Source organism: Dasypus novemcinctus, chromosome 18, assembly GCF_030445035.2.
Source record: "Dasypus novemcinctus isolate mDasNov1 chromosome 18, mDasNov1.1.hap2, whole genome shotgun sequence".
Lineage (NCBI taxonomy): Eukaryota > Metazoa > Chordata > Mammalia > Cingulata > Dasypodidae > Dasypus > Dasypus novemcinctus.
Genome location: NC_080690.1, coordinates 13,861,312 through 13,933,400, shown reverse-complemented (window position 1 = coordinate 13,933,400; position 72,089 = coordinate 13,861,312). Strand labels below are relative to the sequence as shown.

Here is a 72,089-nt window from a genome sequence, read left to right as displayed (position 1 = left end):
GGTGCAGAGGTGCCCAGAGATGCACTTACCAAATGCAATGGATGTGTCATGATGATGGGAATGAGTGTTGCTGGGGGGGGGGGGGGAGTGGTGGAGTGGGGGTGGTGGGGTTGAATGGGTCCTCATATATATTTTTTTAATGTAATATTTTTACAAAATCAATAAAAAAAATATAAGGGGTTCCCATATATCCCACTCCCCACACCCCAACTACTCCCACATCGACAACTTCTTTCATTAGTATGATACATTCATTGCATTTGGTGAGTACATTTTGGAGCAACCATTTAAATGCCTTTCAATGTTGGTTTACCTGTGGACTTGGCCCCTGGGAGTGCTGAAGTCAGGGAGAGGGACAAAGAGGTGTAATATGGGGGCAATTTCAGGACTTGGAATTGTCCTGAGTGACACTGCAATGACAGATACGGGTCATTACATATACGGCCATAACCTACAGAATTGAGTGGGAGAGAGTGTAAACTATAATATAAACTATAATCCATGATTAGTGGCAATGTTCCAAAATGTGTTCATCAATTGTAATGAATGGACTACACTAATGAAAGAAGTTTTTTAAAAAAAAGATTTATTTATTTATTCCTCTCCCCTCTCCCCTCCTCCCCCGGCCCCGGTTGTCTGTTCTCTGTGTCTATTTGCTGCGTCGTCATGTTTGTCCGCCTCTGTTGTTGTCAGCAGCTCGGGAATCTGTGTTTCTTTTTGTTGCATCATCTTGTTGTGTCAGCTCTCCGTGTGGGTGGTGCCATTCTTAGGCAGGTTGCACTTTCTTTCTCGCTGGGTGGCTCTCCTTATGGGGCGCACTCCTTGCGCGTGGGGCTCCCCTACGTGGGGGACACCCCTGTGTGGCAGGGCACTCCTTGCGCACATCAGCACTGCGCATGGGCCAGCTCCATACGGGTCAAGGATGCCCAGGGTTTGAACTGAGGATCTCCCATGTGGTAGGCAGATGCCCTAACCACTGGGCCAAGTCTGCTTTCCAAAAGAAGTTGTTAATGTGGGGAAGTGTGGGAGGTGTGGGAAGTGGGGCATATGGGAATCCCTTATATTTTTTTATGTAACATTTTATGTAATCTAAGTATCTTTTAAAAATAAAGCATGTATTTAAAAAATATATACATCATCAAGGGAAAATAAATATTCACTGTTACATAATGCTAATCATTACAATAACAAAACTGTACTTTTTATATTTTTGACAAGGAGGTTATATAGATCACTTCAAATATGGGCAAATGAAAATATTCCATGAAAGTCTGCTAAGAAGGGACTAAAACTCATGAGTGGGTATTGGTTGGTGAAGGGAGTAAAGGGCTCAGGTCCCATGTGCATCTCTAATGAGTTTGTCTGACTTTAGGAATACCTGGGTCTCAGTATCCTTACTTCCTAGGGGATAATACTTGACATTCTTCATGAAAACCACATCACATGACATATGCATATTTTTCTCTTGTAGTTGCATGATTTCTCACTGAAAACACTATACTTACAATTATAGTTTTATAATGGTAAAAGAACACAAACAAGAAGCTAAAAAAGAGATGCATAGATTTGGTATGGTCTCAAACACAAGTCTCCATGGCCTCTCCATGTGGTGTCAGAACACCTCAACCACCCAGCAAAAAGATGTACTTCCTCAATCAGGGAAGATCACTGGGGCTTCCATGTCTAACGACTGAGAGAATCAACATCTTCGTGGTTGAATTCAATCAGTAGCTGCCTTCTCCTCCTCCTTGAGGTTGGTGAGGTCAGGCTCAGACCTGGCTCAAAGCAACACCCTTATCGCCTTCTTGATTTTTCTAGTGGAAGCAGCCTTCACCCTAAGACCACAGGTGTGGCTGCCCCTTCCCTGCTACCAACTTAGTATATGAGTCAGATCAGGTGTGGTCCTTACAAGGGGAATGATTTCAGCATTCAGAGAGACTTTCCCAGTTTGACTTGGGACAGCCAACGTCTCCTGGGAACTCATCAGTAAACTTCATTGGAGCTGCTGGTTTGCAGCCTGCCTGTGGAATTTGGACATGTGCATCCCCATGGTCATGTGAGAGAATTTTATAAAATCTTTTACTATTTACAGATATCTCCTGTTGATTTTGTTTCCCTAGAGAACCCTGACTAATACAGCTTGGTGCCAGGAGTGAGGTTTTGAGAAAGAGAATCTTTTTTTTTTAATTTAAAAATTTTTTTAAAATTAAAATTTAAAAATTTTAAAAGATTTATTTATTTATTCTCTCTCCACCTGCCCCCGCCCCCCCATTTTCTGCTCTCTGAGTCCATTTGCTGTGTGTTCTTCTGTGTCCACTTGTATTCTTATTAGGTGGCACTGGGGATCTGTATCTTTTAGTTGCATCATCTTGCTGTGTCAGCTCTGCGTGTGTGTGACACCACTCCTGGGTGGGCTGTGGTTTCACGTGGGGTGGCTGTCCTTGCACAGGGGCCACTCCTTGCATGGAGGGGCACCTTACACGGTGGCATCCCTGTGGGGCCAGCACTCCTTGCACGTGGCAGCACTGCATGTGGGCCAGCTCACCACATGAGCCAGGAGGCCCTGCGTATCGAGTCCTTGGACCTCCTATATGGTCGGTGGATGCTCTATGCGTTGAGCTACATCCGCTTCCCAGGAACAGAATCTTAAATATGGCATTTCTGAAGTGGTTCTGGGAGTTTTGCAATGGGCATTCTACTCTAATTGGACTCAAGGGTACTGATGACTCTTTTTTCAATAATCAAGAGGCTACTAACAGTCCATGGCATGATTTGGCAATGGAGATACACAAAATATCATCACTGGATTCCCCTACTTCCATGCTTAAAAGAGGCAAGGATCTGGGTGAGAGTGTTTTCAACACCTTAACAGAGTTTTGTGAAATCAAAGGGTACAATGATGTTCGCTGACTTCTCCTAGATACTCTGGATAAAGTTTCAAAAGAAAGGGATGAGCTAAAGGCTTCAAGTTTGCAACTTAAACACTGCATGAATGATGTGAAAGTTTCTGTGTCCTCTGAAAGAAAATCTGGTTTCATGCAGCTGCAGACTTGAGATATCTGAAAACCAGACTCAGAGACTCTTTGTATGAGTAGCAGAGTTACAAAGGGAAATTAGAATTTCAACCTTGAGGATGTCTGCTTTTAAAGTGAAGGCATAGATTGGAAAGGAGTGGAGCCCTGAGTATTGGGATGGAGACATATGGGATGATGGTGATATCAGTGGGAATATTGGAACTCTAAATTCAGCTGACACTTTGCCAGATAAACCTGTGATGGCTTGCCCTGTGGAGGCCACACAATGTCAACTTTGTATCACCCAGCCTCTAGCCTGCCCCAGGGAGTCCAGATGAAGCCAGCTAGTAAGAGAGGGAATCAATAGATGGATCTGGAACCTCGCAAGAAGTCCACATGAAAATCAGCAACCCCAAGAGGGCTGCTGGAAGACCGTCCCCAAGATTCTGCCACTCAGAAGAAGACTTCCTCTGGAAGCCAGGAGAAGCCTGGATATCCTCTAAGGACTTTATCATTGGGCCCTCCTGGGAGACTGATGGGGGAAATAAGCAATCAAAACATAAACAGCTAGAACTCCTCCCCTGCCATTAGCAAAGGGGTTAATTAACAGTTTGATAATTAACAGTAATTAACAGTTCAAAAGCTAGGCACAAGCCTGAACCAGCTCTCTTCATGCTCTCTTGCCTCTGGACCTGGACTCCTGCTGCACCCCCCTCCCTGCTTAGATCACCACACAAGTAAAACCTGAGCATTTATAATGTATAATGGGAAACTGTAGCCTGTAAATCAGCCCTCTTTATCACTTTTCAGCCCCTTCCTCTCTACCCCCTCTATTCTGTTATTTTCTTCCATTTCTCTTCCTTCTCTACTTGAATAAATTACTGACCTAACTCACCTGGCATGCTCTTGAAATTCATTTTTGCAGCATAGCCTGAACAAAATCCCTCCTTCAATCCCTGAGGTGGGTACTGGCCATACTAAAGCCTGCGCTGCCCAGCCTCTGGGCCTGCCCCAGGGAGTATGGACCTTCTCCCAGCCCTGAGGCAGGTACCAGCCAAACTCCAACTTGCACTGGCCAACCTCTACCCTGCCTGAGGCATCTGCCTTCCAACCCTTATCTGAAGAGATTAATCATGTCTCACCAGATGAAATACAAAGGAATGCCCTTTGCCAGCAGTTTGCAAGGCACTTCTAATCCTTCCCTTACCCACCCCCTCTACCCCTCTTTTCTTTGAAACCTATTACTAGACTCAAATCACAAGCCTCCAAAGGTGAAAAGCAAAGTGTGACCCATGAAGAAGTACACTATACTCTGAAAGAACTGCATGAGTTTTCCAACTTATATAGACAGAAATCAGGGGAATTTGTGTAGATATGTTTACTAAGGGTATGGGATAATGATGGGAGGCATATAAAATTGGATAACGCTGAATTTATTGATACAGTCCTACTAAGCAGAAATTCTGGATTTAATGCTGTGACTTGAGGGGTTAGAAAGGACTCTCATTGTTTGGGTGGCTGACTGAAACATGGACCAAAAGATGGCCTAGCATGTCTGAGGCTGAGATACCTGATTTACCCTAGTATACAGCAGAAGAAGGAATTCAGAGGCTTAGAGTGATTGGAATGCTAGAATGGAGTTACCATTTAAGACTGGCCCACCCACACCAGGATTGTCCAGAGGACACACCTTTAATCAGGACTGTGAGGAATAAATTTGTACGACTAACCCCATCTTCCCTGAAGAGCTCTGTGGTTGCTCTTCTCTGTAGTCCAGATATTGTAGGAACTGCTGTAATGGAACTAGAATCCTTAAACATTATGGGGATGATCAGATCTCGAGCTGGTAAAAGTCAAATATGGGTAGTTAATTGCCAAAGAAAAGGTGGGCATGGCTACTGCAGTGAAAGACAGTCTCAAAGCAGCAATCAAAAGAGTCTGAGTCACATGGAGTTATGGTGTTGACTAATAGATTATGGGGTACCTAGAAGTGAAATATATGGGCAGTCTACCAAATTTCTACTTGATCTGCATAAGTAGAAGATTTCTAGTCATGTGAACAAAACCCTAACTTGATTTACAGACACAGAGATTCATCATCCCTTAATCAATTCCCAGACTTGAGACAGTTTACTGACCCAGAGCCCCTTGAATGAGAAGAAAGCCAGGTCCCCTTGGGGAAGGATCCTGTTACACTGCCAGTAATTTGTACTATTAATCTTCCTCCCAGGTTTCCCCAGGGAAACCTGAGGCCTTTAATCAGGGTAACTGTGCATTGGGGAAAAGGAAATGATCAGACATTCAGGGGATTATTAGACACTGGCTCAGAGTGATATTAATTCTAGGAGACCCAAAACTCCATTGTGGTCCACCAGTCAGAGTAGAGGCTTATGGAGTTCAGGTGATTGGTGGAGTTTTAGCTCGGTCCATCTCACAGTAGGTCCAGTGGGTCCCTGGACCCATTTTGTGGTTATTTCCCCAGTTCCAGAATGCATAATTGGAATAGATATACTCAGTAATTGGCAGAATCTCCACATTGGATCCCTGACTTGTAGAGTGAGGGCCATTATGGTAGGGAAGGCCAAGTGGAAGCCGCTAGAACCTCCTCTACCTAGCAAAATAGTTTATCAAAAGCAATACCAGGGAAGTGGATGTGGCTCAAGTAATTGGGCTTCCATCTACCATATGGGAGGACCCATGTTTGATCTTTGGGGCCTCCTGGTAAAGGTGTGCCTGTGCAGTGAACCATGTGGGGAGCCAGTGCCTGTATGCGAGCCAAGTGCCTGTACAGCAAGCCCGTACCTGCATGGCAAGCCAGGGCCATGTGGTGAGACATGCAGCAAGATGATGACACAATAAAAGAGAGACAAAGGGGAGAGTCAAGGCAAGATGTAACAGAAACCAGGAACTGAGGTGGCTCAAGTGACAGAAACTCTCTCCACATCAGAGGTCCCCAGGATCGAATCTCAGTGAATCCTAGAGGAGAAAATGAGAAAAGAAGACAAAAGGAGAAGTAGACACAGACGATCACACAGTGAATGGACACAGACAACAAAAACAGCAGGGTGAGGGGAAGGGGGAAAAAAACAAAAACACATAAAAAACAAAAAACCAAAACCCAACCAAACAATACAATACCGGATTCCGGGGAACTGCAGAGCTTAGTGCCATCATCAAGGATTTGAAGGATGCAGGGGTGGTGATTCCCACCACAAACCCACTCAACTTTCCTATTTGGCCTGTGCAGAAAACAGATGGATCTTAGAGGATGACAGTAGATCATTGTAAACCTAACCATGTGGTAACTCCAATTGCAGCTGCTATCCCAGATGTGGTACCATTGCTTGACCAAATCAATACATCCCCTGGTACCTGGTATGCTGCTATTGCCCTGGCAAATGCTTTATTCTTAATTGCCATTAGTAAGGACCACCAGAGATAGTTTGCTTTCAGCTGGTGAGGCCAGCAATACACCTTCACTGTCCTGCCTCAGGGGTATATCAACTCTCCAGCTGGAGTGCTTGCTGAAGGTCATGGTAACATGGAATGGGTAGTGGAAGAAGGTAGTGATAAATATGAACTTTGACCACATGACCAGTTACAGAAACAAGGATGGTAATAGTCATGAATCTTTCTTCCTTGCATTGTTATGAAAATGATTGACTATCTACATAAAATGAATATCTTTGTTTTCTTCCCTAACCTTTTCCCTATCATATGACAAGTTGTATTAATTTCATGTCATAATATTTAAGTATGTCAAGTTTAAGAGTGAATATTACCCAAGGACTTGCACCCTATTCTCTAGGGAATTAACACATTTCCAGTTGTATGCAGGACAGTTGAATATTGTTAGACAGATATATATGCATGTCTGTTATTGTTTTTATTTAGAAACTAAGTATAGTTTAAGGTGATGTGTATGGTTGCCAAGCTGACAAGGGGAAGACTGTAGTGGTTAGGCTAAGGTGTCAAGTCAGGTAATGGTGCCCAGTTGTTTAGTCAAGGAAGCTCTGGGCTAATTGTAATACAAGGACATTTATGGACTTTAGTCACCATGAATAAATAACATAGATGGCTGATTGCATCTACAATCAACCAAGAGATTGCCATCAGCAATGAGTGACATTTTATCCAATCAGTTGAACGACTTACTAGGGGAAGTGATTTCAGTGTTCAGAGATAATTTCCCAGCTCAATTTTGGACAGCAAACGTCTCCTGGGAACTCATCAAGGATCTTCATCTGAGCTGCTGGTTTGAAGCCTGCCTGCAGAATTTGGACTTGTGCATTCCCACGGTCACTTGAGAGAATTTTATAAAATCTTATACTATTTATAGATATGTCCTGTTGATTATTTTCCCCTAGAGAACCGTGAGTAATACAGCAATGAACTAGGTCTATGTGTATTGACCTTATTCCCATAACATCACATGGAAAGGGAACAAAGAATTGTTGAATGGAAAGAATTGTACTGTGGAACAGAGCACAAAATGTCAAAATGACACAAAGATGTGATGTGCATTTCTCAAAGATATTTCTATTGTACCAAGGTAAAACCATAAACATCATAATGGATTTTTAGAAATTTCCACTTTAAAAGAAACGAAAAGACTGCTTAGAAAGATGATTGTTTTAGTTTGCCAAAGGGCTGCCCATGCAAAGTACCAGAAATGGGTTGGCTTTTATAAAGGGAATTTATTTGCGGTAAAAATTTACAGTTCTGAGGTCATGAAATATCCAAATCCAGGAACCATCAGAGATGCTTTCCTACCAAAGTCAGCTACTTTTGATCCTGTTGTCTGGCCACATGGCAAACCAAGAGGGCTGCTAATATCTGCTGAGTTATCTGCCCTCCCTTCCAGGCTATTTATTGGAGCCCAGTTCCTGGAGCTCGTCTCTGAGCAACCAGACACAGGGCTTGTCTCTTTCCAGGCCTCCTTTAGTAGTCTTGGCTGCTGCACCTTCTTGCTGAGTTCAGCTGCAAGCTATCAGGCATATGGCTCATCTCTCCTGGGCCTCAGCTCTTTGAGCCTCCTAGGGCTTCTGTTTTCCTGGAGTCCTCTCTGTCACATGACAGGATCAATATAATATGGTGGCTCCTTTTTCCTGTGTGTTCATTTTTATCAGATGCACCAAGAGGGCAGAGACTCAGGTAACCTGACTGACTCACTGATGCAGTCCAGTCAAAAGGGTCTCACATCCACAGGAATTGATTATTTCAGAAACATAATTGTTTTCTTTTGGGGATTTACCAAATTCAAAGTGTCACAATGATGGTCCCAGAAATTTTAAGTTTACATATAATTTCTATATAATAAAACAGAGTTTTGTGTAAATATTTTTTAAACTTTTTTTAACTTTAAAAATTTTTTTTACACATTTTAAAAATTAAAGTTAATAGATCACAAAGAATGTTACATTAAAGAACATAAGAGGAAAGTAGATTTGGCCCAACTGATAGAGCATCCACCTACCACATGGGAGGTCCAGGGTTCAAACCCCGGGCCTCCTGACTTGTGTGGAGCTGGCCCATGGGCAGTGCTGATGTGCGCAAGGAGTGCCCTGCCATGCAGGGGTGTCACCCATGTAGGGGAGTCCCATGCGCAAGGAGTGCACCCTGTAAGGAGAGCCGCCCAGTGCAAAAAAAGTGCAGCCTGCCCAGGAGTGGCGCTGCACACGTGAAAAGCTGACACAGCAAGATGATGCAACAAAACGAGACACAGATTCTGGGTACTGCTGACACAAGCAGACACAGAAGAACACACAGTGAATGGACACAGAAAGCAGACAACTGGGGGGGGGTGCGGATTGGGGAAGGGGAGAGAAATAAAAAAAAATCTTAAAAAAAAAAGAACATAAGAGTTTCCCATATAAACCACTACCCACCCCCACCCCCATCATTTTTGTAGATTTTTTTTTGAAGATATGTATATCACAAAAAATGTTACATTAAAAAACATAAGGGGTTCCCATATACCTCCACCCCGTGTGTAAATATTTGAACAACCTAAAACTGTGGAAATATTAATTTCAGTAGATAATATTTGTGATTGCATGGCGTTGATGTTATAAATTTTCTTGTGATTTTTGTGTATTTTAAATGGGTGGAGGAAAAATGTATTTATGTGAGAAAAGCACACAGTATTATGGTTATATCATAATGTGTTTAATTATCCCTTATTGATGAATGCTGAAGTAATTTCTAGTTCCTGATTAAAACCCTCAGAGATGGGGAGGGGGGAGGAAAACTCACTTTATTAAACTCAAACTATTAAGAAAAATTGCATGCCCTTGTTTTTTATACAACAAACTAATTTCAAGTTTGACCTCCCATCTTGCCAAAAAGTCAATAAATGCAGATACATTTCTCCAAGACATCTTCTCTTCATATGTGTTTCTTTGTAGCTCTTGCTTGTCCAGACTGCTGACAGCGTGATGATCGCAGGGAGGAAGTTATTTTTGCTATGAAAATGCTTTTTACATCAAGGATTCAGCAAACGTATCCACTGCGTATTGCTTATGATGCTGCCAGAGACAGGATGGGGCATCCAATGAAACGCTTCCTCCATGAAGTGAGTACAGAAGGAAACAGCTGCCGGAAGACAGAGGAAAAGCCTCCTTTTGGCTTCCCCAGTGGTTCCTTCTTCAAAAAGGCTGAATCCCCTTTAAAAAAAAAAATCAGGACTTCTTAACAAGGGTTCTGTGAGCTTGAATTGAAATTCAAAAAAACATTCCTTTGGGGATGTGTTGGCACGGGTGTGATAAATTTATAAAATAATACACAGTGTAGTGTGGACTTAATAAGGGGTCCGTGGTTTTCACCTGACTGGCAAAGGGGTCCGTGGAACAAAAAAGGTTAAGAAGCCCTGCTCTAAATCAGACAGACTCTAGGTCAGAGGAAAGGAGGTCTGGACCAGGGTCGTGAGAAGGACATCTTCCTTCTCTTAAAGCTGAACCCCTGGGGAGCTTCGCAGCCTGTGGAACAGCACTGAAGTTCTCCCTCACTGAGGTGTGGTGGGGCCTGGGGGGTCCTGGGGGATCCTCTTCTTGGGCATCAGGATGCAGAGAAGTCTGTGCCTTTAACTGGAATCTGTAGATGACTGAGCTCATCTCGTATCATCAGGTTTCTACATACCACTGGTGTGGTTGGTCAAGTGAATGAGATGACTCCTGAGCTGATGGGGCAAAGAGCTGCTTCAGGGTCTCCTGCCTGCTGCAGCGTCCCCTCGGGAGGTTCCCACTCTGCAATGAGAGCCAGGCGCCCCTCATCCCACCATCGCAGGATGTGAGCTATGTCATGCAACTCGGCTTTTTCATGCTCAGGATGAGGCTGAGAAGACTCCTGTAACTGCAGTACTTCCTGGCCAGCATGCTTGTTGTGATCCTGGCATTGTCCTTGGTGTTGAGGCAAGAAAGGCACCTGTGTATCTGAGATGTCCTTGCGAGTTGGTGCCAGTGGGGAGTCAGACTGCTCTCCTCCCTGCGCAGCCTTTGTGGGCTGAGCCTTCATGATACACGGTCCCTGGCTCCCACTGACCCCAATCAAATGCCAAGGAACAAAGGACACATGGGAAGGAGGATGAGCAGTGAGACATGCTGGGTTCTTGCAAAAGGAATTCGGGGGAAGAAAATGATGAGAGCTGTATAGGAGAGTGGACAGGTTGATTTGGTTCAGCTCAGGAGTCAGATCTGGACTCCCACTCGAGCTCTCTCCCGAGGAATTTATGGATTCCCTGTTGCTCTGCCCTGGGTGCTGATCACTTCTGTTTAAAAACCATAGGCAAAGGGAAACGAAGACATCATAAGACATTCCAGCTGTTTCTTATAATCAGGACCAATTTTTGGGACAATCGTATAAGTATATGTATAAGCATATGTATGTGTATACCTATATGTAGATATAAATATATAAATTTTGCCTTTTAAAATATATCCATATAAGAGAAATTATTTATTTCTTCTTGGATGTATCCTACATTGATTTACAAGAATCCCAGGGCTTTCGTCACTTCTATATCCCTGTATTTCTCTGGAATTCTAATAATTTTCTATTACCCACATTTGTTGATGTAGGGCATATTTGGAGATTCACTGTGCCTGTCCCAAACATCTGCACATTCTCCACAACTATTTATTCCTAAAATTTACCTCTGTTGTTAATTCATGTGATCTACATGAAAATCACCTGCACTGGTACAGATATTCTTTCCTAGATATTGAGTTTAATTTAACAATTCATCCATGGATTCAATTTATATAGATAGAAACATATAAAATAATTTATGACAAACCCAGCAAGCAACTGTAGATGAATTTTTGTAACTCTGGATGAAAAGGCATGGGCTCTAGACTCTGCCCTCTAATATCAACAATGATCAGCAAACAAGCTCTCTTGACCAGAATAACTTTTTTTTTTTTTAAGATACTGTGGCTGGAGATTGAAACTGGGACCTCGTATGTACGAAGCCGACCCTCAACCACTGAGCCACATCAGCTTTCCTAAGTTTGTTTCTCTTGTTTTATTTTTGTTTTTTCAGGAGGCACCAGGAACCGAACCTGGGACCTCCCATTTGGGAGGCGGGAGCTCAACTGCTTGAGTCACATTTGCTCCCCAGAATGACTTTTTCTTCTCTTCACAGATGTGTGCATAAGAATACATGACTTATGCAAATGTGTAGAAATACTATCATAGGCTTATCAACACAAATAAGGGATGTTAACAGTTTCTGTGCTGACCATCCTGGACCATGCCTCATAATTCATGAGCATGTAACATATACCAAACTACTATGCCCATAACTTAGGTATAAGGAGGTACTCAAAGGCAGGGACTTTGCCCCTCAACCCAAGGGCTTTCATCAATGTTTATGGATTTTTCGGTTATTACAAATGGAGAGGGAATGTGGTCAGGGGCTGTGCTGGTATCTAGTTGATAGAGGCCAGGAATGCTGAAAAATATTCTACCATACTCAAAATAGCCCATCACAACACTGCCAGGGTGTAGAAAATCAGAAAGAAAGTGTTCTCAAGACAGGTATTACCTTTCAAATTTTCCCACTTTTTTGCTGCTAGTGATTCTAAATGGATGACAATTTGGTTTGGAGACTCTTCCATGTACAGGAATGTGATTTAAAATGCCAGGCTTTTACCACCCCATACTTGCCCCCTACATCACTGTGATAACACAAAATAGCCCGAGTTTTCCAAAAACACCTCGGGAGGCAAGACCACATACAGGTAGGCATACATACAAGTAACATAGAACTTACTTGAACTCTTGGTTCCAGAGAGCCTGTTTGTTTAGCCAGTTCTTCTCTGGAGGTATTATCACGGCTTTGGTTCTTCTCAAAGGTTTGACCTGGGGTACTTGTTTGAGATCTCATGGTGGATGTGTGAGGTCTTCTGGATTCTTCTGGTAGGTATTCTAAAGGACAACACAGGAACAAAAGGAAGACTGCAGGCCTGTTTTAACATTCAAAACCAAAGCAACACAATTTTTAAAAACTTTTTTATTTGAAATATATCACTCATACATAAACATGCATAAACAATAAATGTATAATAGTTGTGAACTTACAAAACAAACATATAACATCAAACATATATAACATCTCACCCTACCACCAATAACTTGCATTGTTTTTAAACCTTTTTAGCTAATGATTAAAGAACATTGTCAAAATATTACTACTAAAGTATTTTTCCCCTAACCAATCCAATTATTATTTTTATATCATTTATATATGAACATACATAAACAGTTAAGTGCATAGTGAAAGTTGTGAACCTACAAAGCAAACATGTATAACAAAACAACACAATTAGTGAAGATAAGGCTGAATACAATTATTCCTCTGAAATCCCCAAGGGGTGACAGAGAGAAGCAGAAGCTACGGGCTAGCTACAGCAGGACCACAAAGTCCAAAGCCTTCCTTGGCAAGAACCTGTTTGCTCCAGCTAATCAGGGAGCAGTATTAATATTTCTGACCCTAGGATGCCCAGAATAAGCCATAATTGGTTCTTTTTTTTTTTTTTTTTGGGTACCACGGCCAAACCCTGGACCTCGTGTGTGGGAAGCTGACGCTCAACCACTGAGCCACATCAGCTCCCCTTGTTTGCTCATTTTTTTTTTAAAGAAGGCATCAGGGACTGAATTTGGACCTCTCATGTGGGAGGCAGGTGCTGAACTGCTTGAGGCACATCTGAACCTAAAATTGGGTCTAAAGCTAAGCTTTCTTTGTGGAGAATTTGTGCCAACATATAGAGGCATTTGTACTCTCGCTAGGACCACTGAGGAACTGCATCTGCACTGGTGGTTCTTACCTTGAGGGCAGGGTTGAGGCTTGCCCCATTCCTGGTTTTGCTCTTTTCCTAAGGAGCATCCAGACTCCAGTCTTCTCTGTTTCATTCTGTATTTTTTAAACCAAAGCTAAGTGGGCAAAGAAGATGTGAAAGTCAGGTAGCTCAATCTATATCATTCCAAACATCAATCCAATGAAGGAAAATATCCATGAGAGAAGGGCAGTGTATTATCTTCAGAATGAGGGTACCGTATCAAAAGTTAGCCTGGTATTAAGCAGAGCACACCATCTGCACTCAACTAAAACCTGCATTTCTTTCATAATCATCCTCATGGAACCCGCAGCAAATTTCCCTGATTTAGGAAAGGCCATCTTTCTCTTTCTCTCTTCTAGCTTACCTTAATTATATGAACATCTTTTCTTGGTCTGCATTATCTCTTCAAAGAAAATACTAATTCACAATATGCAATAGAAAAAAAATGGACTTTAGAGAAGATTTCCTTTAAATAAGGGCAAAATTGCCAACAGTAAACAGTAGGCTAACCCTTATCCATATTTCCTCCTCTTGTTTCATCCCAGGAGCCAACAATAGATAAGGAGACTGCTAGAGCTCTGTATACCTAACATTGAATATATTGTCTATGACAATCAATCGAACTCTTTGCTTGTTTCCTCATCATTGGAGTCAGAATTCTAACATACCTTCTAATTATTTTGAGTGTGTTCTTGGGCTAAGCTAATAACGCATGATAAGACTTACAATGTTCATGTCAGTGTTTGTTGAGCTACTCATATCTCAAGCATTTTGTTGAAAAGTGATGTCTGTTTTGTCCAAGAATTAATCAAAATACTTTCTGATGTCTTAAACACAGGTGGAAACCTGAAACTAATGAATAAATTAGTGACTACTACAGGAGAGCCAACCTGGACTTCCCTTCCTCACCATCATATGAAATGGGCCCTGAGCCTCTCAGGGAGCCAATCACCAGGTTTCCCCACAGGATACACTTTTATTACTGAGATGTGAGAAAAACTTGATGAACAAATGCCCGATGAGAACAGAAAAGTTTCTGTGATCTCAGCCTCCCCTCCGAGTGATGCCCTAATAACCAATGGCACATTGGAAACTATAGATTTGATATGAAGTCTGAAATGATTAATTTTCTTTTAAAAACCCACATTTTTACTTGAGGGTCATTATTTAAATTGTGAAACTGGAATGATCGATGATTTTACTAATCATCTTGATTTTCTTCACCAAATGGCCACAATCTTAAATGAACGTCCTGCTTGACCTTGAGGACACCCTGCTCTCACAGCTCTTGTTGCCCCCATAGTCCATGGTGGTCATGGAACGCACATACTAAACACAAATCGTGCCCCATTTATCCCTCCCCATTGCCTCACACCTTCCCTTGGTCTCAAGAGGCATATAATCTACTCCCGCAGCTCACCCCTTTGAGCAGAAACCTCTTTTGGTGTTGCTCCTGCATTCATGCAACTTTAGCTCAATAAAATTGCTCTGTGTCCCCCATTTTTAGGGCTGTTTATTTTATTTCAGCAAAACAAAATACTGTTTAATCGGATATAATTTTATTCTTTACAGTTATCTCTTTGGAAACTGAAGAAATTCAGCTTAGTTTCATTTTCAAAATAATTCAATATAGGATTTTATTCCAAACACTCTTGTGTGTGAATCGTATTTGGGATACTAACCAGGGAAAGAAAAGAAAAAAAGCTAGACTGAGTACTGGTAATGTACTTAATTACTCCCCAGTTCCCATATAATTATAATTATGCATCATGCATTCCAGTACCAATAAGACTATAACATTACCATAGTGATTCAATTTTCTATAGTCTCTAAATCTGAGGATGATTTAATTATCTCCAATCAGGATAGCCCTCCCTCACTGATGAATACATACAACCAATATTTCCACCATTGAAAAAGATCGAGTTCTGTTTTGACTTTACGTTTAATATACTAAGATAAAACAGTATACAAGTTATTAGCAAAATGGCTGATATGAGAATTCTTTGAAAGTGCTTAGCCCAGCTTTTCCCTTGACCTTGACTACAATAGATAATGAAATAGAAACCTAATGCCTACCTGAATGTTATACTCTGAAACGCCAATTTCTTTGGCAATTTGTTCCCTGGTATCCCACTGAGGATAAGGATTTTTATCAAACCATGACTTGAGGATATCCTTTTGGCTCTCATAAACAAGCCTGGATCTCCGGCGTTGTCTTTGTACTGTGACTGATAGAGAGAAAAGGAGAAGAGTATGAAGCCTATCTTTATGGAGAAAAACCTGCCATAAACACATGTTTATTCCCAGGTGAAAAGCATGTAAGACCAATGAGTAATACATATTTTTACTTTAGGGATAGAATTAAATGTATACTAAACTGGACACAAATAAGTTTAAATACATAGGTTAGAAAAAATGATAATCAAAGAATTAAGTTTTCAAAACCATGACTTAGAGAAAATGCTTAAAATTAAGTGGAAAGGAAATAGGAAACAATAGACACCAGAAAAATTAGTGAAAATAAATAAAACAAGTAAAACAATAGACACCAGAAAAATTAGTGAAAATAAATAAAACAAGTAAAACTGATGGAAAAAAAGGTTAAATCAAGTGTTCACATTTTGAAATAATCATTTAACTAATAAAAATAAATATGCAATATTATTTATTCCACAAATAAAAATATTAATTATTCCACAAATACTAGGGGCCAACTGAGCAGCTCTCAAGACACAGCATTTATGAAGACCCAGAGTGGCCTACTCATTTCTTATATTCCTTTCTAGTCAATCACCTTTAGAATGCAATGCAAAGAAACATAAAATATTACTTTTTTTTTCCTCCATCGAAAGTGTCAACTTTAACACATTAGGTAGATGGTCCATTTATGGGGCTCTAGGTTGCCTTCTTCAATTGGAAATTTAGGATCAAATTGCAAAACATGGCAGCTCCAACAAACTATCCTTATAATCATGTTTGTGATTTAAACTTTTATAAGAACTGCAAAATAAACAAGGCATTTGGAATTATACAGAACAGAACAAAGAAGCTGATGGAACTTACCACTTGACCTGCTCTTCAAATCCATACTGGGAAGAGTCACTTGGGTTCCACAGAGACTCAGGACCAATTGAGCAGCTCCCAAAGACACAGGACTTTTGAAGACTCAAGGTGGCCCACCCATTTCTTAAATACCTGTCTAGTAGGCGGCGGACTTGGTCCAGTGGTTGGGGCGTCCGTCTACCACATGGGAGGTCCGCGGTTCAAACCCCGGGGCCTCCTTGACCCTTGGAGCTGGCCCATGCGCAGTGCTGATGCACGCAAGGAGTGCTGTGACGCGCAGGGGTGTCCGCCGAATAGGGGAACCCCATGTGCAAGGAGTGCGCCCCGTAAGGAGAGCTGCCCAGTGCGAAAGAAAGTGCAGCCTGCCCAGGAATGGTGCCGCACACACGGAGAGCTGAGACAAGAAGATGACACAACAACAACAACAACAAAAAGAAACACAGATTCCTGTGCCGCTGACAACAGAAGCGGACAAAGACGATGCAGCAAATAGACACAAAGAACAGACAACTGGGGTGGGGGGGAGGAAGAGGAGAGAGAGAAATAAATAAATAAATAAATAAATCTTAAAAAAAACTGTCTAGTTAATCATGTCATTAAATATGTAACACCTTTAGAAGGCAATGTGAAGTAATCAAATTAAGGGGAAGTTTAACATTAAGTGGTTTTAGAGTCAGGTAAGGAGAGCCGCCCAGCGTGAAAAAAGTGCAAACTGCCCAGGAATGGCGCCGCACACACAGAGAGCTGATGCAGCAAGATGATGCAACAAAACAAGACACAGATTCCCAATGTCACTGACAAGAATACAAGCAGACACAGAAGAACATACAGCAAATGGACACAGAGAGCAGACAACTGGGGTGGGAGGGCAGGGGAGAGAAATAAAAAATAAAAATCTTAAAAAAAAAGATGCTGGTGATGCAGCATTTCTTCAAAGAAAAAAAAAGAGTATCTAGGTAAATTGGCTACATCCTAATACTTCCCAAACAAGACTTTGATTCTGTGCTCTCTGCTTTCTTGTCGAGGATGTTTGAGTACTCTTGTGTCTTAAGTATTTTGGCATGGCCATAGTGTTTATTTTATGGAGAGCCTTGCCTTACTTGTACTTCTCATGTTTTCCTCAGCTCTTCCTGAACAATTTCTTTCTATCCTTGCAGATGGTAAATTTTATGAGTCAGCTTTCCTTACACTATGCTACCCAATTAGTGTTTCAAAAAACAGTAACCTAGGTGTTGCCCTGAAGGTGATTTGTAGATGTGATTAAGTGATAATATAATCAGTTGAATTTTTTTTTTAAGATTTGTTTATTTATTTCTCGCCCCACCCTGGTTGTCTGTTCTCTGTGTCTATTTGCTGCAGTCTTCTTCTTTGTTCGCTTCTGTTGTTGTCAGCGGCACAGGAATCTGTGTTTCTTCTCGTTGCGTCATCTTGTTATGTCAGCTCTCTGTGTGGGCGGCGCCATTCCTGCGCAAGCTGCACTTTCTTTTTCTCCTTGCATGGATCAGCACTGCGCATGGGCCAGCTCCACATGGGTCAAGGAGGCCCAGGGTTTGAACCGCGGACCTCCCATGTGGTAGACGGACGCCCTAACCACTGGGCCAAGTCCGCTTCCCATAATCAGTTGATTTTAAGAGAGAGATTAGCCTTGATAATTTCTGTGGGCCTGATTAAGAAAAAAGCCGTAAGGGCAAAGTTCAGGCTGTGGCTGTGTAGTCGCTGTTGTCATAACTTCGGACTAAAATATTTTAATTGTAAATGCAATTTTACTTTACTTCCACCCTTACTTGTTCTCTTAGGTTTTACAACACTGCTATAACCAGTAGTTATCTATTTGTGCCAGCCTTTTTTTTGCCAGTCTGTTTACTTAGTTTAGTCTTTATACTTATTATTTTATGTTAAATATAACCGTTAACTAAAGTCATAAACCGTTAACTAAAGTTTACCTGGCTCTTCAACAAACTTCTTAGACTTAAGTTAATTCTGTAAACTGTAACCTAATGCTTTACCAAACTCTAATCAGTCTTCAAGCCCAGGTTTACACACTCCAATTAACCCTGACCAATCGATCAATATCTGCCAGTGTCACGATCTCTACCTCCCTTTGTGTAATCCCATAAGAACCCTAAACCCTTATGATTTGGACAGAACTGAGACCTCTTTGCTGCCTGTTTCCCTACACTGAACTCTGTAATAAAGTTCTTTGAAACCACGGTGTCATAGATTGGCTTATATGGGCATCAGATAGCAAATCTGATTTGGCAACAAGGCCTCCCTGAAGAAAAAGAAATCATACCTGTGGGCACAAGCTTTTCTTGTGCCTGAGATATTCAGGCACTCCTTTCAGAGGAACTGCCCTACACACTTCATTCTTGCCAAGGTAGCCCCAAAATTATCAAGGGAAAATCGGGTTACTATTTTTTTTTTTTTAAAGATTTATTTTTATTTATTTAATTCCCCTCCCCTCCCCCGGTTGTCTGTTTTCTGTGTCTTTTTGCTGCATCTTGTTTCTTTGTCCGCTTCTGTTGTCGTCAGCGGCGCGGGAAGTGTGGGCGGCGCCATTCCTCGGCAGGCTGCTCCCTCCTTCGCGCTGGGCGGCTCTCCTTACGGGTGCACTCCTTGCGCGTGGGGCTCCCCTACGCGGGGGACACCCCTTTGTGGCACGGCACTCCTTGCGCGCATCAGCACTGCACATGGGCCAGCTCCACACGGGTCAAGGAGGCCCGGGGCTTGAACCGCGGACCTCCCATGTGGTAGACGGACGCCCTAACCACTGGGCCAAAGTCCGTTTCCCTGGGTTACTATTTTTTAAGGTATAGGAGAGAATGTTTGGAATACAAGCCATTCCTGACAATGTCTCTCAGTATTTTCATGTCCTATGGACATGTCAGTGGAAAACTACAATCCAATTTAGGCAGCAGTGTTAGCAGTTGTAGAGTGAACATGCAGACAACCAGATATTCTCCATGGGCCTTCTTCTTGTGGGAATACTTCCAGAAACTTGGGTTGGCCTCCCTTAGTCTTGAGGAAATGATTAGCACATTTGTGACTCCCATTGGAACCATGGTTGGGATGGGCCCACATAAGCATGAGGTTAATGATTACCTAGGATCCAGATGGTGTGCTTGTGAGTTGATGCAATTATCTGTGAAATTTCTACATAATTCCTTTGAAGCATGTTCCTATGTGAGCCAGGTGGTTTACATTTTAAACATAAGTGGTTTAAGATTTTATTTACCTGAAAACTCAGCATAAGGCCATCAGTTACCTTGCTTCTGCAGGATTGGTCAAGAGGCATGAACTGGAATCTGGTCCTTAGTGATCCCACAGTGAGCTTCAGAGGTCTTTTAAATGTCCTTGATGTGATAAGGAAAGTTCTACAGCCCGACATCAGGATCCCCACTCTGCAGCTGGCCAGCCACCTTACAAAGTATTGCTCTCTTTGACCTTGGGTCTAAGGTTGTGGAGTCACTTGATGGCACAGAGGCCCCAGGAGAGCCCTGTGTTATGTAAGGCATTTCTTTGGAGCTGGCATTATTTCCAGAGACTTGGGGGGAAGCAAAAACCCACAAGCCTTTGGCCTGGTACTGATCTTGACGCTTTGGGCCATGCCCAACATCCTCTGCCAGGAAAGGAATCTTTTTTTTTAAAGATTTATTTTTACTTCTCTTCCCTTCCCTCTCCCCTGATCCCCATTGTCTGCTCTCTGTGTCCATTCTGTGTTCTTCTGTGTCTGCTTGCATTCTTGTCAGTGTCATCTTGCTGCATCAGCTCTCTGTGTGTGTGGCACCACTCCTGGGCAAATTGCACTTTCTTTGCATGGGGTGGCTCTCCTTACAGGGGCACACTCCTTGTGCATGGGGCTCCCCTATGCAGGGGACACCCCTGTGTGGCACAGCACTCCTTGCGTGCATCAGCACTATGTATGGGCCAGCTCACCACATGGGTCAGGAGGTCCTGTATTTGAACCCTGGGCCTCTCCTATGGCTGGTGGATGGTCTTATCAGTTGAGCCAAATCTGCTTCCCTACATGAGGTTTTACTATCTTATACAGTCCCATGTTACAGTTTTTAGCTTTCCTTCTAGTAATATACATGACCTTAGATTTTCCCCTTCGACCACTGTCATACCCATATAATAGCTCTGTTAGTTATAAACACCACGATATGCTTCAATGACATGCTTTTTTCCTTTCAGACTGCAGCACTCCCTTTAGTATCTCTTGTAATTCTGGTTCTTTGGTAACATATTCTATCAGTTTTTGTTTGTCTGTGAAGGTTTTGAACTCATCCTCATTTTTCTAAAATATATTTTTAATTTATTTTTAAAAGATACATAAATCACACAAATATTACATTAAAAAATATAAGAGATTCCCATATACTCCACTCCCCACACCCCCCACTTCCCACATCGATAACTTCTTTCATTAGTGTGGTACATTCATTGCATTTGATGAATACATTTTGGAGCACTGCTACACAGCATGTATTATAATTTATATTGTAATTTACTCTCTCTCCCAGTCCATTCAGTGGGTTATGGAAGGATATATAATGCCCTGCATCTGTCCCTGCAATATCATTCAGGACTACTCCAAGTCCTGAAAATGCTCCCATATCACACCTCCTTTTTCCTCTCCCAGCTTTCAGCAACTCCCATGGCCACTGTCTCCATATCAATGATATAATTTCTTCCATTGCTAGAGTCACAATAATTCTAAGTAGAATACCAGTAAGTCCACTCTAATCCATATTTTCTTCCCCCATCCTGAGCACCCTGGGATGGCGATGCCCACTCCACCTTTCAGTCGAGAGGAGGGTTCAATCCCACATGGCTGGTGGATGGGACTCTCATGCCTGCAGCTGTAGACTCTCTTGGTTCCTTGGTGTGGTGGCTGTCCATCCTCACCTCCCTGCCAGCTGACCTGGGTAAGTCCAACGAACTGGAGAATAGCTTACCCTCATTTTTGAAGGACAGTTTTGCTGGATAGAGAATTCTTGACTGCCAGTTTCTCTTTCACTACCTTAAGTATGTCATACCATTTTCTTCTCATCTCCATGATTTCTGATGATAGGTTGGCACTTAACCTTATCAAGTTTCCCTTGTATGTGATGTTTTGCTTTTCTCTTGCTTCTTTCAGAATCCTCTATCTCTGATATTTGTCATTCTGAATACTAGGTGTCTCGGTCCCTTTTCCATTCTCTTCTCCTTCTGGGACACCAATAATGTGAATGTTTGTGTGTTTCACATTATCATTCAATTCCCTGAGACTCTTCTATTTTTTTTCAATCTCTTCTCTTTTTGTTCTCCAGTCTTTTCCATTTCAGAGGTTCTGACTTCAAAATCACCTATTCTGTCTTTGAGCAATTCAAATCTGCTCTTATGTGCCTCTAATGTATTTTTAATCTCATCCATCATGTCTTTAATTTCCATTAGGTCTGTTACTTTTCTTTGTTGGCTTTCAAATTGTTCTTTTTTTAAAAAATTTTTAAAAATTTATTTCTCTCCCCTTCACCCCCCACCCCAGTTGTCTGTTTTCTGTGTCTATTTGCTGCATGTTCTTCCTTTGTCCACTTCTGTTGTTGTCAGCAGCATGGGAATCTTGTGTCTCTTTTTTGTTGTTGTTGCGTCATCTTGCTGTGTCAGCTCTCCGTGTGTGCGGCAACATTCCTGGGCAGGCTGAACTTTCTTTTGCACTGGGCGGCTCTCCTTACAGGGCGCACTCCTTGTGCGTGGGGCTCCCCTATGCAGGGGCACTCCTTGCGCGCATCAGCACTGTGTGTGGGTCAGCTCCACACGGGTCAAGGAGGCCCGGGGGTTGAACTGTGGACCTCCCGTGTGGTAGACAGATGCCCTATCCACTGGGCCAAGTCTGCTTCCCTCAAATTCAAATTGTTCTTTATGTTCTCCTAGTGTCTTCTTAATATCCTTGATCTGTTTAGTCATATATTTTCTTTCAATCCTTTGAATTGACTTATGAGATTTGTGTGATTATCATCGATTAGTTGTCTTAAATCCTATATCTCTTCAGGATATTTGATTTGTTCCTTTGACTGGGCCATCTTTTCCTATTTCCTAGTTCAGCTTGTAATTTTTGCTGATTTCTAGGCATCTGAATATGTTGGTGAATTTACTCTGTTTGTCAATTTCTCTCTCTTGCCTAGTGTTTTCTTTTCTTCTTATGGCTCTTCTTTGATTTTTGGTTCAACTTATACAAAGTCTTTAAACTTCCCCAGCTTAAGTTATCAAAATTGGTCCAAGGACTCACTAATGGGGTGCATATTTCCTCCTGTGGGCTAAAGAGAGACCTAAAAGCAGTTTTTCTTCTTACAATATCTGACTGGCCAGCAGATGGCACTTGTCAGTCTTTCCACAGAGGTGTTTTTTCCAACCTCCATTTTCTAGTGTTTTTGGTCTGGTCAGAGCCAAGATTCAAAGTGGGCTCTGATGGCCAAATTCACTGGAGAGAAGCCCTCCAACTCACTCTCCCTCTTCCCTTATAACAGTTGACAGGGAGCAACTGACAGGGAGCAACCCTCTCAGTTGGCTGCAGTGAACCAGAGGTTTTTCCCCAGGCTTAATGTCTTGAGGGTGGGAGGTTGGAGAACTTCTTGGCTGCTGCAGGGGTTTGGTAACTCACATTTGTTGTTTTGTGCTCTTTGTCTTTGTCTCTTGCACTCCTGGGAGTTGAGCAACACTGTCCTCATCTGCTGATCCCCAAAAGCAGGTCCCTCAGACAGCTTTTGGCTCTTTCTCTGTTGTTTTTTTTGAGAAAGTTGAACCCTGACTGCCTACTCCAATGCTTTCTTTCTAGAACCTCCCTCTGATGTATTTTTATCTCATGCATTGTGTCTTTCATTCCCATTTGATCTGTTATTTTTCTGTTTAATCTTTCAAATTCTTCTTTGTGCTTACTCAGTGTATTAGTCAGCCAAAGGGGTGCTGATGCAAAATACCAGAAATCTGTTGCTTTTATAAAGGGTATTTATTTGGGGTAGAAGCTTACAGTTACCAGGCCATAAAGTGTTAAGTTACTTCCCTCACCAAAGTCTGTTGCCATGTGTTGGACCAAGATGGCTGCTAATGTCTGCAAGGGTTCAGCCTGCCTCTTCCTCTTAAGGTTCCATGGTCCCAGCTTCTTCTAATCTCAGCTATTGGCTGGGATAGGTCTCATCTCTCTCCCAGGGCTCATTTTCTCTGGACTCAGCTGCTCTGTTCTCACCACAAGATCAGCTGTAGACTATCAGGCTCTCTCTCATCCTGGGACCTCTGCCACGTCTATGGAGGTGCCTATATTTCTCTATGTTCTTCTCTTCTGTATTTAGTTCCCAGGACTCCAGCATCAAAACTCTAAACTCTCTCCTCTGCCGTGTAATTTTCTCAATGTCCTATGGATGTGGTCCAATCAAAGCCTTAATCATCATTTAATCAAGTAAAAGTGAAACCTCTGAATTTAATACAATCTAATACACCGAGGAACGGATCAGTTTACAAACATAATCTAATACCTACTTTTGGAATTCATAAATAGTACCAAACTGCTACACTCAGTGTTTTCTGAATGTCCTTTATCTCTTTAGCCATATTTTCCTCCAACTCCTTGAATTGATTTATGAGATTTGTTTGAGCATCATTGGTTGTTATTTCAAATCTTGTGACTCATGAGGTATTTTTATTTGTTCCTTTGACTGGGCCAAATCTTTCTATTTCTTAGTATGTCTTGTAATGTTTTCCTGCTGTTTAGGCATCTGATTATGATGGTGAGTTTACTCTAATGGTCACTTTCTCTCTTTTGCCAAGGGTTTTATTGTTGACCCAGTTATGGTTTTTCTTTGATTCGTGATTCAACTTGCTCTAGGTTTTAAAGTTGCCCCTGTTTAACTGATCAAAACAAGGATGAGGACCCTGTAGTGGGGTACAGACCTGTTTCCAAAACACTAAAGGTACCAAAAAGCCTTATTCATTGATTGATTGATTGATTCATTCATCCATCCATCCCTCTGCCCCCTGGTGTGCACCTTCCTGGCCTGCCAGCAGATGGCACTCTTTGGCAAGCCTTTCTGCTCAGTTCTAAGGGGGGACTTTGTTCCCTGCAATCACCATTGAGTGGGGGTGGGGTGGGGTGGGGAACAATGTACTAGTGAGTTCCCCCTCCGGATTGGCTATTCAGAGCAATAGGCTCTGCAATTCAAACTTGCTGATCGGAATCCACTCTCAATCTTCATCCATACCCTCCCTTTGCTCAGGGAGGAAGAAATCACTACTCTCCTCTGTGTTAGCGGCAGCCAGTCCCAATCAGTAAGGAAGGTGTGTGAAAAGGCAGGATATTTAAAATTGCCTGCCAGTTCCAGCGAACTGGCAGGGCCCAGCTGGAACAGGTGGAAACCATGGAACCCTGTGGTCCAAATTCGCTGGCCAAAAGCTGTTCCAGTAGTGGGCTGTGTTATTCCATCTTCCCATTTCTGGGGAAGTGGACCCTTGCAGCCCACTCAATCTGAAGCTGCACACAAGGGGCCAGACTCCCCAAAGCTGTCTTCCCTGAGAATGGGGACTGAGTGCCAGCAGCAGCAGGGGTCCAAATTACAGGTAGTTCCACACCACAATTTCTCTGTCCCTTTGCCCCTCACTTTCCTGGGTAATGCCCAGCACTCCCCTGGTCTCTACAGCTGTAGAACAATTATCCTGTGCATTTTTTATCTGACCTCTGGCTGTTTTTCTGGGAGGGAACTGAACCTTGCAACTATCCAACCCTCCATCTTTCCAGAAGTTTGATGGTATGATTTCTCTACACTGTTTTTTTTTTCTTCCATCTGTATCCATTTGCTGTGTGAGCTTCTGTATGTTTCTCTTTTTGTCTTCTCATCTTTCTCCTCTAGGATTCACTGGGATTCAATCCTGGGGACCTCTGATGTGGATAGAGGTTCCCTGTCAATTGTGCTACCTCAGTTCCTGGTCTCTGCTGCACTTCACCTTGACTCTTCCCTTTGTGTCTCTTTTTTTGTGTCAACATCTTGCTGTGTGATTCACTTGCACAGGTACTGGCTTGCCATACAGGCATGCTTTCTCGAACCCAGGTACTCCCATATGGTAAGCAGAGGCCTTATCACTTGAACCACATCCACTTCCCCACATTGTTTTTTTTTCCTCTCCCCTCCCCCCACTGCCCAGTTTTCTGCTCTCTGTGTCCATTCACTGTGTGTTCTTCTGTGACCACTTCTATCCTTATCAGTGGCACTGGGAATCTGTGTTTCTTTTTGTTGCATCATCTTGTTGTGTCAGCTCTCTGTGTGTGTGGCACCATTCCTGGGCAGGCTGCACTTTCGCGCTGCGCCGCTCTCCCTACAGGATGCACTCCTTGTGTGTGGGGCTCCCCTATGTGGGGGACACCCCTGCGTGGCACGGCACTCCCTGCGCGCATCAGCACTGCGCATGGGCCAGCTCCACACGGGTCAAGGAGGCCTGGGGTTTGAACTGCACACCTCCCATGTGGTAGGCGGATGCCCTATCCATTGGGCCAAGTCTGCTTCCCACATTGTTTTAATATAAATATTAAAATGATTATTTGTTAAGTGTCAAGGTAATTTAGTCTTCTAAGGAATATAATATTTGTGTGAATATGTATTTTTCACAAGTCATCCATATTTAATTATGAAGTGAGATAGAAGTAGAGATAACAATTACAAAAGAAACCAGATAAACACAATCAGGAGCACAATGGCTTGACAATTGAATCAAGATGATCAGAACTACTGAGAAAATACCTTTCCATAACTGAGAGTAGAGCCCCCTTTCTAGAGAAATTTCTATGAAAATTTCCAGTAGTTAGAAACCCAAAAAACTGTAGCTAGTGACACCAAGGAAAAACAAACTAAAACAAACCAAAACTAAAGCAACATAGGATTCTAATAAATACCTGGAATCTTTGGTCTTAAATGGACTCCACTAGTCAAAAATTTTAGATATAGGAACCTATATTTCACTGAGTTCAAATATTCGGTAATGTATATTGTATATTTACTAGAAATTTAGAAGTATTCCTTTCTCCTTTCATATGGTTAAATTTTGGAGATGTTCATACATATTCTGCGTCCACCCTGAATCTCCCCGCCCCACTTCTCTCAGACCCTGATTTGTCTCTACCACTTGATTTCCCTGAGAAATTCCCATTTGTTCTTCAAGAATAAAAAAGCCATCTGGTAAGTGAAAATGTGATGAAGTAACCCAAAGTGATTTTCCATGGAGCCCAAATGTCCTAAAATTATAAAGTCAGCCAAACTTATTTTTCACTTTTAATTGAAATATATGACACATACAAAAAAGTACACATAAATGCTTAGCTTGATGATTTTTAATAAACAGAACAGTCCTGTATGATTATCCCCAGGTCAAGAACCCAATCACTACCTGATACCCTCCTGCCTCCTTCCCTTTTTACCTCTCCTTAGAGTATCCTCTGACCTGAGTTCTCACACTGTAGAAACGTTTTCCAGTTTTTGAACTTTACGTAAGTGGAATTCTACAGGATGAACCCTTTTGCAGCAGACTTCTTAACATTAATTTAGAAATTTATCCTTAATGTAGTCTTTAGTGTGGATTGTTTATTCATATTGCTGAATAGTTTTTTTCTGTGTGCATATACCATACTTGATTTATCCATCTAATATTCTTAGAGATTCTTTTTGGCTATTATGGATAGTGCTTCTATATGAACACTCTAGTATATGCATAATATGCTTCCATTTGTGTAAGAAAGAAGAGGAAAGAAGAAAAAACTGCTTCTTTTTCTTAAAACAATCATTGCAAGGATGACAAAAACAAATAAAATCTATTATCTAAAGGCACTAGGTGGGAATACAGTGGAAGGCATATGAGGAGTGATACTTCTGAGTATATTTTTTTGGTCCAGTTTTTATTTTGGAACTTTATTATACTCAAAAGTAAAATTAAATCAACAAGAAAGAAGAAGATCCTTTCAAATATATATGAAAAATCTAAATATATTTCAAACAAATTCCATAATCATAAAGCAGAAATAAGCAAAAAAAAGCCAATTTAAGTTATTTTTTGAACACAAGCCCTTGACTATGCTCAGGATGAAGACAAAAGATCTTGGAATTGGAAAGTTTTCTTAGATATGACATCAAGAGTACAAGAAACAAAAGAAAATATAAATTGGACATCATCAAAATGAAAAACTTTTTTTTACATCCAAGGACACTATTAAGAAAGTGAAAAATAACTCACAGAACAGGAGATATTTGCACATCATATATTTGATAAAAGTCTACTATCCAGAATATGTAAAGACCTTTTACAATTCAACAAAATGCAAATTTAGCCTGGGCAAAGGTCTTGAATAGATATTTCTCCAAAGATCTTCATGTGGCTAACAAACCCATGAAAAGGTGTTCAACATCATTAGTCATTAGGGAAATGTTAATCAAAAGCACAATGAAATACCACTTTGCATCCATTGGAAGGGCTATAAAAAAAACCCTGATAATAAAAAGTGTTGGTCAGGATGTAGAGAAATCAGAATACTCATATCCTACTGATAGGAATGTGAAATGTTGCAACTGATTTTGAAAACAGACTGGCAGTTCTTCAAAAGCTTAAAAATTATATGGTAATAGGACCCAGCAATTCTACTCCTAGGTGTTTTTCCAAAATAATTGAAAAGGGTACAAAAATTTGTATGCAAATGTTCATAGCAGTGTTACAATGGCCAAAAAGGTGGAAAGAACCTAATGTCAGTGATGAACAGAAAAACAAAAATGTGCTAGCATTTTAATAGTAGAGAAGGAGGCATAAACAGGCTGTGAAAACACAAAAGCAAGCCTGTCCCCAGCTTAGAGGCCAGAGGTGTTTAATTGGCTTCCCAGCTCTCATTTCACAGGAGTTGTAGACTGAAGGATCTCAACATCGAGCTGGGGCCAAGCAAGGAGGATGATCCCCTAATTACAAGCTGGAGTAGAGGTCCCCTTAGACACTCAGGTTCAACCACCTGGGAAAGATGGCATGGGAGGTCAGGGTTGCCTAGGAAATTCTGTGCAGGGCAGACATCTGCCTCGAGCTGCTCAAACACTACTGCTCTAGTGATATCCATGAAAGCATTGTATGTGTGCATGACACACTAGGGTAGCAGCAGATCCAGCACCAATGGGCACAAGTTCAAGATGGACTCTCAGCAGCAGCTTCATAGCCTCAAGCTGGCTCCAAATATCTGTTGTGACTCTTTAGTTGCTGCTGAACCAGCATCTATTTTTTTTTCAAAGATTTATTTACTTTTAAATTTCTCTCCTCTCCTCCCTCCCCCCGTAGTCTGCTCTCTGTGTCCATTCACTGTGTTCTTCTGTGTCCGCTTGTATTCTTGTCAGCAGCACCAGGAATCTGTGTCTCTTTTTGTTGCATCATCTTGCTGCATCAGCTCTCCATGTGTGCTGTGCCACTCCTGGGAAGGCTGAACTTTTTTCACGAGGGGTGGCCCTTATGGGGTGTACTCCTTGTGTGTGTGGCTTCCCTAAGTGGGGGACACCTCTGTGTGGCATGGCACTCCTTGCACACATCAGCACTGCATGTGGACCAGCTTACCACACAGGTCAGGAGGCTCTGGGTTTTAATCCTGGACCTCCCATGTGGTAGGTGGGCTCTCTATCAGTTGAGCCAAATCCGCTTCCCCCTTCCTATTTTGAGCTCTACTTCTGCTGAAATTGGATGCCAACACCACCTCAAGCCAGTGATAAGTCACTGAGAAGAGTCATGCATGAAGATGACTTGGAGGGTATCTTCAGTGGCAGCAGATGCAAATAGACTAAATGGATGGAGGGAGACCTCAGCAACAGCAGTGGTCAGAGGCACTGGTGGCCTAACCTGTATTGGGAACTCAGCCCCTAGCCCATCACCCCACCACGCACCAGCCCACAAGAGCCTTCGAAGATAAGATGGCAGGACCTCGGGCCTGTCTCATCATCACAGTGCAGCCTGGGGCTCTTGGCAGCCACCAGCATGGGCAGCATCAGCATAGGGCAGATCCCTATGCTGGGAGGAGCTACCTGATAACCTTCAGTTTTTGCCCCAGAAAGGATTACTGGATGCTGGAGGGCAAGCACAAGACCAACCATGGCCTTGGGTGTGGGAAGGGGTTAGGGATCAGGACATTTGCTCCTAGGGGGACAAGATAGTTCCAGCAGGGGTGTCATATTTTGTAACCTCAAACAAAAGGGGAAACCAAAGACATATCCACTGTCGGTACTGCAAACACCAGCATCGTTTTCACATTGTTCATGTGTTCATGGCACCATCTTTGCAACACATAGTCAGGCTAAGGCCCTAGTAGCCAAGGCAGGGTCATCCTTGAGTCCCTGGATGGAGCCTAGAAGGCCAGGAAGGGTTGCTGGGACACTTTGTCCTATAGGTCACTGGAGATGACAGCATGGACTAGGTCCTGGAGCTGTTCCCTGCTGGGTGCAATGCTGACTCCCACCACCTGTCTACAGCTGCTTTGTGCCAGCCTTTTCACCCTCCATTCAGGACAGGGAGCATCACTAAGCTGAACACCATCCAGGTCTCTGAAGTAGGGGTGGTGGCACCAGGGACATGTCCGAGGGGTAGCCAAGACTTTCTGGGCAATGACAACTTCACCTACTGCTCTACCTCATTTTTATGGAAAGATCTTTATGGACTAGGGAGACTTAGGTGGGCCAGGTGAGAGTGGAACCCAACCACTGCTCTTCTCCTTAGGGTGACAATCTGTCCCTCTCCCTATGCCCCAGTTCCATGCTCCAGCCCCTATTCGAGGAGGGTTGGTGGAGGAGGGCACCTTCCCAGACCCCTCTCCTTATAGCCCCAAACCAGTGTGCACTGGCCAAAGGGGGTGGTCTGCCACCCAACTGGTTCCCTGTCCTGCTGCTGGGTTCCTTGTAGCCCTGTCATTTCTGCCATGTTTTGGCAGCTCTTGCCCTGAAGAAAAGTCTTATGATGGTATTTCCTTGTGTCAGATGACTTGAAGGTAGGTTCATGGAAGTGGAGGTTTACTCCAGACTGTGCTGTCATGGAGAGGGTTATTTTAATAAATCTTATCTCTGGGAAGGGACCTAGAGAAAGGCTAGAGCTCTAGTTGGTAAAGAAGCAGCAGCCACTCATTGGCTAGGAGAGGGTTGGTGGTATTTCTTAGATCTTCTCATTTAGTTGGTGTTCAGACATGATTACAAAATGGTGCTGTTTGTGTGTTTTTAAAAAAAATTTCCCCTCCCCCCACCCCAGTTGTCTGTTCTCTGTGTCCATTTACTTCTTTATCCTCTTCTGTTGTCAGTGGCACGGGAATCTGTGTTTATTTTTTTTATTGTTGTTGCATCATCTTGTTGTGTCAGCTCTCCATGTGTGCGGCGCCATTCCTGGGCAGGCTGAACTTTTTTCCGCACTGGGCGGCTCTCCTTACGGGGCGCACTCCTTGTGCATGGGGCTCCCCTACGTGGGGGACACTCCTGCGTGGCAGGGCACTCCTTGCATGTATCAGCACTGCGCATGGGCCAGCTCCACACGGGTCAAGGAGGCCCAGGGTTTGAACTGCGGACCTCCCATATGCCCTAACCGCTGGGCCAAGTCTGCTTCCCTGTTTGTGTTTTGATCCACAGGATCACAGTGTAGCCTTTTATGATGCCGGTGTTCTGTGAACATAGTCATGTTCACCTTGAGAACACCAAGACCTAGCGAGGGTGCCAGGCCAGCTCCTAGACTTCAGGGACTGCTTTCCTCATATTTATACATTTCAATGACATGTGGGGACAGGAGGTGAATTGGAGAATCACAGCTCATCCAGCAGGGCCATCGAGGTGTCTTCTCTTGGCTTTGGGTCTAGGGTAAAAATAGAGGAAACAGAAAACCTGTTAGAGAACAATGGAGTAATAGTGAGGCTGACTGAGGGTGGGGGGACGACTGGGCCGCTGGCCCCCAGAACTCCAGCGAAGGGAAGAGGCAGTGTCCAGGCAGCCGGGAGCCCAAGGCTGTGCCACTTAGAGCCCCTCCCATCCAAGTCACACCTGGTGTCTGTTCCTGATGGGGGGGTCACTTTCTTATGCTCTCCTTACTCCCCTCCATGGCAACCTTCTCAGTCCCAGAAACTGAAGTGCTGAGCCTCCCCCACTGCCAGATGTCAAGTGACCCCATATTATGATGCAACAGCAGCCACTCTATGGCACATTGGGAACAATCTTTCTTTTTTTTTTTGGAGATATGGGTCCCAGGACCTCACACATGTGAGGCAGATACTCAACCACTGAGCCACTGAGCTATATTTGCTCCACACTGGGAACATTCTAAGGAGGAAGTGAAAACTGATATGCAATTTCTATCACAGAAAGCATTTTGCAATAAACATTCTGAGCACTGAAGAAATACATCAATTAAGAAAAAATGGTTTTGGGTTTTACTCTGAAAATAAATGTTTAAACCCTTTATGATGTAACAGTAAAATGACTGCACACACTGGCTCTTACAGGAGAGGATGCATGTGGGAGTGTGTTTTTGGGCATGGTCATTTTTTTTTTTTTTTTAAATTTTTTTATTTTTTATTGACTTTGTAATAATATTACATTAAAAATATATATGTGAGGTCCCATTCAACCCCACCCCCCCCACCCCCCCTCTCCCCCCCCCCCCCCCCCCAACAACACTCGTTCCCATCATCGTGACACATCCATTGGATTTGGTAAGTACATCTTTGGGCACCTCTGCACCTCATATACATTGGTTCACATCATGGCCCATACTCTCCTCTATTCCATCAAGTGGGCCCTGTGAGGATTTACAATGTCCGGTGATTACCTCTGAAGCACCATCCAGGGCAGCTCCAGGGCATGGTCATTTGATGTGCCTTGGGACCAAGTAGCCCCAGTGACTCATTCTCACCTTGGCGTGGTGTGCTGACACTCCTAGAGAAAAATTTCTCCAAGGTTTACAATACGTCTTTATAAAACGACTTTTGCCCATTTAAAAAAATTGGCATCTCAGGACTTTTTTTTTTTTTCAGGACATTTTTACTCCTTTGTGAGGGCACTACTTCTTTCCAATACCCTGATTTTCTTCTCTAGCGCTTCACTTTTTCTTAAGATACCAAGGGAAGACGTTAATACAGAATGCTAGTTAATGACATGTCTTTCAACTGTTGGCTAAACACGGTGCAGTATATCCACACATTGGAATATTATTCAGATATAAAAATGAATGTTTAGATATAGGCTATATTTGTAAGGCTCCAGGCAGAGAAAACTCTACAGCATCATCTCAGGTGAGTGTTCATCAACTGACAGAACCCTCAGATTCTAGGGTTAATTTGGGATAAAACTGACAATCTCTAGGGCATTTCAAATGCAATTGCTCAAAGAAAAATTTCATAGGCCAGGCAAACACTCATGACAGCTCTTTGGCTGGGCAGGCAGGGAGTACCTTTCTCTAGGCTACTATTAGTCTCAGAATAACAGGGCTGTTACTTGTCTTTAGAAACTAATAAACTAATTAAGAGATACTTTTTAATTGATTGTGTAAAATAGATAATAGTCTTCTAATCCAGCTATGGCCAAGGTCAAAGACATGAACTACTGTGGTTCTCACTCATAGCACAGCTGAAAAACAATGAAGTATGCCCACCTCCTCATGACTGGGAAGTACTCTGAATCTGCTAACTTGAGCAACAGAAAATTTATTCCTGTATCCCACCTCATTCAGAGACAACAATTCTCATGGAACTATCCAGGGCTTGGAAGGATGACCTGATGTACCCCAGGAGATGCAGATTCTCATCTCTGCTGGTGATGCTCTAATCTGGGCATCATCAGTTCTTTGCAGATTGAAGGCAGGTGGATGCAAACATTGCTTTTAATTCTCCCAGCAGTTTTACAGTGGTGAGTGGCAAATGATCTCAAGGGAGGTTGGGACCTGTCATCAAGCAGTGGCAGGTTTGGCAGAGTTCTAAACTGTCATTAGTCATCAGCTCCAACTGTCACTGAATACAGTCAGTTTTGTATCTGGGATATGGAAGTGATGAATCAGAACGGGTGATGGTTGATAGTTGGGTCTCTGAGGTCCTTTCTAACCTTGTAACCAGACTTGTGATCTTGTGGACAAAGAACAGGGAAGGGAATCAGGGGGTCCTGAAAATCTTTTTACCGTCTTAATTTGGCCTGGGGCTACCCTGGCTGGAGAGTGCTGGGTTGACCATTGAACTCAGATCAGGGACCACCCAAGGCAACTTTCAGGGCCAAAGTTGGGGTTGTCTCTAAGTGATCATCCCAGGGGGGTTAGTCTGAGATTGGTGAAGGCATTTTTGGCTTTGCAGTTTAATCTGAGTTCATATTCCCTTTTTCACGTCCCAACAACCCCATGTCACCTACAGTCTCATTCACTGATAAAGAACCCAGGGGACCATTTATTCAATTCCTGTTTTTAGAGTTGAGGAAGCAAAAGATTAGCAAGCTTGTGATGGGTCCAAGATGCTAGAACTAAGTTTGTGGCAGACAGCACAGCAAATCTTGACTTTCCTTTGTAAAATTTGCTGTTTGTCTTTGTTCTTAGATCATAGCCCAGTTAACAATACATCAAAACTTATTAAAAGAAATGTCTGAATGGTTTCTCTCAGATCTTATTTACATCCTTTTTGTGGACACAGGTTTTTATCATCCATACAAATTGAAAATTGTCTACTGAATACAAGAAGGCATTGAAATGTTATAAAGATAAAAAATAGCAAAAGTATTCCAAACCAAATGTTTGTGGATGGAAAAGAAGATAACTTATCAGCCTTTCCTTTTTTTTGAGAACTAAAACATTTATTTAAATTCCTTCATTTGGATAAATGAGGAATTTCCAAATTTAGGGAATTGATTTTTAAAATTTATTATTTTGAAAGAAGCATTAATAAATGTTTCATCAAAAATATAAGGGATTCACACATCACTCATACCCACTCCCTCCCATATTTTCCCCATTAACATTCATTAGTGTGGTACATTTGTTAGAATTCATGAACACATATTGAAGTATTGCTACTTACCATGGTCTATAGTACATTATGGTTTACACTTTGCACTGCACCATTTTAAAGATTTGGACAAAATGTATAATGGCCTGTATCCATCATTGCAATGTCATGCAGAGCAATTCCAGAGTCCCATAAATACCTCATGCTCCACCAAGTCTTCTGTGGGAAAATAGTTTTAATATGAATGTGGGAACCTGGTTTGAAGTTGAAATGTTTCCGTAATACAGATAAGAAGTGTGGGCTTAGGAACACCAGCCTTGACTAGATGGAATGCTGTCTGGTCAGCATGAAAATTGTTTGCATGTGGAGACATTTGAACTTTGTTATGGCCTGCTCCCTAGCATGGCTGGTGCTACAGCTTTAATAGCAAGCAGCCTTGAAAGTAAACATAGATAACTACTGCTTTGTAATTTCTAATAAATACAATGTGGAAACTAGGGTCGAGGCTCTTAGTTCCAGAAGTTGTTGAGTCCCTTGGTCCCATCTTTATTTTCTCTCTTGTGTCTTTCTTTCTGTACTTTTATTTCTTCAGTTCTGCGTTGCCTTCCCTTTGTGCAAACCTATTGCTGAGCTGGTCCAAGCAACTGGCACCCAAACAGGAACTCGAGTGGAAGAAGAATCCCTTCAAGCAAAACTAATGGTGTTGTCACGGCGCAGAACCCCGAGTGGTTTAGAAGGCCTTGCAAGTCCTTGGTGAGTAAGGACACTCTCGGGCATTTTAGCAGGGTTATGATGGGAAATGGAAAGAGTTCACCCATATGTCTGTCTCCTAAAACAGCTCCTCAAGGCAGGAGGAACCAAGGCCAGTGAGTCTTGTATTTTAGAACTTTCACAGATTATAGAAAAATATTGCTCATAGTTCCCAGCAATAGGAAGTTTAGAATTAGGAGATTAGGAAATAGTAGAAAAAAGAGTTAAAAAACTACATGTACAAGGTGTTTTGCTCCCTCTTACTATTTGGCCCATTTGGACTATTATTAAATCTGTTTTGATACTAAATCTAAAGTTTTGCCTTTAGCTCCTTCATTAATTGACTTTAGAAAGTCACTTTCCCCTCTGCTGACACCTCTTCCTCCTCCCATATCCAGAGATGCTCAAAGTTGTCAGCTTTACAACAGGGCATCTTGCAGGCTAGACTGGAGGGAAATCATGTTGAGCTGCTTCTGCAAGGAGAGGTTAAGTCACAAATACAATGTCCTGTATTTGTGACTTATTTAGCAAAAGTGCTAAATAAGGCCCTTGTTAGTGAAATCATGCTTGTAAGAAAATTCTCTGTTAAAGTGTTGACTAAGATAAGGAAAATATTCTGGCAGCAACTGTGCAAACCCCCAGCTGCCCACATGATAATGTGGCTATAGGCTAGTGCAGGCTAATAGAATTAGCTGCTGGAAGAGAAGGAAAACATGGTAACATTGCTGTTCTGTTTTATTTTCATACTGATTCTGATTGGGCCTATTTAGCCAAATTAATAAAATTAGTACAAAATTTTTTATCAAGTTGTTAAAAGGAATTTTCGGTTTTGAATCAAGAGCTTACTCCTGAACTTCAAGTCTCAGTGTAGTCTTCAAGAGTAGTAATCAAAAAAATGTGTGTTAACTGTCTGTCTAAACTGCTAATAAGAGCTTAACTGCATTTATGCTGCTCAAGTTATCCTAACTGGTTGCTGATTACTAATAAGTGTTTCCAAGAACAAGCTTGCATGTTTCAGGCAACATGGATTCTAGAAGAAATCTTAAAAGCAGTAAAATCAAAGATGTGAAGTGATGGAGAACTTAAAAACAGCTATACTAGAAAAGTAAGAATTATGAGTCAAATTGTAAACTTTGTTTCTATTCATGTGTTGTAATTGTTTTTGTGTTTGTCTGTTTGTTCAGTGTCAGTGTATATTTTCATACATCCGGATGGTAATATAATAAATAAAAATTTCTAAAAGAGCTCTATTCAAATGGCCAAAAATTAAATAAGCACTTATATTAATACATAATTTAAATGTTAATAAGATCTTACAATGATAAAAATTGTAAGTCTTGATTAACAAAATTACTATAAGTCTCTTCATAAAGAATAGTTCCTGCCTAAATTGAAATGAATAGTTTACTTTTCTTCACAGGATAAAATGAAGGATGTAAAACTTAAATGAATATTAAAGAAGGTAAAAAGTTTGTGGGAGTGCTGACTGAAATTTAATAAGTTTGTTCAAAGAGGTGTGTTTTGTCCTAAAATAAAATGGCTGGTTTTCATAAAATTAGAATGAACATATGCAGGACAGGACTTAAATGCATGTGGCAAGTTATAAAAAAAAGATATTCTGGTAACATTAAGTAAGGGAATGTGTTCTGTGAAGGTGAAATTTGTCATAAAATAAAAATAGTCTATATGGTTAGAAATAATTATAAGAAGTTTGTAAAAGCACTGTTTGAATGACAATGTTTAAATGGCTAATTCCAGTAAGTCATTCTAAAAGACTGCTTTTAGTATTGCATGCTACTAGGTATTTGAAATAGAGAAAAGTTATATTTGCATATAATCAAACTGAATTATTATTTTAACAAGTTTGTTTAGTATTGATGGTAATTGTATGTTGTAAGAGATTTGATTGGAAATAGTTTCCAAAATCATTTTGGTAACTTATGTATGTAGGATATATAGAATGTGTTCTTATCATTAAAGAAACAGAAAATAATTTTGTCCTAAAATAAAATGATTGGTTATTAAGAAAGAGTAAAATGTGGGACAAAACCTGAATGAATACTGAAAGTGCAGAAGGTTTGTGGAAAAGGAATTTTTATGGTTAAAGTTGAGTAAGATTTGATGGGTCTATCTATAAAGTTTTAAAAGCTTTAGTATCAAATAGTACACTGATGCAAAGTTAAAATTTTGTTCTTTCTCAAAGTTTCTCAAATCATTGGTCTATTTTAGTAAAAGTTTATAAAGAGTTTTTCTTCTGAATAATCAGTACACAAAAAAGGTCTGTTTGATCAGAATAGCTTCTTGAAGTTTAACCTTATCATTTCCTTGGTTTTTTAAGAAGAAGCAAGTCTCATCACTTTTAAAGGAACATAATGTTCAAACCTGCTTTCTCAAAGTCAGATCCTGAAAAGTATCTTTTTATTTCAAATTATTGCAAAAAATTTGTTCTTTTACCTAAAAAAAAAATTAAAGTAATAAAATAGTTAAGTTTCTTTAATATGTTATAAGTTGGATGGAAAGTGTTAACAGTGTTATAAAATTAAAAGGATACTTTAACCCTCTGTTAATTAAAGTTGTATGAGTAAAAAATTCATAGGAATACTTGAAGAGTATATAAAATTCCTTGAAATTTATCAATGTTTCAGCATAATACTAGATAAAAGTACAATGTGGTTAATCATGGTTTTAATTATTATTAAAAACAACATATGTCACAGAAACACCTCTTATCATACATTAAATACCACTGCTGTATGCAACAGTCCCAAATATTGCTAGTTTGTTGCAAGTAATTAATATCCAACTGTATCACTACCACCTTGTTTTTAAACTTTCTAAGACTTTCTTTAGGATCTCCTTAGGCAAGTCAAGCCAGCCTGCATTCTCCTACCTGTAGAAAACTCAACAGTGGGCTTTTGCAGTGCTTCCCCACGGTTGTGTGCATAGCCCAGCCATCTTCCCTGGCCTGATGACAAAGAATCTGGCTGCATAGAAGACATCTGTGGCTGAAACGCTACTGATGACATTAAGTTAACTAGTAATCCTTTTTTCATAATTAAAAGAGACATCAGAGACAATAGTATCTTATCTTAAGAGCCTAAAATAGGGAAATAATTGGGACAGGCTGCAAGGTCCCTGCTGCTCTATCAAATTCTTTTTTTTTTTTCCCCAAAGATTTATTTATTTATTTCTCTCCCCTTCCCCCCCACCCTGGTTCTGTTCTTTGTGTCTATTTACTGTGTCTTCTTTGTCCACGGGACCGGAATCTGTGTTTCTTTTTGTTGTGTCATCTTGTTGTGTGAGCTCTTCGTGTGTGCAGTACCATTCCTGGGCAGGCTGCACTTTCTTTCACGCTGGGTGGCTCTCCTTATGGGGCGCACTCCTTGTGCGTGGGGCTCCCCTACACGGGGGACACCCCTGCATGGCAGGGCACTCCTTGCGCGCATCAGCACTACCCATGGGCCAGCTCCACACGGGTCAAGGAGGCCCAGGGTTTGAACCGTGGACCTCCCATGTGGTAGATGGACGCCCTAACCACTGGGCCAAGCCCGCCACCCTCTATCAAATTCTTAAATGTTGTTTGATTGGGTAAGACAGAACTATACTCTCTGCTGTAATTGATAAAGTACAATGTTTTCTCATGTTAATATAGTTTGTAAATTGTTGGAATACTAAAAATCTTACATCCCTCACTTAGCTCAAATATTAAAACCACTGTATGTGTTAATTAGGATAGGTCCTTCATGGGAGTAGGAGGACCTCCCGCAGGCTGCTTTAAAAAATAAAAGAAGAGGGAGAAGGTGGACATTGACTTAGCCTGTGAATTGGATGTGGCCAGCCCCAATATGGGCTTTGGGTGGGGTTTGTGGCAAAGGTAGTATTCTAAACAAGTACCCCTTGGGTTTTAGTAATGATTCTGGGATGGGGCCAAAAGTACAATATAAAAAAGCCATTGTGTGCAGCATAGAAAGCCCTGCTGAAAGTAAAAGATTTAACCCAATAGTGTCTGTTTACTCTGAAGACTGCCATCCCTATCTAGGGGTGGATTGCAAATACTAAAAACAAGACAGAAAAAAATGGACTGTTGTGACTCATCCTCTATGGTGGAGAGATCTGTGGAAGAACATCTGAGACACCTGCCAGCAGTGACAGGTAGCTGTCTGTCATGTTCCTGCCCACTTCTCTAATACCCCTTTAGGGCTATTGAGGCAGATGCCTTCATGAAGACCCAGAGCCATACCATTGAGACCTGAGAAGAAGCAGAGTGGCTCCACTGGAAAGATGAACATCTTGAGTACCAGACCTTGTGGTGCCTAGCCCTGTAGTTCTGGCTGCCTGTTACTTGCTAATAGCTCATGAACTTCACCCATGAGTGTCCTTCATGCTTACTCCAAAGATTGTGACATCAGACCCCCTCCTGCTCTTGGAAGGGGCAAGGTATGCTTTCACTGCTACAGACACTGCATCGGGACTCTCATAACAAGACAGCTACTATTTTCTGACTAGAAAATGAATGCTCATAACAATGGACTAAGTTTAAATTCAACACTGAGTTGTGGCTCCAGGTCCAGCAAAGATGCTAAGAGCAGGACCAATGAAAACACTGAAATTATGAGATAAATCTCCAGGTGCCCCACAGCCCCAAATGGGGGAGTAACAATAATTTGTCACTGCCTATGCCTCAAATTATACAAATTGGGGAATATGAGGTCATTTTTTGATTGAGTACTGGCCTATATAGCCTTGCTGGTTGGGAATCTTAGGCCCATGAGAAATGAAAGTCTATTTATTAAATATCTGCTAGTTGGAAGTCTTATTGTTTGTTGTTGTATAATCTACTACAGTTATATATTATGTATGAAATGCAGCTTTGAGCTTGGTAGAAGAATTACAAAATGTAAATATGTGCTTATGCCTACAAAGTGACTAGAATATATATATAGTTGTTGTATGTACAATAGCAGTGATATTCCTTAGAAATCAGTGAAACATCATTTGTGTGGTCATAAAAACAATTTAAGCTTAGATATTTCTCAGTTACAAGCCCAAATAACAAGCATTCAACACGCTAATTTGCAATTGCTTCCTGCCTCACAAACTATGACAGGAACTGTGGATGGATTAAGATCCCTGAACCCTATGATATGGATTAAGAGTTGGGGAAGGGGTCTTTTAGGAGTATATTAATTATCTGTTCCTATCTGTTTTGTATGTATTTAGTCCTCAGATGCATGCTACAAACCCTCTGGGGTATGAAGAAGCAAGAAATCTCCAAATCTGCCTTCACTGCTTTGCAAAAACAAAAAAGGGGGAGATGTGGGAAAATAGCTTTAATATGAATGTGGGAATCTGGCTTGAAGTTGAAATTTTTCCATAATGCTGATAAGAAGTGTGGGCTTAGGAACACCAGCCTTGACTAGATGGAATGCTGTCTGGTCAGCACGAAAATTGTTTGCATGTGGAGACATTTGAACTTTGTTATGGCCTGCTCCCTAGCATGGCTGGTGCTACAGCTTTAATAGCAAGCAGCCTTGAAATTAAACATAGATAACTACTGCTTTGTAATTTCTAATAAATACGATGTGGAAACTAGGGTCGAGGCTCTCAGTTCCAGAAGTTGTTGAGTCCCTTGGTCCCATCTTTCTTTTCTCTCTTGTGTCTTTCTTTCTGTCCTTTTATTTCTTCAGTTCTGCATCACCTTCCCTTTGTACAAACCTATTGCTGAGCTGGTCTCAGCAGTCTTCCTTGTCCCTCCCCACAGACTCTCTGGTGACCACTGCCTTTATATCAATGTTCCAAGTTCTTAATAACAACATTAAGTCCATTTTGGTCCACAGTTGCGTTCCTGCCTTATGTTTGTTCATTCCTCGAGCTTGAGGATTTTGATATGGTAACGCCCATTCTGTTTCTGATTGAGAGGGGACTTAGATCCCCTGGGGGCAGATGGGTGGAATTGACTTTCTTACAGCCTCTTCTTTGGGATGGGCATTGCCTATCATCATCCTTTTCTTAGCTGTTCTGGGTGAGTCTGATGAACTAGAGGGTAGGTGTTTGCTGCAACTTTGCTGAGATTCGGTGTTCAACTGACATATGAACAGCCAGAAGATGTAAGACTCTGGGACACATATGTAATGGGTATAGTGCTCATTATAGGTTCAAATAAAAGGGGCATAAGAATCATGTGCAGAGAAATTATAAATAAGCCCACCCCCGATACACTGGGGGGATAGGTTATCATATATGCTGAGGTAAGGCCCACTGACAGGGTATGAACTGTTGGGGTTGTCTGCTCAGCTTATAGTATCCAGATGTCTCTAGAGCCCTCAGGATCCCCTCTGCTTGTTTACAGCAGCAGTCAATGAGATCCTCCTAAAATATGCATAAGCATAACCTCTGGAATGACCTCCTGACTCACATTGAAATCTCTTAGCCATAAAAGCTCATTTGTACTTAATATTTCTCCCTTAGATCAAGGTCTTTTTCCAATGCATTGCTAATTGGTGCTTGGTAGTAATTTCTTGGTACTAGGGATCCTCATCCCCTGTCCCATACTGGGGGGAAGGTAGTGAGTTTATATGCTGAGTTTGGCTTAGAGAGGCCATATTTGAAAACAAGAAGGCTTTCAGGAGGTAACTCTTAGGCAATATATAATACTAGGCTAATTTTCAGTTTCACAAGAACAAGGTTCATAAGTACAGGCATCAATATCAAAGGTCTGGTGTATTGGTCTGTCTTCCTTCACAAGGTACTGCCCATACACTCTAGAGATTCTTGCCACTCTAACAGAAAATGTATCAGGATTCCCCAGGATGGGAATTCAATAATCTTTCAGTTATTGTGTGTTTCTCCATCCACTGAGACAATACCCCATACTATTTGAACACATTCATATTCCACAGAGGCACACCCCATCCTCTTACACATCCCCCCTACAAACATCCTGGATCAGTAATTCTTCCCTTCCCTAATCCAAAACCTCCCCACAAAGTAAAAAAAAAAAAAAACCCAACCAACCAAACAAATAAAAAAACCACATAACAAAAAAAAATACAAAATACAATAAAAAATATATAAATTTTAAAAAATCTTTTCCTTAATAGCAGCGTAGAGGACATTTTGCATACAAACAGGCAGAAAAAACGGGATGAGCTGAAGGCTTCAAATTGGCCATGTAAGTGCTGTATGAATGATGCAATATGTTTCATGTGTGCCCTGAAAGAAATTCTTGTTTTGTGCAGCTGCCGAATTTAGAATTTTGAAAACCAGACTCAGGGTCTCATTGTGTGAATAGCAGAGTTACAACAGAAACCAAAATCTCACCCTTTGCTGGGTGTCAGCTGTTAAAGAGAGGATATTGATTGGCAAGGAGTAGAATCTTGAGAATTGGGATGGAAACAAATGGGTTAATGATGATGCCACTGGGAACAATGAAACCCTAAATTCTGCTGAGACTTTGCCAGAAAAACCTATGATGATATGCTCTTAGGTGACAGCCACCCAACCTCCTCCCGGCCCTGAAGGGATGACCACCCAATGTCAAGCTTGCACCACCCAACCTCCAACCTGCTCGAACGAGTCTGGACCTCCTCCCCACCCTGAGGAGACAACCACCCAACCTCCAGCCTGCCTAAAGGAATCTGCCATCCAACCCCTTCCTGAAGAGATTAATCCCGTCTCACCAGATGAAACTGCAAGGAAATGCCCTGAGGTAATTCATTTGCAAGACAATTCTAATGCTTCTCCTTACCTACCCCCCACCACCCCTTTTCTCTTCCAGATCTATGAATAGACTAAAGTCACAACAAACCCCCAAAGGTGAAGTACAAAGTATGACACGAGGAAGTATTCTATACTCCAAAAGAACTGCATGAGTTTCCCAAATTATATATATAGAGATCATGGGAATATGTGTGAGAATGGATTTTAAGGGTGTGGGATAATGGTGTTGGGTCAGGCTAAATTTATTGATATGGGCTCACTAAGCAGAGTTTCTGGATTCAGTGTTGTAGTTTGAGGGTTAAGAAAGGGATCTAACAGTTTGTTCAGATGGCTGGTTCAAATATGGACCAAAAGATGGCCGACATTGCCTGAGGTTGAGATGTCAGAATTGTCCTGGTAAACTATAGATGAGGGAATTAGAATGGATTTACCATCTAAGACCTCCCCACCTACCCTAGGAATGCCCAGAGGAAACTCCTTTCAGCAGTACTCTGAGGAATATATTTGTGAGACTAACTCCCTCTTTCATGAAGAGTTCTGTGGTTGCTCTTTTCTGTAAGTCAGATATTACCATGGAAATTGTGATCACAGAACTAGGGTCCTTAAACCCTACGGGGATGATCAGAACCCAGGCAAGTAGAAGCCAAATGGAAGCACTTCATCACCAAAGATAGGTGGGCATGGCTCTCACAACGAAAAGACTCAAAAACAGCAATCAAAATAGTCTGTGTCACATAGTCCTATGACCTTGGTTAATGGGGTACCTAGAAGTTAAATAGATGGAAAGCCTACAAATTTGTACTTGATTTGTATAAGCTGAAGAGTTCTAGGTTGAGTGAACAAAAGCCTAACTTGAATTACAGAAACAGAGAGTCACAGTCCCTAATCCATTCCAAGACCTGAGACAGTTTACAGACCCAGAGCCCCTTGAATGAGGGGAAGATGGGTCCCCTTGGGGAAGGACCCTGTTACACTGCAAAAAATTTATACTGTTAATCTTCCTTCCAGTCTACCCCAAAAAGACCTCTGGTGTTTAATCAGGGTAAACATACATTGGGAAAAAGGAAATGATCAGACCTTTAGAGGATTATTAAACATTAGCTCAGAAGTGACAATGCAAGGAGACTCAAAACATCACTGTGGTTTACCAGTCAGAGGTAGGGGCTTATGGAATTCAGGTGATTTAAGGAGTTTCTCTCAAGACCATCCCACAATGAATCCAGTGGTTCCCAGATCCATTCTGTGGTTATTTTTCCAGTTGCAGAATGCATAATAAGAATAGACATAAGCAGCACCTGGCAGTATTCCCACATTGATTCTTGAGTTGTGAAATGAGGGCTATTATAGTAGAAAAGGCCAAGTGGAATCCCCTAGAACTATCCCTACCTAGCAAAATAGTAAATCCAAAGCAATATAGGATTCCTGGGGGGACTGCAGAGATCAGTGCCACCATCAAGGGCTTAAAGGATGCGGGGTGGTAATTCCCACCACATCCCCATGCACCTCTCCTCTTTGGCTTGTGCAGAAAACAGATAGATCTTGGATGACAGTGGATTATTGTAAATTTAACAAGGTGGTGACTCCACCTCCAGCTCCTGTTCCAGATGTGTTATCATTGCTTGAGCAAATTAACACATCCCCTGGTACCTGGTATGCTGCTATTGATCTTTTTACTCAAATTCTTTTTACTCAATTGCTGTTATTAAGGACCACCAGAAACAGTTTGCTTTCAGCTGGCAAGGCTGGCAATATACACCTTCACTGTCATACATGAGGGCTAGCTACTTCAACTCTCTGGTCTGATGTCAGAATATCGTCTTCAGGGAGCTTCATTCTCTACCTCCTACAAGACATCACATTGGTGCATTTTATTGTTGATAGCATGCTGATTGGACCTAGTGGGCAAGAAGTGGAAACTGACTTACTGGCAAGGTATTTGCGTGAGAGAAAATTTAAGAGAAAGCCAACAAAAATACAGGGGCCTTCCTCCTTAGTGAAATTTTTAGGTGTCCAGTAGTGTGGGGCATGTCGAGATATCTCGTCTAAAGTGAAGGATAAGCTTTTGCATTTGGTCCCTCCCATGACCAAAAAAGAGGCACAACACTTAGTTTGCCTCTTCGGATTTTGGAGACAACATATTTCTCATTTGGGTGTTCTGCTCAGGCCCATTTACCGAGTGACCAGAACAAGAGGAGGCTCTGTGACAGGTGCAGGCTGCTATGCAAGCTGCACTCCCACTTGGGCCATATGATCTAGCAGATCCAATGGTGCTGGACGTGTCAGTGGCAAATAAGAGATGCTGTCTGGAGCCTTTGGCAGGTCCCTATAGGAGAATCACAACTCAGACTCTTAGGATTTTGGAACAAAGCCCTGCCATCCTCGGCAGATAACTATTCTTCTTTTCAGAAACAGCTTTTGTCTGCTACTGGGCTGTGGTAGACTGAATGCTTACCCACCGAGTTGCCATGAGACCTTAGTTGCCTATCATGTTTGGGTATTGTCTGAATTAACTCTGATTATCAATTTTAAACTATATTATAATAGCAAAAGCAGATTGTGAATTTTTATAAATCATTTGGTAGGCAACCAGTGGAGAAAAAATTAAATATTAATTTCTATGTGACAGACACCACAGCTTTCAAGTGAAATGTGTGGACTGATGTGTTTCATGAACACACATAAGAAAATTATTTACATTTTAAACATTAACACAGGGGGCTCATCAAACAATTCTTCCTACTGTGCTCCTCCTCACACTACAGAAAGATGGCCTTTTGGGAGAGTCACCAAGTATGTCTACTTTGATGTCTGGATTCCCTGTAGCCCTTAAAAAGCTGGGTGCTAAGTAATTCTTCAGGGGGATCCACTTGTTAACTGCGTGGACCCCACGTATTGATGACTGCAGATGAGACATCTGCAGTTATCTGGGTGGTTCCCGGCCAGCCAGGCGCGACGAGGATGGGGGCCCAGGCTTTCAGCCGCAGATGCGCCTGTGCCCCTGGAGGGTCTCTGTGAAAAGGCCTCTGCGTCTTCCTGGAGGCCCTGGCTGTGCACGAGAGTCCCAGGGGCTCCTGAACTCAACCTTCCCGGAGCAGCCTCAGGCGGAGCTGGGGGAGGTCTGGCCGGCAGCCGGTGATGGGGACGGATCTGCGCTGACGTCCCAAATCGAAAGGTTCCTCCGCGACGTTGTCGGCACCGAACCCGAGGGCCCTGGGAGCCCGACCGGCAGGTGCCCTACTCCTGAGACCCCGTGAAATGTCGGGGCGGGAACCGGAAGCAAGAGGTCAAGGTGGAGGTCGTAGACTCTGTAGTCACTTCCGGACCCGATGGCGTCCGTTGGCCGTGCCTCTGGCTGATCTCTGGTCCAAGTGGGGAAGGTGCTTCTAGAGCCAAAACGGGAGTTTAGTCCTTCGGAGAACTGGTGACTTGGTCTTTGGCCTCACAGCTATGATTTTAGGCTCAGGAGGGAAAGGTCATTGTTCCTGTTGGAAGAGTTGAGAATTCTTTCTTGGCAGAGGAAGTTGGACATGATTCTTGGCCCAGTCAGGGTCAGTACAAGGCCAAAGGCTTGCCGGCTTTGTTCTTTCCCCGAAGTGTCCGGAAATAGTGCCACCCCCAAAGAAAAGGACTCTGCGCGTTCCTATCCCTAGGGCTCTCGGGCCCAGCCTTCGGCGAGAGGCTTCGGAGCTGGGGGACGCCTGGCTGGCAGCACCGTGTAGGGACGGATTCACTCTGCTGTCCCAGGTCAAACGGTTCTTCTGCGACAGTCTGCCTCTAATCGAAGGTCCCTGGGAGCCCGACCAGCCAGTCCCCTGGTCCTAAGATGCCTGAACCAAGGGAGGTGGAACCGGAAGCAACCAGGAGGAGGTCGTGGTCGTGGGTTGTGCAGTCACTTCCGGCCCGGGGCATTGGTTGGGATTGTCTCACGCTGATCGCTGGTCTAAGTGGGAAAGGAGCTTCTAGAGTCAAAGTAGAGATTTAGTCCTTTCAGGCAGAACTGGTGAGTTAGTCTTCGGCGTCATAGCTCTGATTTTAGTCTCAAGAGGGAAAGGCCAGTCATTGCTCCTGTCGGGAGAGTTGAGACTCCTCTCTTAGAAGAGGAAGTTGGACCTGATTCTTGGCCCAAGGAATCAGGTTCAGTACCCGGCTTTTGTTCTTTCCTCGAAATCTCTGGTATTAGCGCGTACCTTAGGGTTCTCCTGGGCCTCGATGCCATCATGTGGCTTCATAATCAGCCCCATCTGTGACTCAAAGTCAGAGAGAGCATGACATTGTCATCCTGCAGAGCGGACAGGCTGTTGTCAGCTGCATAACTAATCTCCTTACATCAGGGACCCTTTAAAGGCCTCTGAAACTGTGGCGTCACTGATGACAAGATTTCAGCTCACCCTTCTTGACCAACCCTGCAGAGGGAGCAGTTTGGGGCAAGGTGACTGATGGCCATATGCTGTGTTTTCAGGTGAATAAAATTTTAACGCACTTGGCATGTTATTACCTGGCTGGAGTAGGAAGATGTGCTGGAAAGGAATTGTATAGGAATTTCACAGATGCTTCCATCAACTCAGAAATGCTCCACCTGGATCCTAGATCATCGTTCATTTTATGCTTATGTGAACCCATCACAATAGTGGTTGAAAGGGGAGCCACAAATGTGCTGATTGTTTCCTCAAGTCTAAGGGGGGTCAATCCAAATTTCTTGAAGTATTCCCACAAGAAGAAAGCCCATGGAGAATATCTGGTTTTCTGCCTGTTCACTCCACAATCGCAAACAGTGCTGCCTAAATTGGGTTGTTGCAGTTTTCAACTAACATGAACCACAGGACATGTGAATACTAAGAGATGCTGTAAATTTCTTATATTCCAGACATTCTCTCCTATACCCTGATTGGGTAGTAGCAACCCAATTTTCCCTCGGTAATTTTGGGGCTACCTAGGCATGAATGAAATGTGTAGGGCAGTTCCTCTGAAAAGAGAGGTTGAAACTCTCAGGCACAAAAAGAAGCTCCTGTCCACAGGTGTGGTTTCTTTTTCTTCAGGGAAGTTTTGTTGCCAAATTGGATTTGGTGCCTGATACTCATATAAGCCAAAATATTACACAGTGTTTTCAAAGAAAGAACTTTGTTAGAGAGCTCTGTGTAGTGAAGTAGGCAGTAAAGAAATCTCAGATCTAAACAACTCAAGAGGGTTGAGGGTTTTTATGGGATTAGCCAAAGGGAGGTGGATATCATGATATTGGCAGATATTGATTGATTGGTTAGGGTTAATTGGAAGTGTATAAACAGGGGCCTGGAGACTGGTAAGAGCTGGTTTAAGCATTAGGTAACAGTTAACAGAATTAACCTAAGTCTAAGAAGTTCTTTGAAGAGCCAGGTAAGCTTTAGTTAACAGTATACAGTATTTAGATTAATTAAAAGAATAAGTGTAAAGACCACACTAAATAAACAGATTGACAAAAAGCCAAAAACAGCAAGCAAGCAAACCAAATCTCAAAAAAACTTGGCTGATCTAAACAGGTCGCTACTAGTTTTAGCAGTGTTGTAAAACCTAAGATAACAAGTGTGGAAGTAAAGTAAAATTACTTTACAATTAAAATATGATGGTCAGTAGTTACAACAATAGCAGCTACCCTGTTATAGCCTCAACTTTACCCTTCAGGATTTTTGCTGATTGAATCAAGCCCACCCAAATTATCAAGGATAATCTTTTTTACTTAAAATCAACTGAGGGAAGCAGATTTGGCTCAACAGATAGGATGTCTGCCTATCATACGGGAGTTCCAAGGTTCAAACCCGGGACCTCCTGACCCGTGTGATGATCTGGCCCATGCACAGTGCTGATGTGCGCAAGGAGTGCTGTGCCACGCAGGGGTGTCCCCCACATAGGGGAGCCCTACACGCAAGGAATTTCGCCCTGTAAGGAGAGCTGCCCAATGAGAAAAAAGTGCAGCCTGCCCAGGAATGGCGCTGCATGCACGGAGAGCTGACGTAGCAAGATGACGCAACAAAAAGAGACACAGATTCCAGGTGCCACTAACAAGAATACAAGCGGACACAGAAGAACACACAGTGAATGGACACAGAGAGCAGACATCTGGAAGGGAGCGGGGCAGGGGAGAGAAAAAGAAAATCTTAAAAAAAAAAATCAGCTGATAATATTATTACATAATCACATATATAAACCACCTTTAGGGCAACACCTAGGTTACTGTTTTATGAAACACTAACTAGGTAGCCTAGTCTAAGTCAAGTTGACATGTAAACTATACCTTCACAATGAAGGAAAGCCATTATGTTTCAGAAAGAGCATGAGAAATATGTGTAAAGTACAAGGAAGGAAAAGGACCTCATATAAAATATATAGCCAAGTCAAAATATTTAAGAAACAAGAATACTTGAACATCATCGAAAACAAAAGACCTATCTATGTGTAAATCAGAGAGTACAGAATCAAGGTCTTCCTTGGAAAGCATTAGGATATAGCCAATTTACTTAGGTACTCTTGATCTGAATCTTAAACCACTTAATGTTAAACTTCCCCTTAATTTGATTACTTCACATTGCCTTCTAAAGGTGTTACATATTTAATGATGTGATTAACTAGACAGGTATTTAAGAAATGGGTGGGTTACCTTGGGTCTTCAAAAGTCCTGTCTTTGGGAGCTGCTCAGTTGGTCCTGAGTCTCTGTGGATTCCAGGTAACTCTTTCCACTATGGATTTGAACAGCAGGTCAAGTGGTAAGTTCCATCAGCTTCTTTGCTCTGTTCTTTATAATTCCAAATACCTTGTTTATTTTGCATTTCTTATAAAAGTTTAAATCACAAACATGATTACAAGGATAGATTGTTGGCGCTACCGTATTTTGCAAATTGATCCTAAATTTCCAATTGAAGAGAGAAGCCTGGAGCCCCATAAATGGACCATCTACCTAATGTGTTAAAGTTGACACTTTCAGTGGAGAAAAAAAAAATGAAGTGAGTAATACTTTTTATTACTACACATAGGATTCTAAAGGTGTTAACTATTTAAAGAAAGGAATTGAATAGAAAGGAATATAAGAAATGAGTGGGCCTCTCTGAGTCTGCATAAGCCCTGTGTCTGTGGGAGCTACTCAGTTGTTTCCTAGTCTTTGTGGAATAACTAATCTTTTGTTTGTGGAGTAACTAATATTTTATATTTATTTTTATTAATTACATGATTATTTATTATAAAATGCTTGTTTGCTTTAACCTTTCATTGTTTCCATGAATTTTATTTGTTTTACTTATTTTCCTTAATTTTCCCAGTATCTATTGTTTCTTATTTCCTTTCTGTGTAATTTTAAGCGTTTTCTGTAAGTTCTCACTTTGGTAACTTCATTCAGTGATTATCATTTTTTTCTAATATGTGTATTGAAACCTGAGGGTATCCAGGTAGCATGAATTTAGTTGCATCCCTAAAGTAAAAATAAGTATTACTCCTTGAATCTACATGCTTTCACCTGGAAATAAACATGTGTTTATGTCAGGTTTTTCTCTATAAAGATATGATTCATACTCTTCTCCTTTCTCTTTAACAGGCACAGTACAAACACAATGCCGGAAACCCAGGGTTGTTTACAGCAAGCATCAAAAGGATACCCTCCAAGCATCGTTTGATAAAAACCTTTACCCTCGGTGGGATACCAGAAAACAAATCGCCAAAGAAATTGGTGTTTCAGAGCATAAAATGCAGGTAGACATTAAGTTTCTATTTCATTATCTGTCATAGTTAAGGTCCAGAGAAAAGCTGGGCTAAGCCCTTTCAAAAATTCTCTTTTATCAGCCATTTTGCTGAAAACCTGTAGCCTGTTATATTTTAGAATATTAAACATAAAATCAAAACAGGACCTCTTTAGATCTTTAGAATAGTGGAAATTTTGGTTGTGTGTATTCACTGGTGGGGAAAGGCTTTCCTGATAGGAGATAATTAAATTATCTTTTGAGATTTAGAGAGTATAGAAAATTGGGTCACTATGATAATATTATAGCATCATTGATACTGGAATACATGGTGTAGAATAATGCGTAATATATAACTATGTGGGAACTAGGGAGTAAGCACTCATGAAAATTACCAGTACTCAGGTTGTCTTTTTTTCTTTTTTTTCCTAGTTAGTATCTCAAATGTGATTCACATGCAAGAGTGTTTGAAGTAAATTCCTATACTGACATTTTGAATAGAGTTATTGATGTAAAAATGAAACTAAGTTGAATTTCTTTAGTTTCCAAAGAGACAGGTGTAAAGAATAAAATTATGTCAAGTTAAACAGTATTTAAGTGATGAGCATTAAGTTATAATGTGTTTTTTTAGACAATTAATGACTTCATACTTAGTAGCAAATCTGTAGTTTCCAATGTGCTATAGGTTATAAGAGCATCACTGAGGTAGGATGGGAGATGTTGGAAATTTTTCTTTTCTCATCATGCATTTGTTCACCTGAGGCTGACTCCCATCTCAATAATAAAAGCATACCCTGTGGGAAAACCTGTTGATTGACTCCCTGAGTGGCTCAGGGCCCATTTGAACTGATGGTAAGGAAGGAAAGTCCAGGAAGCAATGTAGGAAGAGGTTGGCTCTGCTCTATAGTCACTAATTTATTTGTTAGTTTCAGGTTTCCACCTGTGTTTAGGACATCATGTTGGAAAATATTTTGATTAATTCATTGAGAACATAGAATGAATTTAGTAAAATGCTTGGGATATGAGAAGCTCAACAGACACTGTAGATTATATGTCTTATCATGCTTTATTCTTAGTCAAATAACACTCAGAAATAATTAGAAGGTATGTTAGGATTCTGACTCCAATGATAAGGAAATAAGCAAAGAGTTCAGTTGTCACAGATAATATTTTCAATACTAGTTATACAGTGTTCTAGTCAGTATCCTTATCTATTGCTGGTCTCGGATGAAACAAGAAGAGAAAATATAGATAAGGGTTAGCTTAGCTGTTTACTATGCACAATTCTGCCAACCTATTTAAAGAATTCTAAAGTAAATTCTATATGTATGCATATTACAAACTAGTATTTTCTTTGAAGAGATAATTTGGGCCAAGAAAAGAGGCTCAGATAATAAGGCTAGCTGGAAGAGAGAAAGAGAAAGATGGCCTTTGGGAGATCATACAGTATCTCCTAAATCAGGGAGATTTATTGTGGGCTCCATGACGATGATTATGAAAGAAATGCAGGTTTTAGCTGAGTGCAGATGGTGCGCTCAGCTTAATACCAGGCTAACATTCTTGAGATGATTATATCATTTTGATGATAATATACAGCCCTTTTCTCATGGATATTTTGCTTTATTGAATTGATGTTTGAAATGATATAGACTGAGCTACCTGACATTCACATCTTCTTTTCTCACTTATTGCTGGTTTAAAAACTTCAGAAAGAAACAAAGACTGGAGTCTGGATGCTCCTTAGGAAAAGAGCAAAACCAGAGACAGGGCAAGCTTCAGCCCTACCCTAAAGGTAAGAACCACCAGTGCAGATGCAGTTCCTCAGTGGTCCCATTGAGAGTAAAAATGCCTCTGTATGTTGGCACAAATTCTCCACAAGGAATACTTAGCTTAAGAATCAAGTACAGCTCTGTACAAAGAAGAAATATATACTGCCCTCCTGTTTGGCTGGGTCAAATAAGTACTTGGCAGGGAAAGCTTTGGACTTTACGGTCCTGCTGTAGCTAAGCCTGTAGCTTCCTCTTCTTCTGTCACCCCTTGGGGATTTGGAAGGAATAAATGAATTCAGTGTTAAATATCACTTACTGTGTTGTTTTGGTTTTGAATGTGAAAACAGGCCTGCAGTTTCACGTTTCTTCCTGTGTTCTCCTTTAGAATACCCACCAGAAGAAGCCAGAAGACCCCAGACTTCCACCATGAGATCTCAAACAATCACCCCAGGTCAAGCCTTTGAGAAGAACAGAAGCTCTGATATTGCTACCAGGGAAGTAGTGGCTAACCAAACAGACTCTCCAGAACCACGAGTTCAAGTAAGTTCTATGTCTGTTGCACCAAGTGTGTCCTATCCATATGTGGTATTGCCTCCTGAGGTGTTTTTGGAAAACTTGGGCTATTTTGTTTTACCACAGTGATATAGGGGGAAAGCTTGGGTGGTAAAAGTGTGGCGTTTTAAGTCACATTCCTGTAAAAGGAAACTTCCAAACCAAATTGTCATGCATTTCAAATTACTAGCAGCAAAAAAGTAGAAAAATGTGAATGGTAATACCTATCTTGAGAATACTTCCTTTCTGGTTTTCTGCATCTCGGCAGTGTTGTAAGGGGCTGTTCTGTGTATGGTAGGATATTTTTCAACATTCCTGGCCTCTGTCAACTAGATACCAGCACAGCCCCTGACCACATTCCCTCCCCCATAATCATTCTGGTCAACACAGCATGTTTGCTGATCATTGTTGAAATTAGAGGGTAGATTCTGGAGCCCATACTTTTTTATCCAGAGTATCAATTTATCTGTAGTTGCTTGTTGGGTGTGTCTTAAATAATTTTGTGTGTTTTTATCTATATAAATGGAATCCATGGATGGAATTATTAAATTAAATTCCATATCTATGAAAGAACCTCTGTGCCAGTGCAGGTGATTTTCATGTGGAACTCAGGAATTAACAACAGGGGAAACTTTTGAGGGGTGAATGGTTGTGGAGATCGTGGAGACTTTTGTGGCAGGTGCTGTGAATCTCCACATATGCCCTACAACATCAAATGAGGGCAATAGAGAATTACAGATTTTCAGAGAAATAAAGGAATTGAGAAGTTGCAAAGAATTTGAAAGCCCTGGAATTCTTTTAAATTAATGTAAGATCCATCAGGCAGGAGTAAATAATTTCTCTTAAATGGACACATTAAAAAAAACCAAACTTATGTATTTATATCTATATATAGGTATAAATATATACATATGCCAATATATGTACAATCCCCCTGGAATTAGGACCTGTTGTAAATTGCCCCATTGCATTTTATCTTACAAGAAACAGCTGGAATGTCTTATGTCTTATGATCTCCTTGTTTCCCTTTGCTTTACTTAGAAATGGTTTTTGAACCAAAGTGATCAGCACCCAGAGCAAAGCAAAAGGAAATCCATAAATTCCTTGGGAGAGAGTCCAAGTGGGGGCCAAGATCTGACTCTTCAGTGCCACCAAACCGACCTGTCCACTCTCCCAGGCAGCTCTCCTCATTTTCTTTCACCGAATTTCTTAAGCAAGAAGCCAACATGTGTCACTGTTCTTCCTTCCCATGTGTCATTTGTTCCTTGGCATCTGGTTGGGGTCAGTGGGAGCCAGGGACCTTGTATCATGAAGGCTCAGCCCATGCAGGCTGCACAGGGAGGAGAGCAGTCTGACTCCTCCCCAACACCGTCCCTGGGCAGGGACATGTCAGATATACAGATGCCTTTCTCACCCCAATACCAAGGACAGTGCCAGGATCACAATGAGCACTCTAGCTGGGAAGTACTGCAGTTAAAGGAGTCTTCTCAACCTCATCCAGAGCATGAAAAAGCTGAGCTGCATGACATAGCTCACATCCTGCGATGGTGGGATGAGGGGCGCCTGGCTCTCATTGCAGAATGGAAACCTCCTGAGGGGACACAGGAGCAGACTGGAGACTCTGAAGCAGACCTGTGGCCCCATCAGCTCAGGAGTCATCTCATCCGCTTGGCCAACCACACCAGCGATATGTAGAAACCAGAAGATGTGAGATGAACTCTGTCTTCATAGAGTCCAGTTAAAGGCACAGACTTCTTTGTATCCAGATTGCACAAGAAGAGGATCCTCCAGTGTAGGGAGCCACCCGCTGTGAGACCTATTTACAGCCTCTCACAACATGGCGGATCTCACAACATGGCAGAGTTCACAAATCTGCCCTGTCATTTCCTTATTCTTCTTCCTCCCTGCTTCTTTGTTCTCCCCTTCCCGCTGCAACTCAGGTGACCACAGCAATACACATGTGCAAGGCGCGAAACTCTGCAGACCCGGCACGAACTTTCAGCCAATCCCCTCCTTGGACGTCTGCCACCCGCAAAACCAGCCTATCACCTATGTACACGTTCCCTTCCCTCTCTATATATACCCGTGTTTTACCCCCAATAAACAAGGCTTGATCAGAATCCTGTCTTGCCTCCATTCTTCGTGTCTCTTGTCCCTGTCTCTGTGTCGTTTGCTTTGTTTCTAGATCCCCGAGCTTGGTCGGACGGGAGACGTCCTGTCGTATTGGCCTGGCCCGCGGGCGGGTCCGGGTCGCTCCAGGACCCTCCAGGTCCCACCCACCCCTCAGTGAAGGAGAACTTCAGCGCTGTTCCACACTGTGTATCACTCACCAGGGGCTGAGCTTTAGGAGAAGGAAGTGTCCTTCTCACGACCCTGGTCCAGACCTCCTTTCCTTTGATGTAGAGCCTTTGATTTAGATAATGTTGAACCATGAGCACTAATTCAGGAAGAAGAATAAACACTGGCAATCCAAAAGGAGGCTTTTCCTCTGTCTTTGGGCAGCATTTTCCTTCTGTACTCACTTCATGGAGGAAGGCTCATTGGAAGCTGCATCCTGCATCTGGCAGCACCATGAGCAGCGTGAATTGGATACGTTTGCTAAATCCTTGAAGTAAAGAACATTTTCATGACAAATATAACTTCCTCCCTGTAATCATCATGCTGTCAGCATCTGGACAGTCCAAGAGCTGTGATGGAATGCGTGGAAGAGAACAGGTCTTAGAGGAACATATCTGCATAGTTGACTTTTGGCAAGATGGGAGGTTAAACTTGAAATTAGTTTGCCATGTAAAATATCAAGGGACGCAAGTTTTTTGATAATGTGGGTTTAATAAAGTGAGTTTTCCCACCCCCTCGTCTCTGAGGGTCAAATTGTGAACTAGAAATTACCTCAGCATTCATCAGTAAAGGAGGATTAAACATATTATGACATATTCAGAATACTGAGTACTTTTCTCATATGAATGTATATTTTTCCTCTGACCATTTAAAAAGTACAGAAACTCAGAAGGAAAATTATAATAGCAACACTGTAATTGCAAATTTCGTGTACTGATATTAATATTCCCACATTTTTAGGTTGTTCATATAGTTACCTATATATGTATATGTATATGTGTGTGTGTGTGTATATATGTATGTATGTCTACCCATGAATTCTGTATTTTATTATCAATAAAATATATGTAAACTTAATGTTTTTGGATCATCATTGTGATGGTTTGGTGAGTCCCAAAAAGAGAAAGATGGTATTTCTTAATCCATTCCTGTGGGTGTGAGAACCTTTTGACAGGACTTTGTCAGTGAGGTGTGACTCAGGTTGAGTCTCCACCTTCTTGCTGGGTCTGATAAAAATGGAGACACAGCAAAAGGGGCCACATTTCATATTGATGAGAGAGGACTGTAGGAAAAAAGAATCCCCAGGAGGCTCAAAAAGGTGAAACCCAGGGAAAGATGAGCCATATGCCTGATAGCTTGCAGCTGCACTCGGGAAGAAGGTAGAGCAGTTGAGACTGATAGAGAAGGACTGGAAGGAGACAATCCCTATGACTGCTTGTCACAGCTGAGCTCCAACACACAGCCTGGTGGGCAAGGTAGAGACCTTGGCACAGCTTGGCAGCCATCTTGATTTGCCACATTGCCAGACAACAGGATCAACAGTAGCTGACTTTGGTGAGAAAAAGCCCTGATGGTGCCTTGATTTGGCTATTTCACAACCTCAGAACTGTAAGCTTTTACCCAAATAAATCCCCGTTTCCAAAGTCAAACCATTTCTGGTACTTTCCATCAGCAGTCTTTTGGGAAACTAACACAATCTAAGCAGTCTTCTAGCTTCTTTTAAAGTGTTAATTTCTAAAAATAAGTTATGGTGTATGAAGGTGTTTATGGCTTTACCTTGGTACAATAGAAATATTTTTGAGAAATAACCATCACTTCATTGTGTGTTTTTGTTACCTTGCATTCTGTTCCATTGTACAATTCTTTTCATTCAACAATTCATTTTTCCCTTGTCACGTGATAAAGTGGGAATGAGGTCAATACACAGAGACCTAGCTTAGAGACCTAGATTTTCATCATAAAAAACACTTGTTCAGCAAACATCCTTTTCAGTGTATGTATGTATTATGCATTATTTGCAAGATTTTCTGTAGGCTTTATACTCTGAAGTACAAGTGTTTAATTATTCAAATCTGATTATTATCAAATTGTGCTCTGCAGAAATTATTTCTCCTAATGTGAGCTCTATATTAATCACCTAAGAATGAAAACACACACGTGTTCACACATACATTAATGGCACAGATCTTTCCGAAAAAAGTTTGATACTATTGGTTGGCAGTGTTGATAACATGCCATTAGCTTTATTTTTAAAATTGTTTCTCCATGTGTAGCCTGAGCTGACTGCTCATAGCCTTTCTCGTCACTTCCCATGCTTCCAACACATATGTGGACAGAGATCTCCACGTTATGAAACAAATATATTTGCAAAGGAAATCATGGATCTATATTTGAATATGTAAACTCCATTTTCATCTATGGATATATACAGCTATATGTATATTTATCTTTTTGTATATTTATATGTTGAGGTATATAAATTCATATCTGTATTTACATCTCCATCTACATATCCCTCCCAACTGCTAACCCTATCTCTATATCTATATATCTAATTCTACATATCTACATATCTATCTCCTTCCCCTCACTGGTAACTGCTGATCTACTGTGCACTTCCGGATTTGCCTATTCTGGTATTTTGCATAAATGGAATTATATTATAGAATATGTGGTTGCAGTATAATGGAAAATTAGTCTGGTTTTGCCCTCTGTTCCTGGAAAAGCCACCTCTGAATCTTTGGAATTTCCCTTGATTGGAGTGTCTTTTAGTCTTCATGGTAGGCCCAGGACCACACCTGATCTGGTTAACATCCTAAGTTGGTAGCAGGGAGGTGACAGCCACTCTTGTGGTCTTAGAGTGAGAGTGAGGATTGGCCCTGCCAGAAAAACCAACCAGGTGATTAGGGTGTTGCTTTGGGTCAGGTGTTAGCCTACCTCCCTGACCCCTGGGAGGAGAGGGGAGTTGCTGATTGAATTCAGTGATTCGAAATTTGATGCTATTAATCATGCTAACTGGATAATGATTCTGTCAATCACAAGCCATGAAGCCTCAGTGAACTTCCATGATTGAGGAAGTCACCTCCTTGTGAGGAGGGTGAGGTATTCTGACTCTACCTGGATAGGACATGGAGGCTTGCATTTGAGACCCACCCAGACCTATGCATTTCTTCTTTTGGCTTCTCGTTTGAGTTCTTCATCATGATAAAACTGTAATTGTAAGTATAATGCTTTCCATGAGAAATCATGCAACCACAAGAGGAATATCTACATATGTTGTGCGATTTGATTTTCATGATTTTATCCCCTTGGAAGTAAGGATACTGAGGTCCAGGTAGATCTAAAATCAGGCAAACTTATTAGTGATGCACATGGGACTTAAGCCCTTTACTCCCTTCACCAGACAACAACCAGTCATAAGTTTGACACTTCTTAGCAGACTTTCATAGAAAATCTTCATTTGAAGTGATCTACATAACCTCCTGGTCAAAAACATAAAAAGTACTGTTTTGTTATTATAATGATTAGCATTGTATGACAGTGAATATTTTCTCTTGGCAATGTATATTGACCCATGTTTGGCCTCTACATGGATTATATCATTGAATTTTCATAAAAACTTTTATTTTGCTTTACCTATTATATCTAATTTAATTTTTATAGCACCTCTAGTGCGGTCACCCCTCGGGCTGAAGTGTGGTTTGCTGGCCTGGTGGGGGAGCAGTCGCGGCAGGCCAAGCCGCTGCCCCCATAATAGGGTGGCTGGTCGGACTCACCGCCACCCCTGAAGGAAGCTCGGCATGGGCGCAGAGTGCCCTCGGGTCTCCCCTTCTCGGCAGCCATGCTTCCGCGGCCGCCCCTCCTCCCGGATGGCGCCACACGATGCCTGTGGGGCGGCACCCTTCTTCTTCTTTCTCCCTGCGCAGGCGCAGGGCGGAAAATTCCAGTCTGCTCTTTTCCCCTCCCCCGACAGCAGCAACAGCCAGGCGTGGGCGGAAAAATCCAGTCTGCCCTTTTCCCTTCCCCCGACAGCAGCAACAGCCGGGCGTGGGCGGGAAACTCAAGTCTGCCCTCCACCCCAGCAACAGCAGCCACCAATCCCTAAACCCTGCCCGTTCCCCCAGCAACAGCGACAGCCAATCCCTAACCACCACCCCTCCCCCGTCCAGTACCGCCCACTGACCTTTCGCCGGCAACCAATCAGAACAGGGCGTGGCTTCGACCAATCAGCCTTCCCCAGCCCCTATAAAACTGTTGCCTCTCCCTCAATAAAGTGGACTTGCGTGTTTACCTTGTCTCCGCGGTAGTTCTTCTGCCGTGCGCCCTCCAGTCCTGAGAGCCCCCGACAAGGGCCTGGCCTCCCTTGTCCCCAGTTCATCGCCTGCTTCTCCGGGCGACCCCTTCGTCGCCGGCTTCGCCGGGCGACCCCGTCAGCCGAACCGCGCAACCCCTGTGAGACCGACCCCTCGTCTGCTGCTGGACCGACCCCTCGTCCCAAGCGGGACCGACCCCTCGTCCTGAGCTGGACTGACCCCTCGTCCGCAGCCAGACCCCACCTCTACCGACCGAGCAAGCCGCCGCACTCTAGCTTATAAAATCACATGGATAGGAAGAAAAAGAGCTTGAATACAAGATGTTGAAAATGTTATAGAGATTAAAAAAAAAATCCCTGAAGTATTCTGAAACAATTATTTGTGGATAAAAAAGATAACCTACTTAGCTTTTACTTAATAACAGAGTAGAGTACATTTTGCATACAAACAGTGAGAAAAAAATATAGCTAACTTAAAAAAAACCCAACCTTGTCTTGATTTGTGACCATGCTTCCTGCCTACTACTCCATGACATGAAAGTCCTGGAGGTAATATGTGTTATATTCTTAGAGAGAGCCATGACACCCTGTACATTTTCATGACCAAAATGATATATCTTACTATGCTTTGGTTTCATCTCATATATCACTGGCAATGGTGCATTGCTCAGGAGAAATAAAGACAATCCATTCCTTTAATAAACTTCTTTGGAAATTCCAGAAAAAAGGTATTGAAATTATGTTCTTTTACCAAGATTAAAATAATAGTGTTTTCCATCAGCAGAAAACTTGGAAAGCTGTATTTGGCATGTCTTAGTTTGCTAAAAGCTACAATATACCAGAAATGGCTTGGCCTTTACAGTGGGGGTTTATTGGCTTGCCAGTGTACAGTTCTGAGGCTGTTCAAATGTCCAAATCAAGGCTTCATCAGGTGATGCCTTTCTCCCTGAAGACTGGGTGCCAGTGTTCCTGGATTCCTCTGTCACATGGCAAGGCACATGGTGCCTGCTGCTCTCTCCCTTCTCTTCCAGGTTTCATTGCTTTAATCTTCTGGCTTCCTCTTACTTTTCTCTCATCTCCTGTGTTTTTGTGGAATTTTCTCCGTTCCTGTCTCCTTGTTCATCCCATTCATAATGGTCTCCAGTAAGTGGATTAAAACTCACCCTGGGCTACCCCTTACTGAAGTAATCTCATCCAAAGGCCTTTAACTGAATCTGTTCAAAAGGTCCCACCTATTATGGATTTACACACACAGGAATGGATTAGCCCTAAAGACATGATATTCTGGGGTCCACAAAAGCCTCAAACTTCTACATGGCAACCTTCATATTATATTTCAGGGTCATACTACACATTTTTAAATTACAGATTAGCAAGATCCCAGAGAAATATGTATTGTCATTGTTTTAGAGTGAGTATAAAATTTTATAAAAGAAGCAGTAAATTTTATTTTTTTAAATGATACTTATATTACACAAAATGTTACACAAAAAAATATAAGGGATTCCCATATGCCCCAATTCCCATACCTTCCACCTTTCCCCACACTAACAAGTTCTTTCATTAGTATGGTACATTCATTGCAATTGATGAACACATTTAGAGCATTGCCAGTAAGTATGGATTATAGTTTGTAGTTTATACTCTTTCACACTCAGTTCTGTAGGTTATGGCAAGATATATAATGGCCTGTGTCTGTTGTTTCAGTACTTGATTTAATAAGGAAAACTTGAACAAGGGAACTAAAGGAATACAGAAGAGTAGGAAGGAAGGAACAAAGAAACATTTGGAGAATAACATTTAATCCCATCGCTATTTTTGCACTAACAAATACCTACTCATAAGTTACATCAATGCAACACATTCTAAAGAGCGTCTACCAAAACCAAAACCAAAATGAAAACAGTCAATGCAAACTTTTCTACCATCATTTAAACTCTTGCTTAAATGTTTCACACAGTATTCAATACATTTTATGAATTTCTTACTCTGTGGTAACTGACAACTAAAAATAAATCCCCTTTCATTTCCCCAGGAGAGGGTCATTCAGAAGTGGAGGCAGGTTGTGATCAGCACAATTGCCCTCCATCTTTCGGGGCTGGCATGATGTCAGCTTTGGAATCTGGGTCTAGTGTTAAATGAAAAGGGAAACAGAAATCTGTCAGAAAACAGTGGATCCACATTGAGAGGACTAGGGGAAGAATGGCGCCAGACTGGTGGCCTCCAGAACTTCCACAAAGGAAAGACCCAGTGTGCAGGCAGCCAGGAGCCCAGGTCTTTCTCTTTAGGGCCACTCGCACCCCAGCCCTCCTGAAGCCTGTTGCTACCACTCCCCTCCATCAGGAACACATGCCACTGTCTTCCTCCTCTCTCCCACTCTGTTCCACCCATGACCATATCCCTCTCATTCCCATTTCAACCATCTCATCTCAGAAACTGCTTACATGTCAGCCCCACAGGCTTTGGGCCTGGAAGTGCTGAGCTTCCCTCACTGCTAGATCCAAGTTGTAGAGGCCCAGGAAGTGGGAAATACTGAGCAGAGACTCTACAGTCATGTGCCACAGCACCATGGCATGTTTGGGAACATTCCCCAGCATAAATTAAACTAATATGGAATAGAAATATCATGAAAAACATTTTAGAAGAAACATTGGTGGTGCTTAAAATAGTACTTTAAGTCAGAAAAATATGACTTGGGAATTTACCCTGAAATTTAATTTTAAACCATGAACGATGAAAGAAAGTAAATGAAACCGGGCACATAGATCCAGTGGGAGTGTTCATGTGTATTTGAGGACACTGACACTTGATAAATCTGAGTCGCTGCTTGAACATGTGACTCCTTCTTACCTGGGCACAGTGGGCTGACACTCCTTGAAAAAAATTTCCTTATGAGTGTGAAATATTTCCTTATGAAACAATTGTTTCCCACATGTTTTTGGGTTCTCTGAGTTTTGTTGTCCTCTAGGAGGTTGTGCCTTCTTTCTAATACATGGACTCTCTCCCCCAGTTCTTTAATTTTACTAAAGAATAAGAATAAGAAAATATGTTAATAATTGCAAATTACAAGTGAATAACTCTAGTATAGATTGGAACATGGGACGATTTGTCTCTTACCACAATGAAATTGCCAAATTTTAATACAGTATTATATCAAAAGGTTGATTTAATAATTCAATTACATGTCAATTCTTAGAAAATGTGCAAGTGGAACAAAACTATTAATGTGTTCCCTAATTTCTGTTGCTGTACCTTGTTGCTTCAAGGGAGAATGTGTTGATTCACATGTTCCAGGCAAATGAAGGAAAACCTAAGGGGTATTTTAGATTCTTAACCAGGAGCTGTCATCCAGCAGTCTTCACACTGTGCTTACTCACGTTACACACAACCACGACTACTCTTTGGCAGAGCCATCAAGTACGAATAAACTAGAGAGGCTTATTGTATTAGTGGCTTATTTGTACCACACAGAGGAATCTCTCAGGAACCCATTTATTATACTATGGAGTAAACCTTGACTCATACTGTTGTAGCCTCTCCTGGTGCAGGTGTATGCCAAGCAGGTTCTCTTTTTATTTTCACTCTAACTCAGACATGGTTATTGTTCAATTTACTTTCCAGCCTGACAGTATTTTACTGCCTCTGACTAATTCACCGAACAAATTTATAAAACCAGTATAAAATTACTAGCTTATTGATTATGTAATAGGATTTTTTGAACTTTTTTTTTATTTTTAAAGAAACTTTAGATTATATACCTCTTACATCAAAAATACAGGAGATTCAAATATTCTTGCATCAATGCCAAAGATGTACTGTGTTGATAATGAGGCAGTATGGAAAATATGAGCCAAATGTACACCATGGATGTGGTAACAATCAGAAGATATTATCTTATCTATAACAAATGTTCCACCACAGTGTGGTGTGTTGATTAGGGGTGTTGGTTAGGAATTCTGCACATGTGCATGATTATTTTATAAGTTTACAACTTCTGCATAAAAAATGTATTTAATAATAATAATAGGGTGGGTTGGGGGAAAACACACCAAATATAAGATAAGGACTATAATTAGTAGTAAGATTTTGACAATATTCTTTCATAATTTGTAATAAATGTCTCATGACAATGCAAAGTATTGGTGAAAGGTTGAGGTATGGGACCCCTGTATGATGTTATGCATGTTTGCTTTGTAAGTTCACAACTTTTACTATACACTTGTTTATGTATTTCATATATAAATAATATAAAGATAATAATAATAGGGTGGGTTGGGGGAAAATACTTTGGTTGGTAGTAATATTTTGACAATACTCTTTAATCATTAGTTAAAAAGGTTTAACAACAATGCAAAGTATTGGTGGTAGGGTGAGTTATGAGAGTCCTGTATGATGCAATGTGTTTGTTTCGTAAGTTCATAATTATTACTATACACTTATGCTTATGTATGTTTATGTATGAGTGATATACTTCAATAAGTTAATTAAAAAATGTAAAAAAAAATAGATTCACATATACTCTACCCCTCCCCCACCCACATATTCCCCCATTAACATCTTTTATTAGTATACATTTGTTACAATTGATGAACACATATTGAAGCATTGCTACTGACAATGGTCTACAGTTTACATTATAGTTTATACTTTACCCCCACACAATTTTATAGGTTTTGACAAAACGAATAATGACAAGGTATCTGTCATTGCATTGTCATGCAGGAGAATTTCAATGTCCCACAAATACCCTTGGTACACGTATTCTTCCCTCTCCCTCCCCTCAGAACCTCTGGTGGCCATTGCCTGTATATCAATGACACAAGTTCTTCTATTTCTTCTACTTTAGTCTGTACTTTCATTCACTCCTCATACTTGTTCATTCCTCATTCTTGAGTATTTTGGGGTGGCGATGCCTAGACTGTTTCTGATTGAGGGAGGGCTTAAATTCCATGGGGAAGGCGAATGAAGCTGTCTTGCTTGCAGTTGTAGATATCTCTTTTTTGGGGGGATGTGCATTTCTATCATCATCCTTTTGTTAGTTGTCCTGGGCAAGTCCTATGCAACTCTGCTAAGATTCAGGGCACAGCTGGCATATGAACAGACCAAATATTTAAGCCTCTGGGACATATATGCTACTTACAGGTTCAACTAAAAGGAGTAGAAGAGCCCTGTGTAGGGAAATTATAACTGAGTCTAACTCTGTTACAGTGGGGAGCATATATTCCAAAGTAATGCCCACTGACAGGGTGTTGAATTCCTGAGATTGCCTGCCTGCTTACAGTGTCTAGATGTCTCTAGAGCCCTCAGGAACACCCCTGATAGAGGCACTGTTTACTGTGGCAGTCAATGAGATCCTGCTGAGATGTGCATAGTGTAACCTCTGGAATGGCCTCCTGACTCACTTTAAAAAAATATTTATTTATAAACAAATATATTTATAAATAAATAAATTATAAATAAACAACCCCCTCCCTGGTTGTTTCTGCTGTCTGTTCATTGTGTGTTCACCTTCTTTTTAGAAGACACTGGAACCAGACCAGGGACCTGCCATGTGGGAGGGAGGCACCTAAACACTTGAGTCACCTCCAGCTCCTTCTTTGTTGTATCTCTGATTGTGTTTTCCTTCTGTCTCTTTGGCACCTCATCTTGCTGTGTTAGCTTGCTGTGCCAGCCTGTTGTGTCAGTTTGTTGTCTTGCTCATCTTTAGGAAGCACAAGGAACTGAACCCAGGACCTTCCATGTGATAAGCAGGAACTCAACTGTTTGAGGTATATCCACTTCCGACTCACTTTGAAATTTCTTAGTTGTAACAACTCATTTGTATTTAATATCTCTCCCTTTTTTTTTCTTTCCAAATTCTACTCAATTTATTCATTTTTTAAAAAATATTACATTAAAAAAATATGAGGTCCCCATTCACCCCCACCGCCCCCACCCGACCACTCTCCCCACAGTAACACTCTCCCCCATCATCATGACACATCCATTGCATCTGGTGAGTACATCTCTGGGCATCGCTGCACCCCATGGCCTGTGGTCCACACCATAGCCCACACTCTCCCATGTTCCATCCAGTGGGCCATGGGAGGACATACAACGTCTGGCAATTGTCCCTGGAGCACCACCCAGGACAACTCCAAGTCCCGAAAATGCCTCCACATCTCATCTCTTCCTCCCATTTCTTGCACCCAGCAGCCACCATGGCCACTTTTTCCACACCAATGCCACATTTTCTCGATTATTAACCACAATAGTTCATGAATAGGATATCATTAAGTCCACTCTAATCCTTACTGTATTCCTCCTTCCTGTGGACCTTGGCTTGGTTGTGTCCATTCCACATCTATGTCAAGAGGGGGCTTAGATTCCACATGGATACTGGATGCAATCCTCCTGCTTTCAGTTGTAGGCACTCTAGGCTCCATGGTGTGGTGGTTGACATTCTTCAACTCCATGTTAGCTGAGTGGGGTAAGTCCAATAAATCAGAGTGTAGGAGCTGAAGTCTGTTGAGGCTCAGGGCCTGGCTATCATATTATCAGTCCAGAGTATCTCTCCCTTTTGGTCAAGGTCTTTTTCCAGTGCATCTCTAGTTGGCACTTAGTAATAATCTCTTGGTGCCAGGGAGGTTCATTCCCAGGAGTCATGTCCACTGCTGGGGGGAAGGTAGTACATTTACATACTGAGTTTGGCTTAGAGAGAGGCCACATTTGAGCAACAAGGAAGCTTTCAAGCAACAAGAGGTAACTCAGGCAATATGTAATACTAGGCCAAGTTTTAGTTTCCCAAGAACAGGTTCATAAGTACAACTGTCAATATCAAGAGCCTGGCATAATGATCTGTCTTTCTTCACAAGTTGCTACCCATGTACTTGGGGTATTCTTGCTGTTCTATTATAGAGAATGTAGCAGGATTCCCCAGGATGGGAATTCAATAATCTTTCAATTATTGTGTGGGTCTTCACCAACTGAGTCAATGCCCCATATATACTTGAACATATTCAGATGCCTTAGAGTCATGCCCCAGGTACACCCTCTCCACACATTCCCCCATCACTGACACCCCACACCAGTCTTCTTCCCCTGCCACATTTGTGTTCCTTCAAGAGTCCTTTCCTGGCCAAGAGATTTCAAAGTGAGTCAGGAGGTCATTCTAGAGATTATGCTTATACAAGTCTCAACAGGATCTCATTGGCTGCCACAGTAAACAGTGCCTCAAATATCAGGGCTCCTGAGGGCTCTAGAGACATCTAGGCACTATAAACAGGGTGGATAAGCTTAGATTTTGGCACCCTGTCAGGGGGCCTTACTTTGGAATTTATGCTCCCAGTGTAAGAGAGTTAGACTCATTTATAGTTTCCCTACACATGGCTCTTCTGCCCTTTTATTTGAACCTATAATTAGCACTATACTTGTTAAATATATGTCCCAGAGACTTAAATCTTTGGCTGGTTCATGTGCTGGTTATTCCCTGAATTTCAGCAGAGTAGCAACACCTATTTTCCAGTTGATTGAACTCACCCAGGAAGGAAGAGGTGTGTCTGCAAGTGTAAGCAAAAGAGTTCCATCCTTCTACACAATGGGATCTAGGCCTTTTCTCACTTAGAAACAGTGTTGGCAGCACCATGCCCAAATCCTCAAGATTAGGGAATGAACAATACCAAAGTAGACTTATTATTATTCTGTTACAGACTTATTATTATTCTAGCAATGGAAGAACTTTTATTATTGATATAATGGCAGTGGCCACCAGAAGTTCTGAGGTGAGGGAGAGGAAAGAATAGGTGTAACTTGGGGGCATTTTCAGGACATTGGAATTGTCCTACATGACATTGCAACAATGAATACAGGGCATTATACATTTTGTCATAATCTATAAAATTCTGTGGTACAGAGGAAAACTATAATGTAAACTATAGTCCATGGTTAGTAGCAATTCTTCAGTATGGGTTCATCAGTTGTAACTAATGTGCCATTCTAAGGAAAGATATTGTTAATGTGAAAAAGTGTGGGAGGGGAGGGGTGGGGTGTATGGGTATCTCCTATATATTTTTTGTAACAGTTATGTAATCTAAACCTTCTTTAAAAATAAAAACAAAACAACACACACTGGTAAAGGATCTTGCACTCTTGAAATCAATATATGCCAATCTCTTTCCATTCTTATTCTGGAAATTGATTCCAAGAGAGTGAGATGACCTTAATGATGGCCATTAGGAGCCCAGTATCACATTATGAATTCTAATCAATACAAAAGAGTTAGCTTGCCAAACAAGCTTGATGTCACTGCTGTGTACATGAAAATATTAGTAATGTGGCTAAAAACTATAGTGGAACTACATAAACAACTTTTCTGTGCTCCCAATGAAAGTAACAAAATAAAATAATCTATTTGTACTTGTATAATTTTAATTGATAGTATTATTCATGAGTCAATATTTAATTATTTACATATAATAGTGTTATTTTGAATTCTGTTATATTAAATTTAAGTAAGGTGGCTCAGGAGCCCCACAGGGTGTTGGAGTCCAAAGACTGAAGGCGCCTTCAACTCTGTATCCCTTGGAAGAAGCTGCCCACTGATGGCACATACATGACAGTTATATGAGCAAGAAATGGTATTTTTCTCAATCACTGGTATTTGGGGTTCATTTAATATAAACAGATCTAGTTAATCAAGATACGGGTCTATTATTTTTTTGTGAAGAAAGCAACAGAAAATGGTAGCTGTTTCAAGCTATGCTTCGATGAATGTTGTTTTCATGATCTCTAGTAAATTCATACTCAAGATCCTTACTGAAAAAAGAATTAATGTTCTTTTGTGGAAACTCAACATTCCCTAGTTTTTATCACTACTTTGAGAATGCGCAAGTGAATGTTCTAGTACCTGTGATTAAACCCTGATATTTGAGAGAGGTTCTTTCTTCCTGTATTTTCTTGTTTGAAACACAGTCACTAAATAAAAAGACTAAAAAGCCTCAGAGTGTTCACACATGATGATCCTTCTTTTTTGATTTTATAATGAAGAATTTGAAATATAAATATTATTGAATAGGATTTTTCAGAAATTTATTTCTTGATGTCCTTATGAGTTTGAAACACATGTGAAAAGACACAACATGTAAATTTTATTTACTTATTCATAAAGGAGAAAAAAGAAACTTAATATCCATATCAAACACATTGAAGAGTTTTAAGAATTTGAAAATTAATAAATTTCCTAGACTGTTTTCTTTTTAATACTATATTATTTCTCTAGCCTTATATTCCAACATAATATTTTTCTAAAATACTCACCATATTTTTCTTAGCAGTGCAATTGTTAGATTTTCTAAGCAACTGCTATAATTAATGAACTAAAATGTAATTACTGTAACACCCTCAGAGTGAAATAACTTTTACCTAATGTTGTCTCCATACCCCTGTGTTTTAAAAAGTGATAGCTCATGATCTTTGTTAATGATCAAATGATTTTGTGTTTTTTAAATTTTTTTATTTTTTGAATTTCCTGGGGCTGGGGATTGAATTCAGGACCTTGTATGTGGGAAGCTGGCACTCAACCACCGAGTCACACTGGCTTTGCTGAGTTGGTTTTATTGTTTGTTTTGCTTGTTTGTTTTTTTTTTTTTTTTTAGGAGGCAACAGGAACCAAACGCAGGACCTCCCAGGCGGGAGGTGGGTGCTCAACTGCTTGAGTCACATCGGCTTCCTCATACGTTATTGTTGTGCTGATGTTTCAAGGATGTTTAAACATGCTATATAAAGAAAATGATTGAAACTTAGAAAAATTTCTATTCAAATTTATGTATTGATCTAATTAGTAACCTTGGTTAGGTTATTTCTTCCTTTCTCTTCCAAATCATGAGAACCTTTAAAAAGAAAAAAATGACACTTGTTAATCATTGAATAAAATGGACTCTGTAAACTCAAGGTGCAGTTAAGAAACATTCGTTTATGAGAAAAAGTATTCTAAGTGGGTCATAACATTTCGGGACACTCTCTTTCTTGAAAATGATACATATCATCATTTCACTGTCAAGAAGGCAAGCACAGACCACTTAGGCCTGGGTTGAAGGGTCCTCAAGTACCTAAATGTTTAATAAAAGCACACCAGAACCAAGAACATAGGGAGACCATAAAAAATTTAAGCAACAGAAAAAACCAATTGAAAACCACAATAAGGCTGGAGCATATTTTGGCTACGTGCTAGGCATGCTTCTGCTGATAATATATAAAGCAAGTATGGTTTTAGCAATAATCTGAGGAATAAAAGTATTTGTGAGACCTATTTTATTTGTAATCACTGTTTACACAAACACATGTTTTGAAAGATGACAAAGCATTTCTGCAGGGAGCTAGTTCAGGGGATTTCAGAGAGTGTCCCCAGAGGGTGGCCAACTTCAATGGGCAGCGGTGGCTGGGCTCCAGGGCTCAAGCCTACTCCAGTCACAGCCTCTCTGCTGACATCAGTACTGCATACCGGATTTCAACTGTGGCTTAAATGGCATGGGAAGTTCTTGTCTCTAAAATTGGAAATTTAAGGACATGATCTCGTTCTTTTCCTTCCTTGTTGTGTGAAGAAACAAATGCACACAGATGTTTGGTCATTATCCTCAGACCCTAGTGCTTGATAGGAAGCAAGACCAGACCCAGAGCTGGGTTCTTGCGCTGGTGCAGTCATCTTACAAAATTATAGAGAAACATTAAAAAAGCAAATTTTCCCGGGAAAAATGATAGATGGAAAATATCATTCTAAACTATCCTGAAATGGAATATGGCAAACCTGTAAGCAAGGTTCGTTGCTTCGAAGAGTGTTAGGAAGCTACAGGAGAATTCAAGGTCAGTGAAAATATACATCACATACATTGTCACCTTTATATTAATTTGTTTTCAAATTTTGCAGATGATTTTGATAATAAGAATAAATGAGTTATTCCTATAATAACAAGGTACTTTAAAGATGTGTATAATATTAGTGTAGTCAATTGTTCCAAAACATCTATTCTAACTGCTGAATGTAATAAGTGCCTATGGTCAATTCATATAAAATATTTTGTCGAATATTATTTCTCAAGAGAGCAAACAATCACCTTTCATAACATCACTCACTGACCCCAGCCTTACATTGGTCAACTTTAAGTACATTTTCAGGCAATTCCTATTGGAATGGAATGGTTTTCAACACAAGTTAAGTTTAGTGAGGAAATTTTCCTTAAATTCATTACTGCCTCTTAATGTATTCATTAAAATGGTTATTTGGTGACTATCAGTGTGACTTAATCTTCTAATTAATTAGTATTCATTGATCTATAAATGTATACTTTGTCATTAATACCACAAATTTCATTACAAACTGAGGGAGAAAAGGAGATTAAAAAAATCACAAAAGTAACCAGGTAAAGTAAATCAGGACAATATTAGACAGTTGAAAGAAGAGGATTAGGAAACCACTCAGACAATACCTTGCCATGACCCAGAGTATAGGGTCCCCATTTAGAGAAACTATAAAAAGATCCAGCAGGTAAAGAGACCAACAAACTCTGAATGATCAGAGACTCTGATGGAAAATTCAAAGGAACCTAAACCAAGGTAACAGGATTCCAAAAAACAAAAGATCCCATGGCAACAGGGAATCTTTGTTCTTAAAGGGATGCCACAGATGAATGGTTTTCCATGTAAGAACCTATATTTCATTGACAGCAGGTGTTCACTAATGTACATTTTACTTTCAATGTTTAAATATTCCTTCTCTCTTGATTCTTGACCATTAGTGTAGGAGATGTGCATGTGTGCTTCAACCCTCTATCATACCCCTTCTACCCACTTCTGACTGATCCCCTCTCTCCCACCCCTGTCTCTTTGAAAAGACTCTTAGTCCTTCAAGAATCAGTAAAGTTATCAAGTGAAGATGTTGTGTGAAGTATCCACATAGAAGTGCAGAAATAAGTTCACAAATCAATTTTTGTTAGAAAAGTGTAATAGGTGGAATGTTAGCTGTGTTCGATAATCAGTCATACCAGAAATATTTATAAGAATAAAAAGACTCACCCTAAATTTGATTAATAAACTTAGAGTTAAACTATATAGTATAGGTTAGTTGGCAACAGAACATAGGTTGAAAAGGGGTAACTGATATAGAATGTAAGTAGTATGTTTAATAAGTTCAGTTGTATATATGAGGAAATGGATGGCAGATTATAGTGAGTATAACTAACACCGGTGATTTATAAGTGTGATTGTGGTTGAAGGGGTAGTCTAGTGAGGTTAATGTTAATGGAAAGCTAGAGGATAATCTAGGGACTGTAATAACATAGTGGCTTTGTTGGTAGATGAGGATCATGGTTAATAAGGGAAATATAAGAAAGTTCCTCTATTATAAGGTGTTAAGGATATAGAGATAGTTAACAGATGTAATATTGCAATATTTTTATAGCAAAGCCATGAAGGTACTATATCAATGCTAAAGGTCAAAAAAAGAACATGGTTTTGTTTTATGAGATATGAATATGATGAAGCATTATTTCCTTCATTTTCTTCATTATAAAAAGAAGTTGGTCATTGCATTTTACCAATCTGCCCATTTATTCACCCTTTGGAACACTGGAGAAGCAATTGAGTTTGTTTTTAGTTAAATAAGATAAATGTGCTTGGACAGGATTTTTTGAAGTAATGCTTTCATAATTTAAATTGCATTTGGTCTGCCATTTATTTTTTGAAGTTGAAATGTTTATTAATTAAAAAAATACTTACCCACAAGAGTCATCTCCAAGTGCCTTCAAAGTGG

General features: G+C 41.2%; 1 protein-coding gene across 4 annotated transcripts; it reads left to right on the top strand.

Moving 5' to 3' along the window:
* The first annotated feature begins 34,711 nt into the window (after nucleotides 1-34,711).
* LOC105747337 (double homeobox protein B) lies at nucleotides 34,712-69,061 on the top strand. Of its 4 annotated transcripts, none has more exons than XM_058279686.2 (6): nucleotides 34,712-35,144; nucleotides 42,628-42,849; nucleotides 50,416-50,570; nucleotides 52,267-52,349; nucleotides 52,712-52,866; nucleotides 68,941-69,061. In XM_058279686.2, the coding sequence occupies exons 2-6, from the start codon at nucleotides 42,664-42,666 to the stop codon at nucleotides 68,998-69,000; spliced, it is 639 nt and encodes a 212-aa protein (XP_058135669.1). In that variant the 5' UTR covers nucleotides 34,712-35,144; nucleotides 42,628-42,663; the 3' UTR covers nucleotides 69,001-69,061. The 4 variants fall into 4 exon arrangements, with proteins under 4 accessions (XP_058135669.1, XP_012385462.2, XP_058135667.1 ...); XM_012530008.4 differs by lacking the exon at nucleotides 68,941-69,061 and adding an exon at nucleotides 53,920-54,998 and having other exon boundaries at nucleotides 34,716-35,144; XM_058279684.1 differs by lacking the exons at nucleotides 34,712-35,144; nucleotides 68,941-69,061 and adding exons at nucleotides 35,159-36,246; nucleotides 53,920-54,998.
* Nucleotides 69,062-72,089: the final 3,028 nt, after the last annotated feature.

Bases quoted from the DNA above. Each gene is read 5' to 3' on its own strand.
- LOC105747337 (XM_012530008.4), top strand. From the start codon at position 42,664: ATGACCACCCAATGTCAAGCTTGCACCACCCAACCTCCAACCTGCTCG. The intron at 42,850-50,415 runs GTAATTCATTTG...TCTCTTTAACAG, and splicing joins CTGCAAGGAAATGCCCTGAG to GCACAGTACAAACACAATGC. The intron at 52,350-52,711 runs GTAAGAACCACC...GTTCTCCTTTAG, and splicing joins GCTTCAGCCCTACCCTAAAG to AATACCCACCAGAAGAAGCC.